The sequence below is a fragment of the Chiloscyllium plagiosum genome, unplaced genomic scaffold, assembly GCF_037043375.1.
Source record: "Chiloscyllium plagiosum isolate Xiang-an unplaced genomic scaffold, Cpla_swu_hap1 HiC_scaffold_7, whole genome shotgun sequence".
Lineage (NCBI taxonomy): Eukaryota > Metazoa > Chordata > Chondrichthyes > Orectolobiformes > Hemiscylliidae > Chiloscyllium > Chiloscyllium plagiosum.
The window spans coordinates 27,630,390-27,690,077 of record NW_028270145.1 but is presented as its reverse complement, the minus strand read 5'-3'; the positions used below and the strand labels follow the sequence as shown (position 1 = coordinate 27,690,077).

The 59,688-nt window shown below is 42.9% G+C and overlaps 1 protein-coding gene and 1 pseudogene across 3 annotated transcripts; both read right to left on the bottom strand.

Moving 5' to 3' along the window:
- Nucleotides 1-7,406: 7,406 nt before the first annotated feature.
- On the bottom strand, nt 7,407-49,535 carry mdh1b (malate dehydrogenase 1B, NAD (soluble)). 3 transcript variants are annotated; one of them, XM_043693270.2, is made up of 10 exons: nt 49,436-49,535; nt 46,140-46,252; nt 43,473-43,607; nt 39,898-40,040; nt 36,672-37,171; nt 30,609-30,750; nt 15,511-15,686; nt 13,131-13,270; nt 11,787-11,940; nt 7,407-7,760 (listed from the first exon to the last, which is right to left on the bottom strand). In XM_043693270.2, the coding sequence occupies exons 1-9, from the start codon at nt 49,455-49,457 to the stop codon at nt 11,827-11,829; spliced, it is 1,485 nt and encodes a 494-aa protein (XP_043549205.1). In that variant the 5' UTR covers nt 49,458-49,535; the 3' UTR covers nt 7,407-7,760; nt 11,787-11,826. The 3 variants fall into 3 exon arrangements, with proteins under 3 accessions (XP_043549205.1, XP_087844994.1, XP_043549206.1); XM_043693271.2 differs by lacking the exon at nt 7,407-7,760 and adding an exon at nt 9,854-11,051; XM_087988868.1 differs by lacking the exon at nt 43,473-43,607.
- LOC148149582 (uncharacterized) lies at nt 34,770-36,589 on the bottom strand (annotated as a pseudogene).
- Nucleotides 49,536-59,688: the final 10,153 nt, after the last annotated feature.

The window sequence follows — 59,688 nt, the reverse complement described above, 5'->3', positions numbered from 1 at the left end:
AGCTTCAGGGAGATCCATAAGGATCAGGGTTGGGTTTGGGAGACCCCAGGGTTCAGTGTTGGAAACCCCAGGGTTCAGAATGTGATACTCCACTCTGACAGCAGTGCAGCCATTTTCTCCCCCGTGGCACCAGCGCAAAGGAAGGTAATGATGAACCCACCCCTGCCAGTCACTTCCAGCCTCATCCCGGAATCTGCACATCTCCTTCCCAATATCTCACCCCATTGACCCAGAGCCTTCATGCTCCCCAAGTATGCCCCCAAACCATGCATCTGTGTTTACACCAGCCTACATTCTCATCCTGCCCCTGTCAGGCCTGTTGTGGTCATTCACTGACCCCCTCCCCCCACCTGGAGCTAGATTACTCCTGACCACAGGCAACACCCCCAAACTCGCATTACACCCATCCCTGCATATGTTTGACCATATATCCCCCAGCCCTCGCAAATCCTGCTGCCCCTGCTGCGCCCAACCCTTCATAACTGTACTGCACCCTCACCCACAGCCTCCAGCTACAAGTCCTGTTGACTAACCCATTGACGCTCAGTTCTGTGGTCAGGCCCCTCCTCTCCCGCTGCCACACACAGTGCCCCATTCAGTTTTCTATGGCCAGATGTGATAGACTGACTGTGACTCATCCCCTCAACCAACATGGTGAGACAGTCCCGGGGCAAGACACACTGGGATGGATGCAAGGTGCCTGTCCATCTCCCCAGCCACTTAACCTTAACCTCCCACTTGCTGCTAGAGAGCCAACATACTAACTGGGACTCAATCTCCCAACTGCGAAGGCACAGACCCCTGACTGAGAACACCCTGACCGTGACTGTGTGGGAGGGTACACCCCTGAATAACATGTTCCTCTGTGGACTTGGGTGAGGGCGACTTCCCTCAGACTTTGCGACCTGGCTCCTTGCTTGCTGCACTGACAGTCTGTTCATTGCGTGAGCTGCTGGCATAGGGAGCAAGGATGAAATTGACCCAGCACCACTGTGGTTCTGCAAGATGTTCACCCCCCCCCCTCCCCCCCTAGACTGAGGACTGCTTGGGGCAAGAGCAGTTGCCTGATTTTGTGATGCTACTAATTGGCACCATGAGGCAAGGTGAGGCATGACCACTGTGAGCATGTGAGCAAGGCACTAAATGAGCAAATGTTATGAGAGCAAGCGATCATCTCTGAGATGCAGCCTGGTCTAATCTGCAAGCTATACACAAAATGTCTCTGATGCAGTCTTTCCATGTTACACTTTTGGAATACAGCATGCAATTTTGGTCTCTCTCCTACAGGAAGGACATTGTGTAACATGAAAGGGTTCAGAAAAGATGTACGAGGATGTTGCCAGGGTTGGATGGATTGAGTTATAGGGAGAGGCTGAATAGGCTGGGGCTGTTTTCCCTGGAGTGTCGGAGGCTGAGGGGTGACTCTATAGAGGTTTATAAAATCTTGAGGGGCATGGATAGGATAAATAGACAAAGTCTCTTCCCTGGGGTGGGGGAGTCCAGAACTAGAGGGTATAGGTTTAGGATGAGAAAAGAGAGATTTAAAAGGGACTTAAGGGGCAACGTTTTCATTCTAAGGGCGGTGCCTAAATGGAACGAGCTGCCAGAGGAAGTGGTGGAGGCTGGTATAATTACAATGTTTAAAAGGCATCTGGATGGGTATATGAATAGGAAGGGTTTAGAGGGATATGGGCCGAATGCTGGCAAATGTTGGATATGGTTGGGCATGGACAAGTTGGACTGAAGGATCTGTTTCCATGCTGTACATCTCTCTGACTCTACAGATCTATTTGTGAAAAGCATGAAAGATAGAACTATGTAATCTTTAGGTTGAGAAGGGGCCTCGAGGACTTTGCATTTCTGTCTTCCCCACATCTTCCTATTGCCCTTGTTGCTAAATTTCCACTCACAGAAACAGAAAATAGCATCAGGACTAGGCTATTCAGCCCACCATTCAACACAATCATGGGTTGATTCTCTATCTCAATGTCAGATTCCTGCTCTCTCCCCATATACCTCGATGCTTTTAACTTCTAGAAATGTATCTGTTTCTTTCTTAAAAAGATTCAATAACTTTGCTTGCCCACCTTTCCGTGATAGAGACTGTCACAGGATGAATGCCCGCTTGGTGAAGAGATTTCTCCTCCTGTTTGTCTTTTCCACTACAGAATGCAGTTTCTCTCCATCTACCTTATAAAACCCCCAATTTTAAGCATCTCTTGTAAGATTATGTCTCAACCATCTAAACTGAAGGAAGTGCAGCCCAAGTTCACACAACCTGTTGTCATTTAAGTCTGTGAGCTGTTGTGAATCTGAGTTACACTTCTCCCAATTTAGGTCCAAAAATGAATTCTTCTTGCTTGCTGTGTGTGTGTGTCTCTCTCTCTCTCTGTCCAGATTCTACACAATTTGAACAGCTCTGTCAATCCTCTCAACCTTCTTTTCAAGCAACACATTTTTGATCCCATAATGTCCTTATGCCAGCAGGTGGCACTATGGGACTTGAGTACAAGCATTTTCATTCAGACTATGATGAACATCTGGATGTTGTGCCTATTAAGGGTCATGATGTGGAGGTGCCGGTGTTGGACTGGGATAGACAAAGTCAAAACTCACACAACACCAGGTTATAGTCCAACAGGTTTATTTGGAAATACATGCTTATGGAACGCTGCTCCTTCATCAGGTAGCAACGAAAGCTTGTACTTCCAAACAAATCTATTGGACAATAACCTAGTGTTGTATAATTTTTAACCTATTAAAGGTGGAAGACTCAAGGCTAATTTTATAAATCCCCAGTCATTTTCAATCAAATATCACAATGATTAGTAAAGTTTACCATATTGATCGACAATATTCACTTTAATATTACTTTTTGCATCTCTCACTCTAAGATCTCTTGGATTTTGACACAGTGATACTGAAGGAATGCTGATATATTTCTAAATCAAGATGGTGAATGGCATGGGGTGAGTTCAGGGATGGCGGTGTTCCCAGACCTTGAGATCATGGGCATTCCTTTTCCCAGTTTTCTTTCCATACATCCTCTTGCCAATGGGGTGTTCTCAAAGAATTGCTTCCCCTCATACAGGATTTTCCTCAAAGTCGGTTTCTTCTGTACCTATGCCTTGACATCTATGTTGCATTTCTTGAGGACATCTTTTAGGGAGCCTTTGAAACACTTCCTTTGACCCCTGCTCCTTTGGGTGCCTTCCTTGAGTTGGGTGAAGGTGATTTGCTTTGGTGGTCGAAACTCAGGCAGTCTAAGCTCATGGCCAGCCCAGCGGAGTTGGTTTTGAATGATCATAGCCTCGATATTAGTAATTTTGGTTGCTTCAAGGACGTTGGTGTTAGTATGCCTGTCATCCCATCTGATGCAGATATTCCATCTCAAACAGCATTGATGGTACTTCTCAAAGGTCCTGAGGTGTACATAGCCCAGGTTTTGGAGCCAAATGGAAAAATCAGAAGGAAGACAGCCTGACGCAAGGATCTTAGTATCAGAATTGACTCTCATCCTTAGACATCTGGAAGAGGCATCGGCAGATCATGTGATGTTGAATAACAGCATCAATATCAGCCTTAAATGAGGGCTAGCTTCCCAGGTAAGGCAAATGCTCCATGTTTGGGAGGATTTCTCCATTGATCTTAATGGAGGGTTGGACTGGAACTTGACTTGGTACAGATTGGTGCTGTACCACCTGTCAGTGAAGAATGAGTCTAAAAGGAAAGAAATGTAACTTATAACTTGAAGGGTGTTTTGAAGCAAACATTCAAGTTGAGTGCTCCCAGACTGGAATTATATATACCATGAATAGTCAAAGTTAAAAATCACACAACACCAGGTTATAGTTGAACAGGTTTATTTGGAAGCACTGGCTTTTGGAGCGCAGCTCCTTCATCATCACAGAACCACCTGATGAAGGAGCAGCGGTTCAAAAGCTAGTGCTTCCAAATAAACCCGTTGGACTACAACCTGATGTCTTATTTTTAACTTTGTACACCCCAGTCCAACACCGGCTCCTCCACATCATGAATAGTCAATTGTGACAGCTACCACCAATAATGATATGTTGCATCAATGGATTGCCACTTAGGGAATTCATTGGTAATATTAGAGTTAATGCTGATGAAAGTGTTGCCTCTTCTTTGGGAAATTTACATTATACTTGTATTCACAGTGAATCAATACCACTGTATTATATGGCACAGGGGACCATTTGCACCACTGTCTGCTGTTTTTTTTTGAGCAATGCAGAACTTTGTTTTTCTCCATAGCTCAGCACATTTTCCCTTGTCAAGCAAGTATCCAGTACCCTTTTTGAAAATTATTATTGCATCTAGGTGAATTGGCAATCACAACAGCTTGCTATCTAAGAAATATCTTCTTTCTGGTTATTCGACAAAATCTGTGTCCTCTGTCGACCAACAATTGAAACAGCTTCTCCTTATTTTCTTGTTTTGTCTTTCTATAAAAAATGGAGTTACCCATCATGGTAGGAAAGACAGAAATGTGGAGTATTTCTTACACAGTGAGAGATTAGGAAGTATTCATGTCCAAAGAGACCTGGTTCATGAGTCACTGAAAGCTAGTACGTAGGTCCCACAAGTAGTTAGGAAGACAAACGGTCTCTTGGCCTTAATTATAAGTTATTTGAGTAAAGGAGTAAATATGTCTTATTGTAATTGGATATAATCTTGGCGAGATCACACTTTTAGCATTGTGGGCAGCCAGTGATAGGACCAGGGAGCATAGATAAGCAAACAGTGTGGTTGGATGCTGCAACATTTATTTTCCCTCAGAAGGTTACAGAACAGCTGACTGATGTTTATGTCACCCCTTTTTTTTAAAAATGGACTTTATAATTTCAAAAGGGAAGAAGCCATTTTTGTTGACATTGGAACATGGGTGTTGCTTCCCTTTACCTCGAGATGCACCATTTCATAATCATAGACTCCTGAAGTTTGTTTTGATGCCTCAGGGCATCAGTTACGAATCTTTCAGCAGTTTCATCTGACATTTGTTGTAGAAGATGGAATTTTACCCATAATTGGCCAAGTGTTAATTTTGGGGTGGAGCTGGAATCACGGAAAGGTTTCACTCTGTGAGCTTTAGTGGGCTGTCCGATGTGATTCTCTGCTGCTCACCTCATTATGAACGTGCCACACCACTATGGTGATGTGTTCTAGCTATTGTGCATTCACCAGTCGAGGAAGTGTTCCGCACTGCCAGGACCTTACTGGATTCACATCACTGGAGCCATATTTAAATCCCACCATCTGTACCAGTTCAAACACTGCAAGCCAGGAATAGCTTATTGCAGGTGCAGGGCTGAATCTTAACTTGTATTAATCCAAAGACCCAATTCTGGGTTCAAATCCAGCCATGGCAGATGGTGGAAATTGAATTCAATAAATTTCTGGAATCAGGAGTCTAATGATGACCATGAATCAATTGCCAATTGTCAGGAGAAAACCGATCTGGTTCACTAATGGAAACTTCTGTCCTCACCTCGTCTGGCCAATATGTGACTCCAGACCTACAGCAATATGGTTGACACTTAAATGCTCTCAGGGGCAATTAGGGATGGGTAATAAATGCTGGTGCAGCCAGTGATGACCACATCCCATAAATGAATAAAAATAAAGCTAGAGCTTCATGGACTGAGTCATGGGCTCCACTTCTCATGTTTCTTTTTGCTTTGTCTTCCCTGACAACCCCATTGGGTTTGATTTTCCCTGCTGTCCCAGCTAGCTCCTTTATTTAACTCTCCATATCTCTTCACTTTGCCTAATCACAGGCATGTGGCTGAGTCATAACAAACATCATTGCACAACGTGTCTCACTGAAGCCAAGATGGTGGTGACCATCAATGACCTACCTTCCACAGTACTCCTTGCCCTCCCATGCTCTACGATCTGCCCTACCCTCACCCCTTCATACATGGGGTTGTCTCCTTTCAATAATATTGTCCCCTCTGCATGACAGCATGCTGCTTCCAATCCCCACAATTGACTACTCACCCACCAGGAATGACCATGGCCGAAACCCCTGACCAACATGAAAGGACGGCATTTACTGACGGCATTTACTGACGGCTGTCCAGACAGCTGACTGATATCTGCACTGTTCTGAAACCGATGTACCAATACGCCTCAATGGCAGACCATGGCCCACTCCCCAACTATAGTGATTTGGACCTCCTGACCCTGAATATCTCAAGACCCTGGACTGTGATCAGACGTTGTCCTTGACTGACTGTGCTGGTGCCTCCTGATGGTTCTCCTGGATCAACTGAGGACTACTCCACTTAGGTGTTCTGACATTGTCATTTGGTTGGAGCACATTTACTGTGTTGACCATGAAAGTTGCTGGCATATACGGCAGATGTGAGACTGGCATAGAACGAACGGTGCAATATGGCAACATGCACACCCCCTGACTGATCACTGCTGACAATATGACAAGCTGCCTGGCTTTACTTCTGTGCTGAATGTTAAGGCGAGACAGAAGCACTGTGAGAAACATTCTGAATGAGGTGCTAAGGGCAAAAAGGGAGGCAAAGTAGAAATGCTGTGAGCATCCATGTAGGTGCTAAGAGAGAAAGCCACAAGCCCTGAGATGCACTCTAATCCTACGCATGAGGTGGGTGCCCGTCCCTGTGTGCAAGGTGTCCTGGCAGTGCCATTGTGATGTAAGGTGTCAGTGAGTTCCAGAGTGCAGTAATGAAGTGGTGCACAATATCATAAGAGTCTGAGATGTGCCATGATGAAGTGGTGAAGCTGGCGCGTGTCCGATGCCAAACTCCATGAGCATGCTGTGAGATGTCGTCAAAATCTGGAGAAGGTGAACGCCTGGAGGAGCAAGTGGAGAGCTGGAGCTGCCAGGTACCTGCTCAGACTGCCATGTGGAATTATCACTGTCGAGCTTCTCCCCACTGTCTGGAAAAATAGCAAACTGCACATAAACAAAGCAAGATTAGGTAACGACATTAATGCATGCAAATAGGCCTCTCAGCGCTTACTATTGAAATTCTCACCTTGCCATTAAAATGCAGCAAATTGGCCTTCTTTTTCTTGCATTGAGAATTCCATTTTTCTGAAATCGCCATTTTTATCTCAAATGACTCACCATTGCCCACATTGTTCAGGAATTGGGAAGATCCAACTTGAGAAACTTGCTTTCTCCTTTCCTTAGTTCTGAAGTATTGGATTACTAATGGTCAGGAAGGAGGAAGCATGAGTTCTGCTGATTAGTGTGAGCAGTGGTGGGTCCAGGAGTCTTCCTGTTCACCTCATATCTGTGTGTGTGTTATACATCTTCACGATAATTGCTTTGGACAAATGATTAAACCAAGTAACACATGAGAGGTGAAACATAAATCATTGACATCATTAGATCACTGTGGGATGCTGGTTTAATTATAGCACTTCAAATGACATTGATCCCTCTCACTCTCCACTGTGCTCAGTATCTCCTCGCACTCTAATTAAGTCATTAAAAAGCACGATCTCAACAAAACTATCCAAGAAAACTTGAGCTTACAAAAAAATTATATTAGAGTTAAACCAAAACCTTTATAACTTGTCTTTTTAATGACTCTCAACAGTGAGACACCTATTTTGAAACAGGACTCAATAATATGATCTATTCCTTAAACATTGAACATTTGTCATTCAGTGAACAAAGCGGTTTTGATCGTCTGTTCTGTCACATTTCTGAGGAGCTGGATAACCGCAAACATGGCCCAATTCACAGCCTGTAATGGAACAGAAAAGAACTTGACATTTTGACAGAAGAAAGCCAGTGTACTCCTGATCCAAGCATCTAAGTCTAACCTAACCTATTATGACAACCTTCCTCTCCATTTACCTTCCTGCTTCACAAATTGATGGGTCAAAGTGATAAATTTCTTACTCTTTATTAGACTTGCTTGCTTAGGTCACTGATCTAAAGCTAAGAATAGTTAAATCTTGCTCTTTTCAATGAATTTTTCTTTGCAATATAACAGATTAGGATAAAGTAATCCTTTACTTTCTAAGCATTCAGAACTGGCTTGAAAGTAGAAGACAGAGGATGGGGATGAGGTTGCTTTTCAGACTGGAGGCCCGTGACCAGCAGTGTGTCACAAGGATTGGTGCTTGGTCCATTGCTTTTCATTATTTATACAAAATGACTTAGATGTGAACATAGGAGGTACGGTTAGTAGACACCAAAATTAGAGGCGTGGACAGCGAAGAAGGTTACCTCAGAGTACAACAGGATCTTGATCAGATGGGCCTATGGACTGAGGAGGAGCAGATGGAGTTTAATTCAGATAAATTTGAGGTGCTGCATTTTGGAAAGGCAAATCAGGGCAGAACTTATATACTTAATGGTAACGTCCTGGGAATGTTGCTTAATAAAGAGGCCTTGGAGTGCAGGTCCATAGCTTCTTGAAAGTGGAGTTGCAGGATAGTGAAGACAGTATTTGGTATGCTTTCTTTTACTGGTCAGACTATTGAGTACAGGAATTGGAAGGTCATATTGCGGCTGTACAAGACATGAGTTAGGCCACTTTTGGAATATTGTGTACAATTCTGGTCTCTTTGCTAAAGGAAAGATGTTGTGAAACTTGAAAGGGTTCAGAAAAGATTTACAAGGATGTTGCCAAGTTTGGAGGGCTGAGCTATAGAGAGAGGCTGAATAGGCTGGGGTTATTTTACCTGGAGCGTCAGAGGCTGAGGGGTAACCTCATAGTGGTTTATAAAATCATGAGGGACACAGACAGGGTAAACAGACAAGGTCTTTTCCACAGGTTAGGGGAGTCAAAATCTAAAGGGCACAGGTTTAAGATGAGAGGGGAAAGATTTAAAAGGGAACCTAAGGGGCAACATTTTCATGCAGAGGATGGTGCGTTTATGGAATGAGCTGCCAGAAAAAGTGGTGGAGGCTGGTACAATTACAACATTTAAAAGGCATCTGGATGGGTATATGAATAGGAAGAATTCAGAGGGATATGGACTAAATGGTGGCAAATGGGACTAGATTAATTTAGGATATTTGGTAGGCATGGACAAGTTGGACCAAAAGGTGTTTCTGTGCTATACATCTCTGTGAATCCATGACTCTATTCCCATTTTTGGTGGGGTATGTTCTTCCAGTTTATAACCTTGTCCATGTTCTGCACTATTCGAAAATAGACTGCAACTTGCCAGGAGGAGGCCATTCAGCAAAGAAGAAGCAGCAGTCTTCCATTGTGCGTAAGGGTGAGAGAGGGTGCTCTCTCTTCAACCTTTTATGTTTACGTGTTCAACCATGCCCGCCTCAGCCACTGCTGTGCGTAGCTAAGGGACCTGTAGTTGCAGCAGTGGCCAACTAAACAGAGAAGGCCTCATAGCTTGTCTGGATCGTTTGACCACCAGTGGAGACTGGCTCTCAGCAGCTGCTCAATTCCTACACCCCAGCATTCACTTTCCAACAAACTCAATCAATAAATAGGATTCATAATTAACATCTATACGCTTAAACACAGCCTCAGATTTCGCACTGCTGCAAGCCACCTGTCATGATAGGCCCATCACCCAAATAAACCATACACTGACCTGCTTCCCTCTTCTTTGATGGAAAAAGTGATACACAATCAGGAGATGATGGGAGGGGGACAGGAATGTTACGGAGGAGAGACAATAGTGGACTGTATAAGAAGGAACATCAATGAACTGAAGCTGTTAGCATTGCTGGATACAAACATAAACATTAGGAAGAGGAATAGGCCACTCAGCTCCTTAGGCCTGTTCTGTCCGTCAATCAGATCATGGTTGAGCTGATTAATCCACATTCCCACCCACCCCGATAACAGCTCACCCTTTTGGTTACCAAATCTATCCACCTACCTCTGCCTTAAAAATATTCAAGGATATTGCTTTCATCACCTTTTGACTCTTGACCCTCTGTGAGGAAAAAAATTATCTTTGTCCCTGCCTTAAATGGGTGCTCTCTTATTTTGAAACAGAGAACCCCAGTCTCACATCCTCTTACAAAAGGAATCTGTTGAAGGTGATGATATCCTCATAGTTATACAACCCCATTCTCTACCCCTTCTCCCTTATCTCTAATCCTTCTCATGCTTATACATTGCAGGTAGTATAAGTATGCACTTCCTAATTTATTTTCTGACCCGTCACCATGACCAACATTCACCCCATTTCATTTTAATTACCCAAGAACTGCAACCCGAGTGGGAACAGCAAGAGAGGAGCAAGGTAAAGACAGACTGTCACTTAATTTCAGAATAGTAGTCACTAATTCAGAGACTAATATTGCAGGTAGTTTAAGAGGCTTGTATAGAGGTGAGATCTACACTAAGTAATATTTTGTATACAAAAATGGAGGAATGAGGCTGGAGATGGGGGAAAGATAGCACAGATACCAGCTCACTGGTGGGTGAGTTTACACATTAGAGGATTCAGGTGATTGTGTCAAAGAACCAGGCTACAGAGATTGATGGGTATGTACACTTAGTGCACTGAAAAGTCTATCAGAAAACCTGGTTTGAAGATAAATGAGCATGGAAAGATCTAAGCACAAATATGGCTTTGGATGGGCTGTATACAGATCTTGGAACCCTTCCTTTTCGATGTGGAAATGGCAGCCATCTCCAACAACAGGCCTGTGGAGTCAACCATGATGTCTCAGCTTCCATTACAGCCCAATGTCTGCGTGCTGCCATGAAATCTAAGATTGCTTTTGTGGAAATTCAAACTTTTGCCATCGCGGTTCAGTGTGCAAAGGGGCTTCTTGGGCATAGCAGCATTTCTGCAATTTCCTCTCCATAGATCTGCTTTCTGAAGTCCTTCTGTGAATATAGTCTCCAGCTTGACAGCCCTTCCCCATCTCCACTTTACAGCAACTTGTGCTGCCCTGCGCATTTCACCAGCCATGATCAATGCCAATGGGAAGTTCCAAAGGCCACTGCCCTTGTCTGAAAGTAACTATCTGTAGCCAAGCCAACACATGACCGTAGGAAGACTTCAGCTGGGCCACTGCTCTTGAGTTTCTTTGAACAAGTCTAGAAAAATACATATAATGCGTAAATTGCAGCAACAGCTAGAATAAATAAGTACAGCAACAGGCCTGTAAGTAAGATGATGATCTCTTTAAATAGTGCTGGTAATGGATTCTTCAAGTGTAAAAGGCATATTCAGGTGTAGGAGGTTAAGAGAGAGAGTAAGCTGGAGCGTTGAGCTCTAAAATAGTAGTGCTGCTGTTAAGTCAGCATTGCACACTAATTTGCATCATGATCTGCCCACTCTGTATATTTCTAGCAGACATTAGGCGTGCATTTATCAATCCATTTTAAAAATATGGTGTCTGGCATGTTCTTTGTCAGAAGTACACAATGGATGCCATTTTGATGCCTTAAACAATGTTGTAGTGTTCAAAGAATCAATGCTATTGAGCACACTGTTGGTGCAATTAATGTGTGAGAACACAAGTCTTCTCCCCATGAAACTGCTGCCATAATTCTAGATGCCTGATCAATGCTGTTCCTTGAGGACTGGGTTTTTCTGTTGGTGTTTAACACCATGTTCAGAATCTAATCTCTTTTATGTTGGGGTGGGTTTGGGTAAAGTTATTGTTCACACTCTTCCAGTATATAATTTCCCCTTGCAAACCAAGAAGTTCTGTTGTGGTTTCAATGGGAAAAGAAAGTATAATCAAAAACCTGAAATTCCTTGGAATTTCCTGAGTTCATACTTTTATGTACACAGTGCAATCAAGTGAGTGAAGGATAGATAGCTACCTGTCTGTTGCTGTTCTTCCACGAGAACTGAATCCTCCTTTTAAAAAGAGACTGCTCCATCAGTGTTTCTTGTCTGAAATGCTTGATCTAGACCAGGTAAGAAACTAAATTCTACCTTAGTCTCCTTCTCATCAGAGAAATTAAAATTGAACTCCTGTGTGATAAAGTAAGAATTCAATAGAAACAAGTGAGAGAAAGGAAATATTTCAAACAATACTATTTTGTAAATTGTTCACAGAATCTAGGTAGTGCTATCAAATTCAGTATTCATTGCCAATTACTATCTAATATGAGAAAGGCTTTCATCTTCTTGGGACCACCTCAGTCTTAGTAAGTCACTTTCGAGGACGTGTATAATGCTGGTATATGCTGGTAAATGATATAGCTGTTTGATCTGTCTCAAACATTAGAAAAATGTATTGTGTAATTCAGTACCTAGTCCATTTATTCTACTCTTTAAATAATTGTTCCATCAAATGACAACTTGTTTTATAAACTAAAATACTCCAAGCCATTTTATAGAGGTGTTAGCAAACAAAATTTGCCTCAAAACCACATTAAAGAATTATTAGCACAGCCCACAGAGGCAATGTAAGATACAAAGAAAACAACGACTTCGATTTATGTAGTGCTTTTCATAACCACTTGAGTTCTCAAAGTGCTTTACAGCCACTTAAGTACTTTTGAAATGTAATCACTGCTGTAGTGCAGGAAATGCAGCAGTCAATTTATGTACAGCAAGCTCCCAGGAACAACAATTGATAATGATCAGGTAATCTACTTTTATCGACGGTGAATGGGAAGAAACGTGAACCAAACAGGGAGAAACCACTTGACTGAAAGCAAAACACAGTGCATGAAACAAATACAGAGAATACTGGAGAAACTCAGCAACATCTGTGGACACAGAAACATGGAGTTAACATTTTAAGAGCAGTATGACTCTTCTTCAGTTCTGACCAGATTCTGTTTCTCTCTACACAAATGCTGCCAGACCTGCTGAGTTTCTCCAGTGTTCTTTGTGCGTGAAGGGAGAAATTGCTTGCTTGCTTCTTCAAAGTAGTTATGTGGAATCTTGATGTGGCAAACAGAGCTCAGTTTAATGTCTCATTCAAAAGACATCATCTCCAGCACTCCCTCACTGGAGCGTCAGCTTTGATTTTTGTGTGAAAGTTTGGCAGTGAGATTTGAACCTCCAACTTTCTGACTCAAGAGGTAAAATTGCAGCTAACTGGGCTATGGCTGATATTGTATTGACCACACACACTGAGGACTCCTTCATCAGATTGGCACTGAATAGAAGCACTGCGTTGGCATGTTCAAATATTGCTATTGAGACCTTACCTTCTTCAGTTCTTGAACAATGTCCTTCAGTTTGTCTTTTGTCTCCTCACTGATCTCAATCTGTGACTGAATCACCCACTTTCCACCACAGAATCGAACTGGCACAGAGAAGACGATGCCTGATGGAATGCCAAAATCACCTGGAGCACAGGATCAGAAAATGCTGCATCTCATTAAATATTTCAGTGCCTGCCTTTGTAACAATTGATTGTGATGGAGTCATAGAAGTTTTCAGAAACCTGGGGAAGGGGTGGAGGTTAATTTCCTCACATGGTGTGCTGTTTCACATATCTGTACTGAACATTTCACATCCTCAGGGCATTTTGAAAGTTTTCAGCAAACAAAACTCTTTTTAAAAGTCTATTCGCTCTTGTAATGTAAGAAACAGGTGACCCAGTTTGTGTACAGTGAGTCCCATAATCGGCATTGTGAAAATGATCAGATAAACTGTTTCAGTGATGTTGATGGAGGAATAAATATTGATCAGAAAACTAGGAAGAATAGGAGTTGCTGTTTAAAATTAAGGGGATGCTCATTTAAATGGGAAGAGTTCTTTCTTCTCAAAGGGTCAGGAGGCTCCTTAAAACATAGTGGAAGCAGATTCCTTGAATATTTATAAGCCGGAGGTAGATAGATCATTGATAAGCATGAGGGTGAAATGTTATGGGGAGTAGGTGGGAATGTGGAGTTATTAGATTAGCCAGGATCTTAGTGAATGGCAAAGTGAAGCTGGATTCTGATTGGCTATCAGCTTTTGGTAGGCAGGACTTCCATTCCCGAGGTCTTAGAATCATAGCATCCCTACAGTGTTGATGCAAGCCATTCGGCCCATTGAGGCCACACTGACCCTCTGAACAGTATCCCACCCAGCCCCATCCCCATATCCTATCCCTGTAACTCTGCATTTCCCATGGTTAATCCATCTAGTCTGCACATTCCTGAACACTCTGGGCAATTGAGCATGTCCAATCCGCCTAACCTGCACATCTTTGGACTGTGGGAGGAAACTGGAGCACCCAGAGGAAACCCACACAGTAACGGGGAGAACGTACAAATTCCACACAAAAAGTTGTCCCAGTTGGAATCAAACCCAAGTCTCTGGTGCTGTGAGGCAGCAGTGCTAAACACTGACCCACGTGCCTCCCCCTCTTGCTTTGCGGTAAGGTGGGATTCTAGCTACACCCATGGATGGACTCATCACTGGCTGGTATGGCTTATGGTTCAGCAAGTCTTTCTGACCAGAGACATTAATAGTCTCTTACCAGCTCTCCTGTTGGCAGGCAAGATCCCCACTTCCCAAACAATGTTCTGCCACCCGATGTCTATGTGAGATAGATCATTTCACTGGTTGAACTGCCAATTATCACTGACTGATTCAATTTAATGGCTTAAGAATGTTTGATTGTAAAACGTTGTGAACCTGGGGATGTGGTCCTTGGATCTAATCCCTGATCTGGGCTGTGTTTTCTGATATGTTTAAGGGAACATCATCAATTACATCCCTCCTGAATTAGATAGCAGAGAGATCAACCGAGTGTTCTCCTGTAACTCTTGCTAGGAAGTCTAGAACTTCAAAGTGAGGCCAGGACTATGTTGGCTAAAATGTGATGCTTTTGTTGCAGCTGTATAGAACTTTAGTTAGGCCACAATTTGAATATTGCACACTGTACAGTTCCAGCTACCACATGATCAGAAGGATGTGGAGGCTTTAGGGAGGGTACAGAAAAGGTCTACCAGGATGTTGGAGCAGATTATTGCAGATGCTGGAATCTGTATTGAAAACAACAAATGATCACAGCAGGTCAGGCAGCATCAATGGGCATACAGCAATCTAACGTTTCAAGTCCAGATGTTTCTGCCTGGTTGCAGGGTATTAGCTATGAGATGAGATTGGACAACTTGGTTTATTTTCACTTGAACATCACAGGCTGAAGGGACAACCTGATAGAAGTTTACAAAATTATGAGAGGCATGGATAGAATGGATAGTCAGAGTCTTTTTCCCAGGGTAGAAATGTGGAAATGAACTGGGGACATTTGTTTAAGGTAAATGGGGGAAGGTTTGAAGGAAATGTGACAGGCAAGTTTTTATGGAGGAGGTGGTAGAACCAAATATAATAGTAATATTTAAGAGGCATTTTGACAGATGACTGTGGACCATGTAGTGCAAAAGGTTTTTTGTTGAGAGAGGCAACATGTGTCAGCACAGACTTAGTGGGCTGAAGGGCCTGATCCTGTGTTATATTGTTCTTTGTGCTTTCCACATGAAGCAATAAAATCAGTAATTCCTTACAGAATTGTACCGTGTCTTACATGAGTCAGTTGGTGAAGAGAGAAGGTAACAGAAGAAAGAAAAGATGTTTCTCAACAGGTTGGCCCACCTTGACTGACAACTCCAAGAGATATAAACTCCCCTGGTGGTGAGTCATGATACCACCAATTCAAGACTTTCTGTATCGCAACGGCAATGGAGAGGCCCAGACTGTGTTTCAATGCTGCTTGAATTTTTGGTCGATGCGCATGCAATTCTTCCACAAATTCCTCTTCGATCCAATTTCTGCAACAAGAGTTTGAGGCAAACACCCTCAATGATAGGTAATAATGAGTGCAAACCCAAGCTGCTTCATGACAATTATTTTCAATGAGTGGTGCTGAATGAGTAACTCAGGTACAGCAACTTACAATTATGCAGCAGAACATTTCTGATGGGAAAGGCACAACAGACAGCATACAGTGGGAATGGGAGGCTAGGACATCATCAAATTAAAAGACTATATGAAATAAGAGCAGATGTAGCCATTCAGTCCAATGAACCTGTTACACAATTCACTGAGATCATGGCTGATCTGATGGTCCTCAACTTAACTTTCCTGCCTTTTCCCCATAACCCTCAATTCCCTTGCTCATTTAGAATCTGTCAGTCTCAGGCTCAAACATACTTAATGATCCAACCCTCAGCAGCAAAGAATTCCAGAGGTTCACTGTCTCTCTTCCTCCTCACCTCTGTATGAAATGAGTGACTTTTCACTCTGAGATTATGCCCTTTGGTTTTAGACTCGCCCACAATGAGAAACAACCATTGCTGATGTACCCTGTTAAGTCCCCTAAGATGCTTGCATTTTTTAATACGGTTGCCTCCCATTCTTCTATATTCCAATGAGTACAAACCAAACTTAATCAACCCCTCCACAGAAGACAGTCCTGCATATCTGGTATCAGTCTTATGAATCTTCTCTGGACTGCCTCTAATGCCAATATATCTTTCCCTAGATCAGGAGCATCCCAAAGGGAATAGTCTGTGCAAAATGCTAGCAAGGGAGGGAAGGATAATGTATGTCTGATAGTGGCATTCCACTGAAGGTGGCAGAAATAACAGCTTATAATCTAATACATAAATTGTTCAAAGTATTCAAGCTGTGGTCTGACTACAATATTGTCTTGTTTGGTTGTAGTGTACTTTTTAATATCCATTTCCTTTGAAATAAAGGCCATCTTTCAATTTGCCCTCCCTATTACTCACTCAGCTTGGATGCTAACTTTATTTATACTGAGGAAAAGCTTTTCACTGTATTTTGCTGTTTTCTTGCTGTAAAATACACATGACAATAAAATAATTCATTCAATCAGACCCTAACTACATGGTGTAAACTAAACTCTCCTCACCTTCCTCTCATCCCAATTTGTTTCCCAATTATTTTAGATCTGCATCCATTGGATATCGACCCACCTGCTAGTTTTAACAATTTTGATAAATCGCTTCACAAATTTGAACCTTTATCTTTCTCTGGTCTAAGGAGATCAATATTACTTGCCTTGGGCTCTCCAATTAAAGCCCTCATTCTAAACCAGTGGTCAAAAAATTGAAGGGGCTTTTGCCGGTGAAAAGAAAAGATGGCTTTGGAGGTGATTCTGATGTTAGGAACATGATTGCTAAAGATCCTCATTGGTAATGAAGTGGAGGGGTCTGGGATGACCATGGCAATGTTCTTTCTCATTGAAATGATGGCATTAATTGACACCAGAAGACCAAAAGAATAGCGATATTAGTATCAGAAGCCCCCACCTCTTTAACAATTGGACTGAAACTGCTCGTGACATTTCACACAATCAAACATGCCAAACCAACCATCTCACAAATGAAGAGAAAAACTGTTAAAAATCAAGACACTTGGTCTAAAAATCACCTGGCTTTTATATTTAAAAAATATAAACCAATATACTGATTTTGGTTTAGAAACCCGTGGCAATAGCTCAGTGAATCACTAATAAGCCAGAGTTCTTTAAAGGGACAGAATTTTCTGGTCCCTTGTCAATGGGTTTGCAGGTGGTGAGGGGAAGCCTATAAAATTCTCCAGAGCCTCAAACCACCCATCCATCCACCCCTGAACAGCCTGCAATTTTATGTGCGGAAGAAGAGGAATAGGATAGCCTACCTACCCTCACCTCAACCTAAGCTCTTAAGACAGCCTTGGCATTAAGACTTTTTTTGCCATTGAAGGGTAGAAACCTTATCTCTGGTTACAAGTGGCCAACTGACCTTCCTGCTGTTCATGCTGTAGCTCAATTTTTCGCTGGAGGGACAATGTGGAAGGAATCACAATGCTCCTTACAATCTAGTTCCATATTGCTGCATTACAAAATCTTTTGTACATCATTTCTTTTTATATCCTATCAATTTTTCCCATAGGTTAAACAATAATCTGTCACTCCACTACAGTCACTATTGGCCCAAATAGGCATCTCTTTATGGGATGAAATCCAGCTCATGTGTCTCAGTTTAATGTGCGCAACTCCAAATCTGAGCAATTCAAAATATAATGCAAATGCATAAATGATAGCTGACAGGCAAGAGGTTCTTTTGATCTATCCAGTCTGTCCCACAGAATTACAATTCCTGTGTGTCACCATATGTGCATGCGCCACTCTTAAAATATAACGATTTCAATTATCAATGCTACTCATTACATTCATTACCAATTATCTTTAAATAACTTAATAAACCAAATGGTCATGCAGAATATATTACTGAACATTACAATTGTGCTTTTGTTTTAGTACTAACAGACACCAATTTATAACTCTACACTATCACTCATTCAAAGATCTGCATAGTGCATGCTTTATAGTAAAGTGTACAAAATAATGGATTCTAACCAAAAGTGCAACATTTAAAATTAGGGAGTAGATTGGCAAATAAAGACACAACAGGAAAAAAAAGTATTTTTAGAGTTTCTTTTTAAAGGAGTGAGGTTGGTGGGAACTGAGAGGGCAGGTCAGTAATGGTGAAATGAGGGGGGTCATCGGTAGTGAAGTGAAAAACAGCAAAAAGTATGAGTCGAAAGAGGCAGGATTTGAAAATTACACTGAAAAATTAAGTCAACTCCCTGGGGAGTTAGATGTAGAGTAGTCCTTACCTTCATCCTCCTCTTGTCAGCTCTACTGGACAATGTTGCACAAGCATAGCAGACCACTGATATTCAGGACACACAACAAGGTACACAATCTGCAGACTGCCTTGGCACCTGAGTTGCATTCTCAGCAACCCAATGACTTGCTCAAGGATGACTACTGTACTCATTTGGCTTCTGTTGCTCATCACATGTCAGCTTTCTCAAAAGTATCCAGTCACATCCTTAAGAGGATAGCTTTTTGTCTGAAAGGCGTAATTTGCTGACACATCTTTTCAGGTGCAAAGTTTTATGGGAGACATGATTGATGCAGAATGAAAGCATTATGGCAGCTTCTGGGATATCTTGCACAGACATCTATAAACAATATAAGTCCCAGTGGTTACATACCAGCTGAACACTGCAGAGCAGGAATCTCTTCCAACTGATGAATACTCCAATCTCAAGATCCCTTTCCTGTCACATGTGGAGGTCGTGACTCCTTGGTCCCATGGGATTCCAGATAGAAAATCCGAGACCCCGCTGATTCCAATAAAAGCAAAATACTGCAGATACTGGAGATCTGAAGTAAAAAACAAGTGTGCAAGAAACTTGACAGGTTTGCCAGCATTTGTGGAGCATGAAACAGAATCAATAGCTCAAGTCCAATATGACTCTTCATAAGAATTGATTCTGAGTGACCTCATCAGTAGCAAAGTGGTCCTAAGTGCCGACAAACATGGAATCGGTCACCTGGGAGGGGCACTTCTGTCCAGTGGATTGTGAAATTCTACAGATATCTGCACATTGACAGTCACTGGCAATGTAAGCCCACTTGGAATACATCTTGCACCAAGAGTGTACAGAGATCAGCACTGACATGCAGCAAAGTCTGAGTCTCCTGTCACTCATTCCCATTCAGAATGATGATCCTCCATCAGCATACACTGTATGAGACAAAGCTGTTTATTGTGCCCTCTGTCATGCAGAAGACAGGAAGCTGAGAAGGCAGCTGCTGCTCTCACTGGTGCCATTCCTGGCATTTTTGGTGTTGCTAGTGCTGCTCCTCTTATTCCGCGTGGGAATTCCAGGTTGCAGAAACTGATACCATTCTCCTAAGAAGGATAACTGCAGGAAAGTGCAGATCAACTTCAAAGTCAAATGGGCATCTTGTCATCTCTCAACGTAAATGCAAATGTGGTTACAAAAGACTCAACTGTTTTTTTCCGCTGTGCCTACCCAGTGCCTTTTTCATGCAGCCTTTTTGCAGGTCAGGAATTGTGAAAAATACATGCATCTCAGTCAAGCTTAGTGTCCCCACTTTGAGGATCACAGGAAAACTATAGTTAAAAATCACGCAACACCAGATTATAATCCGACAGGTTTATTTGGATAAACCTGTTGGACTATAAACTGGTGTCATGTGACTTTTAACTTTGTCCACCCCAGTCCAAAAGCAGCTCCTCCAAATCAGGAAAATCATACACCCTCCTACACATGATTTGCGTGCACTCATGCAGGACTTAGAAGTCCAAAAAGAATTCATCCACTTGTAAAATTTGTAACACTGGTAGAAGCCTGCTGAGGATTTGGGACCATTGTACAACATATGTGCAACATCTTCAAATGTCATTGTTAGATGTTGTATTGTAATGTAGGTGTGTTTTTTAATGCAGTGAATCATTACAGGTCTCTAGTAAGGAAATCTGCAAAGATAAGTTAACCATTAAATTGACCGGCATTTTGTAAGTGTTGACATTCATTACACTGATCTTTCCAATGGAGAAAGTGCCATGATACTTTCAAAGATGTAGGAACAATGTCTTAGTAAACTCTCCTTGATACATTGGGTGCTATAACTTAAATGCAGACAGCTCTAACTTAAATGCAGTGATACAAAAAAATCCTCTGCTTTTGAAAATGATTGACAAGCAGTCTGCTTTGAAATGGAGCAGATGATAACTAAAAAAAACTATATTTAAGATAATTCCCATTGTAAGTGTATGGCCCCTGAGTACTGTACACAGTGAATATTGGTGAATGTATAAAATGTATATAGGAGATAGAGAAAAGACATGGGCAATCTGAGGGGACATGTGGTGACGGGGAGTTCTGGGGTGGCATGGTGAATCTGAGGGGAACTGAAAGGCCATGGAGGTGGCCTAGGGATCTGAAGGTGTAGGAAGCGGACATGGCTTGGCATGGTGGGTGGAATGAGAGGTGAGATTTAGGGGGTCATGAAACACTATTGAAAACTGGGCTAATGTGAATTGAGGTGGGTCCGCTAGTCAGACAGCCTCTATATGTATACTCCGCCCACTTTTCATCAAATTCACAAGCTGTACTATGAACCCGAACCCTCCATATGGAAACAGAGGCCTTGAGGCAAAGTCACAGTTGGGTCAGGTGTGCTGTGTGGAAGACGCTATGTGAAAATCCGGACCTAAGATTCCAAGGTATCATACGCAGGCAAAGCAAAAATTAAGGAACTACATCTCAGGTTACTTGCATAGCAGTTTGGCACTGTAAGGCACAATACAGCAAGGGAAATCAAGGGCCACAAAAGCAAATTAAACTGAAGTTGCAGACCTGGGGACATGTAATGCCAGAATTAAAGAGACAAAGGGGCAGATCAGAAGCCTAAATACTAGTTTAATGGAAAAAGAAATTTAGAAGACTTTATGAAGGCCACACAAAAGATGGGAGATGCTTCATTGAAACTGCATTAAAGACTGGATGCATTTAGTTAAACCATAGGGACTAGAAAGCATCCAGCCATGAAAGAAATGGAAATTATTACTGGAACTGCAGACAACGGGAATGGCGCAGGAGAACATTATTAAACCAAGCCGGACTCATCCTTAAAACCTCAAATGGTGGGAATATTTTAGTGAAATGAAGATTAAAGTGGACATCATTTACTAAAGCTGCAAGCAGTGGGAAGCGTGCAGTTAAGCCAATAAAGTAACAGGAATCATTTATTAAGGTTGTGAATTGCAGCGTTCATCCAGTGAATTCTCTATTTTGGCCATGAAAGATAGGAATATTCCATTTTGGATGCAAAATGCAGGCAAACGCTGCAGTACAACAACTCAGCTTTTACTGCAAAACAAAAGCTTTCTAAGCTAGGAAAATAAACAGTCACGTTAGGAAAACATGGCATCAGAAATAATATTGCCGGTAAGATTTTATTACAGTGCTGGCCAAATAAGATGCATCTTAAAGAAAGCACTTCTTAAAGTATAGAATAACTTCCAAATTAAATACTAAAACAGAAGGCAAGCAAGTAAAAATGCTTCTATTTACAATGAAGAGAGCATAACTCATCAAGGTGCAAAAAAAAACAAGCTATTCACAAAGATATCTTGAAATTGTCTTTGACAATTACTTTAAGATCAAAACTAATAAAATTTTGAATGAAGAATATTCAGAGTCCAGCCTCCAGAATTTCATTAATAATCTCTGCAAAGTCGTGCAGAAATGTGACTATGGTGATTTGAATAAATAGAGACAGAACTGATGGAATTACTGTGATTCTTTGTCAGATTTATTCTAAACAAAAGAAAGTTTAACCTCGAGAAAGCCATTCAGAGGGTGAGTGGAGAATAAAACTATCCTGCCACAACTGTGGCCAACAGGGACACTTTGCTAGAGAATGGAGGGCCCCACGAACAGGGAACAAAGTAAAATACTGCAGCCACTGCAACAGAACAGGACACATAGAAGCGGTGTGCTGGGAAAAGCATGGGGCACCCCCAAACACCACCTGGAATACCGCGGAACTGCAGGAATCCCGAGGTCAGCAGCGCTGACAACCAGCTGCCCCCATTCATGAGGGTAAGGGAGAGGGGAGAATTTACGTGCCCGCAGTAATAGGAGTGAGGAAAGGTGAAATGCTAGTAGACACAGGAACGGCTGTATCCATCACAAACTTACCCTTATCCCGCACAAATAAAATGATTCACTTAACTGGGGTAGGAGGGATAAAACACCAGCTTACCTAAGCGAAACTACCCTCATAGAAATAAACAACATATATGTATATATCCCCATGAAATTCTATGTATGCCAAAATAATGAGGGCACCATAATTGGCAATGATCTCATGAGAGAATATAATATTCTAATCAATTGTGCATAAGGAAAATTGATTTGGCCCAGACAGGGTGGTCAAAAGACCGAGATTGGGAAACTTACAAGTTATCCTGAAACTGTTAAAGTGGCTACAGTCACCAGTAGGGACTGGAACCTCGAAAAGGGGGGATTTGGCTCCATCTGTACTCTGTCCCCAGAACATGGGCAGAAACAAAGTTAGATACAGGTCTAGTTAACATGGATCCAATTAGGGTTCCTGGACCGGAGCATAAGTCCCACCGGCAATACCCAATAAAACCTGAAGCAGAAAAGCAGTTGTGGAGATAGTCCTTGCACAGGGAAACAGGGAATCCTGAAAGCAACCATAAGTACGACTAATTCCCCAACGTGGCCAGTAATAAAGTCTAATGTGAGATACAGGCTCACCATTGATTATACAGGAGTAAATAAGGTCACCCCCAAATTGCACCTCATTGTTGCAGACTCCTCCATCACTTTAAATGCCTTGGTTCCCAAACACAAGATTTTTACTGTTTTGATCATAGCCAACGGTTTCTGGTCTATTCCGTTACACCCTGAGTTCCAGAATAAATTCGCTTTTACAGTAGGGGACAGGCAGTATACGTGGATGCGCCTGCCACAAGGGTTCCACAACACCCCACTATTTTTCACAGGGTGATGAGCGATATTCTGAAGAGAGTAGATTTACCAGAGGGTAGCTCTGCCCTCCAATATGTGGATGATATCCTAATTGCCTCAGAGTCCGAGTCTGGACACCAGGAAGCTTTATGTCTGGTATTACAGGAATTGGCAACCACAGGGTTAAAACTCAGCCCCACAAAGGCAAAACACAAGTCTTATACCTGGGACACCTCATATCCCAGGGACTCAAAGAAATGCCCAACGTCCGCAAGAAGGCAATCCAACAGATGCCATGACCTGCCACTGTATTCAACTACAATCGGAGCTTTATACCCAAGTTCACAAAATTGGCTGAACTGATCCAGAGATTAATTAAAGGAGGCAAGCCCGCCTTGGAACCTGTAACCTGGGGGCCAGAACAGGAGGAGGCATACAGTCAGCTTAAAACCTGACTCATATTGGTCCCTGGGCTAGGGCTGCCAGATCCCAACAAGGATTTTCACATCCACTGTAATAATGAGGGAGGGTTTTACTCCACAGTGGTCACCCAAGACCACAGTAGTAGAACAAGGCCTGCAGGGTACTACTAAACTTCAGAAGGGCCAGTAGTCACCAGGTTACCCAGGTGCATAGCAGCCTTAGACTGTGTTGCTTGGGCCATTAGGGTTAGCGAGCCCATAGTAATCCTACACACTAAACACACCCTATTAGAGATGCTAAATACAGGGAAACTGAGCACCTCCTCCAATATGAGAAGGGCAAAGTGGGAGGCAGTTCTTTTACCCCCGAGTCAATCCGTGGTAATAATTAGGGATATGGGAGAAAACCCAGCTGAGGGAACCGCACAACTGTGGGGATATAGATGGGGATGAGGATGGGGGTGAGTAAAAGATACCTCCCCTAGAAACAGCTGAGGAGAACCTCTTCGTGGACAGGTCACGAAAATATGCAGCAGGGGTGCCCCGAACAGGATGGTCTGTGGTAAATGATAAGTTAGAAACAGATGTCCAGGAGGATTGATGAAAGTCAGGTAGCAGAAATGGTAGCACTCACCAAAGCACTGGAACTAGCAAAAGGAAACACCATGAATATATATGCGGACAGTCAATATGCCTTCGGTGTAGTCCAGGACTACATGGTGGCATGGGGTAGAAGAGGGTTCATCACAGTGGGGGGATCCCTTATCAGATACCAATTAAGAATTCAAGCACTAATGCATGCCAGTGAACAGCCGAAAGAGGTTGCAGTAATAAAAATAAAAGCCCATCAAAAGGAGCCAGCAAAAGAAAGTCCAAGTCGGCTAAAATTCAAAAGGAAACCAGGCAGCAGACCGAGCAGCTCAGAAAGCCCGGGAACAAGAAGCCATTGACGAGGCTGCAATGGCCACTACCAAATTAGCGAAAGACGCTACCCAAATTCAGCAGCTACAGGGGGACACCCCGCAGGAAGTGAGAGAGCAATGGAACTGCAGAGGGCATTCAAAGGGGAGGATGGTGTCTGGAGGAAAGCAGATAAGTTGGTAGCACCAGCGTGTATACAGAACATATTGCTTGAACTACACCATGGGCTCTCCATATACGTACAGAGGCCATGACAGCAAACCTAGAGAGAATGTGCTGGTGGAAGGGAATGGGAAGAGATGTGGCCAAGTACTGCCGCAGATGCATGGTTTGTGCAGAACACAACCCAGGGAGACCCATAAAAGTTAAGATGGGACACCAGCCCAGACCTAGGGGACCCTGAGAACACTTTCAGATGAATTTTACAGGGCCACTATCACCTTCCCGTGGGAAAACGTACTGCCTGGCCATCATAGACCAATTCACCCAATGGGTAGAGGCATTCCTGACCAAAAGCTGCATTGTGACCTCTGTAGCCAGAATATTAGCAGAGGAGGTAATGCCGAGGTGGGGAGTACCCCTCCTGATTGACTCCAACCAAGGGCTGCCTGACCTGCTGCGCTTTTCCAGCAACACATTTTCAACTCTGATCTCCAGCATCTGCAGTCCTCACTTTCTTCTCCCACATTTTACAGGCAAGGTCATGAAGACAGTCTGCCAATTACTCGGCATTAGACAAAAATTCCACATTCCCTATCACCCCCAGAGCTCAGAGATAGTAGAGAGAATGAATAGAACGCTCAAAAATGCTTCAGGTAAGGCTCTGCAAGCCTCAGGCTGAAGTGCTGCCAGCCAGACTAATGAGATTAAGAGCCATCATGAATCAGGCAACCGGGCTAACACCATATGAATTAATGACCGGGCGAGCAATGCAATTGCCAGAGACAATAATAACAGGTGGTACGAAAGTGGGTCCACTAAAAGACAGAATTCGGCGATATGTGATAGAATTCAGTGCCCACTTGCAAGGGATATGGAAATCTGTAATTGATAAACAGGTCAAAAAGGACGAGGCAGGGGAACTCAAAATCATCCCCGAGGTCCCAGCAACAGGAAGCCGCATCCTGGTGCGAGCACTGCCTGACAAACCAGGCTTTGCCCCAAAATGGAATGGGCCATACGACATGGTAATAAGTGAGGACACTTGTGCCTGCCTAGATATTAAAGGAAAAGGCGCATGGAAGCATTGGACCCAACTAAAACCGTTTAAAAACCCATATGACCAAACAGATGTCATTGGCCATTCCCCAGGTGCAGAGAGAAATGGTGGACAAGACAGTCATCCTGGGGGGAGTAGCGAAAACACAACAGAACAAATCACACAGCAGCACAACTGTACCTCCTGACGAAAACAACAACTTCGACTGATGACTGTATTTAACTGCAAAGTGTATATACCTGTAAGCATTTTACTGTTTTTTTAGTGTCATGACTGTCAGGAGCATGTCAGGATTTGAAGACAACCTCTCATTTAAAACCCACCTAAGTGTGCATGGGAACCAAACTGTCTGCTACCCACTGGCGCAATCAGTAGAATCCCTATTTGTGGACCCCTCGCAACCTGTATACAGCAGACACCTTGGGAGCAGGTGTAAGGGACAGATAGGCAAATACAAAGGGGGCTCTTGGGTAGATGTGTGCAGCTGGGCAGGACCACCGTCCCATGGGGCCAGGCCTTCCTAGCCTAGGGAAGGGAAAACCCGGTAATTATCCACTGTCTCACAGGACAGGGATGGGGGTGCATTTATGCGCTGGTTCCCAAAAATGACTCATGCGTTCAGACACAGTGCACTTATCAGCACTGTACAGTCACCAGGGGACAGTTTATCTGCACCTACACTGAGCAGGCATACCTGAATGTGACCGCGGGCAGACAATTCATATGTGGTCAGTGCAATTCATATGTGGTCAGCTCCGTCACATGGACATGCCTGCTCGATACTTAATAGTTTCCTCCCACAGTCCAAAGATGTGCAGGTCAGGTGAATTGGCCATCCTAAATTCCCCATAGTGTTAGGTGCATTAGTCAGAGGGAAATGTGTCTGAGTGAGTTACTCTTCGAGGGTCAGTGTGGACTTGTTGGACTGAAGGGGCTGGTTCCACACTGTAGAGAATCTAATCTAATCAATCATTCTCAGGGAGAGCGATTAATGCCCATTACTACAGCAATGGACTTCCACGCAGACATTGAAACTGACAATGTCTGTGCTGGAACTGACAATGACCATGCTGAAATTAACAAAGGCTGCAATGGTACTGACAATGACTGCATCGAAACCATGAACGATTCTGCAATGTTTACAACGAACAAACTATGTTATAGAGACAATAACCTCATCACTGACCTATTATATCACAAAATGTATAAAAGTATCTTGGGTTGAGAGAAGAATTACAGCTGCCCACTGTGCTGTTGGTGTCTTTCTCTCTCTGGAGCTCCGGTATTTCCTTGTACAATAAACTCTGTTGTTGAACCCTGACTCTGACTCCAAGGCTGGTGATTTTCCCCACAACAGTAGAAAAGCTATGTTCTTCACAATGAAGAATTTTCACTCGAGTACGGATATATGTCTTATCCACATCCTTTTTTTGATAAATCAAAGGGGTTAAACAGCAATAGCTAAGAGCTTCTTTAAACAGGTATAGCCAGATTACTTAATGGAAGAAGACAGCTCAATGCTGAACACAGACCACATTGAAGATAGATGCTAACCCCTCATATATTGACACACCCAGGAAGATTTCACATTCTTTAATAAAACAAGCCACTAAACAATTTGAACAGGTGACTAAAATAAAGACTAATTTCCAAATTACAAACTCAGCTGAGTGATGTTTACATATACTTGTCTTATCCAAACCTAATGAGTCCATTTGAATTTGTGTTGACCTTACAGAGCTCAACAAGGTGGTCATGAGAGATATCCACCTAAACCCATGGCTATTAATAGTTTAGCTAAATAATCCAGAAGCTGAGTTTTCATGAAACTCAAGATGAACAGTAGACTCTGGCAGGTCCCATTGGATGAGAATTCAAAATGATCTACCATATTCATAACTCCATTTTAAGAGATTTTGTTTCAACAGCCTGACATTTGGGAATGTCATACTCCAGAGATTTTTCAATGCTCTATAGCTAATACTTCACAAACTCTTCAAGGAGTTGTATGCCATGTGGATGACATACTGATCCATGGGAAATAGTCTAGTCGGGTGATAAGAAAATGCATGCAGTTCCAAAGCACTTGTACATAGAAGGAAGAACCCTTAACAGAAATTGTAAATTCTCCAAAGAGTCTATTCACATCTTGGGACACATTGTCAACAATGATGGAATAATGACAGACCCACAGAAGACAAAAGCCATTTAGGAGTTTGGCATTCCAAAATCAGTTCTTAACCTCAAAAGAACTTTAGGGATGGTAAATCTTTTGCCTCACTTAGCAATTACTACAGAACCTTTGAGACAATGCTTAAAGACAACATAAGAATGATGTTGAAACCCCCATCAAAAAAATGTGTCTCAGTGGATCAAAGACAGATTGATGTCTGTGCATGTCCTAGCCATTACAATTTACTTATTCCAAGCATCATAGCAGCTGATGCTTCAGCTACAGTCTTAGGAGCAGTATCCTTTAAGCAGCAACCAGCTGAGTTCATAAACCAGTTTATTAAGCATTGTGTTTGATGAAAAATGCTGACTTTGGCTATGCTTGCTAAATTACAGAACCACTTCATTCCAGTGTTGTTCAGTAGCATCAGAGTTGCTGATGAGCAGAAAACTGAAGTCTCAGCTCCCTACTCTACCAAAGAATTTGATGTCAAATATACCTCCACGGAACTATCAAGATGTATTTAAGAAGAGGCAGTCCTATTACGTGCAGCAATTTCAATGAGAGACAGTTGACACTTTTTGGGCTAGGGTTGTGGATAAAGGCCTTTTTTTATTCATTCACAGGATATGCCATTCTTATTGCCTATTACTTATTATTCATCACAATTATCCCATTTATTACCCATCCTTAATTGCCCCAGAGGGCAGTCTGGAGTCATATGTATGCCAGACAAGGTAAGGATGGCAGTTTCCTTCCTAAAAGGACATTAGAGAACCAGATGGGCTTTTCTAACAATCAACAATTGATTATTGGTTTTTATTAGACTCGGAAATTCCAGATTTTTTTTAACTTTGCCACGGTGGAATTCAAACCTGGGTTTCCAGATCATTATCTGGGTCTCTGGATCAACAGTGCAGCAATAATACCACTAAGCCTTCACCTCCCCCAGTTGAGGTCATCCAAGGAGTAACAGACCAGCAGAGATCATATATTGCTTGTAGAGTCATAGAGTCATGCAGCACAGAAGCAGTCCCTTCAGTCCAACTCGTTCATGTCAACCAGGTATCTGAAACTAAACTTGTCTTTCTTGCCTGCGTGTCGCCCATATCCCTCTATATCTTTCCTATTCATGTACTTATCCAAATATTAAATGTTGTAACTGCACCTGCATCTACCACTTCCTCTGGCAGTTCATTCCACATATGAACCACCCTCTGTGTGAAAACGTTGCCCCTCAGGTCCCGTTTAAATTTTTTTCCTCTCAGCTTAAAAATATGCCCCTAGTTTTGAACTCCCCCACCCTTTGCTATTCACCTTTTCTACGCCCTTCATGATTTTATAGACCTCTATAAGGTCACCCCTCAACCTCCTACACTCCAGTAAAAAAAATGTCCCAGCCTATCCTTACAACTCAAAGCCTCCAGTCCTGGCAACATCCTGAAATCTCGCATGAAAGAAGCATAGGAACCCTATTCCTTTGTAGACCTATCATCCAATACTGATTGATTTGTACAAATGCAATGAAGTGAATGCAACAGACCTACAGCCTGCTCACTGTCAGTAAAAGAATCAAAGTTAACAGTCTTCAACCCTAAGCTCTACAGAGACTAAAGAGAACAATTCCAGGAGAACAATGAAAATTCCAGATCCCCTGAATTTATGAAGTCAGACACTTGGTGTGAGATGGGGTAGTGGCGAGTCTAATGGAAAGAAATCTTGGTGGGAGATGTTGGAAAGGATGTAAAGATTGAAAGAGTTAATATTGAGGAAAGATATAGAGGGATATGGGCAACACGCAGGCAAGAAAGACAAGTTTAGTTTGGGATACCTGGTTGACGTGGACGAGTTGGACCATCATTTATAATGAGGTCATCTGGCAGAGCAGCTTAGGATCTTTAAGGAATAAGAACTAACAGGTCCTCAAATTATCTGTAACAACGTCTACCATATCAACATGTAACTAGTTCCTAACATGAAATAAACTTCATCTTGTTCAACACAAAAGCCCTTTCTAGTTAGATCAGTACATGATTTTCCTCTATCACATTTGACCAGACAGGCCCAATAGATCCCCACACTTAAAGAGGATGATGGCAACACACCAACATGGTGCATGCAAACATGGCTTAGCTGCAAAAACAACAGGGTAGAGGACAGGAATAATTAAATGAGTAAAGGGATGATGTACAAGGTACAAGGAGATGAATTTGGGACTTGTAAAGAACAAAACATGGGTTCGTTCAAATTGCAAATGAGGAAAAAAAGAGGGAATATGGAAAATTATTTGGAACAGAAGGCTTCTTTGAATTGATAATAATTTGGTCAATTCCTAGATTAACCTGCTGGCTCTGTTACAAAGTGCATCCCCACCACAGACAATACCTTCTCCAATTCAATGGCTCTCAGAAATATCCTTCATTATAAGTACATATCTGCCAAGGAATGGTGACTATCGTTGATATGATTACATTATTATTTTCAGAAACATTTTGTTTTGAATTACATAATCCTAACAATACAAAACTGAGCAACAAAAATACTGTAACAGCCAGAGCAGCAGAAAAGGCTTAACTGCAGCATGATGCTCAGACTAGCTCTCCACTAAAAGCCTTCCCCGTACTTATTACGCAGCATCTCCAACACAGGACGTGAGAACTCAGGTGGACCCCAGATGGCACTTTCATATTGATGAACCCGTGCTTTATGCAGATCAATATACGTACTTCTGCCAATATTTCCCCACACAATCACATCTTTCACATCTGCAGAGAGAATGAAGAAAAGGCACATCACTTACATAAACATGAACAAGCCATTTGCCGATAAGTACACTTGAAAACAATTTTACTAATACAATGTTGAAATTCAAAATCAACCTAAAGAACAGTCTCACCTTTGTGCAGATTTGAAATGCATAAAAGACAAGTAACTCACTTACATTTTATTTCCACTCAGCCTATATTAACTCAAACATTGCAGAAACTACAGTTCATCAGTATCTCTGTTTTAATGAGTCGCTATCATGTGTAGCCCTATGGGGCATTACTAATGAGCAACATTTGAGGCTCCTTGTCACCAGGAAGCATTCCCTGATCTCAGCAAATGGGTCAAAATATTAAACTTGCAATGTTGCTGTGAGAGTTACAGGGTTTTCTGTGCTTTGGTGGGTGTGAATCTCTATCTAAAAGTTCTATAGTGAGCAGGTGGCATCAGTTTTGATTCATTTTCCCCCAGAGCAGGGGCACCTGGAAAAGATGATGCAGATCTGTCCACAACAGACTGGGAGAATGGGGGCATGCTAAAGGAACAGGCAGGCATACTGCATACTTCAACTGGTTTGCTCCTGTTAGTGAATGGGTTGGGGCAAATCAGTCCTTGTAAGATAAATTAATGCTCTTGCCAATTTGCATATATTTGAACTATGGTTGGTCACAACTAGATATTTTCTAATCAGGCTGGTCAGAGATGTTATTTCACCTAAAACATAGACAGGATTTTAACCTGGGTCTCCTATTCTATGATTCCTGGCTCAGGGGTAGGGATACACTGTGCCACAAGAGTTGGGCTAATAACAACTGGAGTCATTGTCAACCGTGATTCAGTTGACTGCATATAAGACACATGAGCACCAATTCCAGTCAGACACTTGCCACAATTGGAGTACTCATGTCAAAGGATTTTCTTTTGGGAGCAACGTTAAATCACAGCCTTGACTACCTTCTCAGATGGACATAAAAGAATCCTAAGCACTCTTTACAGAAGAGATGGGGATTTCTCCTCACTAGCCTGACTAATATTTATCCCAAATGGGATTTATCTCATTGCTGTTGAGAGAGCCTGCAGTGTGTAAGTTAACTACTATGGCTTCTACATTATAACTGTTTAATAATTTACTATACTTTATTGGTTCTTCATCAAATGATTTTGGATGCCATGAAAGGTGCTATATAACAGCACTTCTTTCATCCAATTTAAGACTTAATCACCACAGAGACAAAAGCACTGGCAGCCATTTCCAAAGATCAGACCCATGAAAATCCAACATGAAAAATCTTAAGTAAGAAGTAAATTAGAAACAGAACTGATATGCGCTCATGGGCCACAGATGACTCATGGGCTGAAGTGTGAATATTCCTGTTCTAGTAGATCCATTATTCTGTGCTGATGCATTACAGCCAAAAATGGCACTTCTCCCAACAGCCACTGCTGCAAGCAAAACAAACCCCAAATTTAATAAAACTATCATATACAATCAGAATCCAAATAAAAAGATCAGGGATGAGCTTAGACTGTTATCTAATCTGGTGGTTATAAATATCTTGAACTTACTTCTCACGTCATCCAAACTCTTTATTAAATTGATTCCTCCCAACTCACTCTAAGGTTACATCATTTTATGTATAAACCATATGAATCCTCTGATTGGTTTCCTAAATGTGGCTCACTGTCAAATCTCATTGCTCTATACATTATCAGAACCCCTTAATTAGATTTCAGCCTGTTACTAATTCCAAGATGTCAGTTATTAGATACATAAGTCATTTAAATTGCTTGATTGATTCCAGTCTGTAACTCCCTCTCAGATATCTATTACTCTGTACATAAACCATCAAAACTCTTAATCAGATTCCAATTTATAACATTTTCCTAGACAGGCAACTGGCACTTATTCAATCATAAACAGTGAACTGGTTAAAATATTACTTATAATTTGTATTGTTTTGAGTTACATATGCACTGGTTCCTACTGTTCCAGCTGTAATTTGTTTAGATTAGATTACTTACATTAGATTAGATTACTTACAGTGTGGAAACAGGCCCTTCGGCCCAACAAGTCCACACCGCCCCGCCGAAGCGCAACCCACCCATACCCCTACATTTACCCCTTACCTAACACTACGGGCAATTTAGCATGGCCAATTCACCTGACCTGCACATCTTTGGACTGTGGGAGGAAACCGGAGCACCCGGAGGAAACCCATGCAGACACGGGGAGAACGTGCAAACTCCACACAGTCAGTCGCTTGAGGCAGGAATTGAACCCGGGTCTCTGGCGCTGTGAGGCAGCAGTGCTAACCACTGTGCCACCGTGCCGCCCACTACATACACTCTTGATCAGAAGTAAACAATGCAATGGTCTGAATCTTAATTACCCTCTGCATCCTGTTTGAGCATCATTGCAAAATATAATGGCACATTCTTTCTGCCCTAACCCCAATACATCTTTTGTCAAAAATTAACTTTAAAGATGTGGCAGTCAGATCAAAGCATGCTTGAGCATTCAATTAGTGTCATTTGCACCATTAAAATCAGGAAGTCAGAAGTAAGAGTGATGTTGGATACAGATTGCTTACACAGAGAACTATGGAACTATGCACAATAACAGTTAAATATATCATATAGGGGATAATACAAGGCATGAAGTATGTGAGAGTATGCATTTTGGAGAACTTGTACTGTTCTGAACAAGGGTTACTAGACCCAAAACGTTAACTCTGCTCTCTCTCCACACATGCTGCCAGATTTGATAAGTCTTTCCTGCATTTTCTGATTGTGTTTCTGATTTTCAGCATTTGCAGTCCCTTTTGTTTTGGTTACAGAACTTGGTGGGTGATACTTTGAGGATAGTGAAGAACTTTGATTGTATTTTATACAGGGTAATAAAAGACGAAGCAAAGACTACTTAGAGAATTTGACTGCCACATCCCCCATACCTCCACGACAACAGGATGTTTCAAACAGTCATTCCCCACCACCAATATACCCCTCTGGATTGTTGAGCAACATCTCCTCTGACTCTGCTCATTTCCTTCATTAAAAGATGTTGTTACGAGAATCCTATTGCCCTTAGCCATGCATGTCTTTTTCTGGCATACCTGCAGCTTTTTTTTTCCCCCCATAACAAATTTTCCAGTGCATTGCATGTAATTGTGATGCAGCAGTGAATGTTGTTATGGCAGATGGGTTATGATGCTCTAGAAAGAGTAAAAACAGCTCTGGAGATTTTTTTAAGGCAACATAAAAAGTTGTCAGTCTGTCCTAAGGGATGCATAAATTATGGGGTTAAAAATCACACAACACCAGGTTATAGTCCAACGTGTTTAGTTAGAAGCACTGGCTTTCAGAGCACTGCTCCTTCATCAGGTGGTTGTGGAGGACACAATTGTAAGACACAGAATTTATAACAAAAGTTTACAGTGTGATGTAACTGAAATTATACATTGAAAAATACCTTGATTGTTTGTTAAGTCTCTCATCTGTTAGAATGACCATGTTAGTTTCACTTCTTTCATATGTAAATCACAAAACTTTTTTAAAAGTTACATTCTCAGATTAACTTTAACAATTGGTGTCAGCCCAGATAATGTGTTGAAGGTGTTCGCCCCCTGTGTGCTGTTGTCTGTGTCATAATGTTTAGACTGATTCTAATCTAAAAAATGAGTTAACAGAGTGTTATATGGATTCATGCAGTTTTTGAGCAAAGTATATTGTAACTCTGCGAGTAGAAATTCACCCCACAAATATATATGTGTATGTGTGCATGTGGGTTTGGTTGGTGTGTGTGTGTGTATGAGTGCGCATGCGGGCTGGGGTGTTGTGGGTGTCTGAGAGAGACGGTGTCTATGTGTGTGTCTGTGAGTGCAAAGGGGTCTAAATCTGTGAGAGGGTGCATTTGCGAGTGTGGGAGTGTGTGTGAGTGTCTGTGTGCACGTCTGTGTACAGGAATGTGTGTGTGTATGTGTGTAGGAGTGTCTGTGTGTGTGTGTATAATGCAATGGGGTCACCTGTAATGTGACATGAACCCAAGGTCCCAGTTGAGGCCCTCCCTATGTGTACGGAACTTAGCTATCAACCTCTGCTCGGCCACTTTTCGCTGCTGCCTGTCCCGAAGTCTGCCTTGGAGGTTGGTCACCTGAAGGTCCGAGGTTGAAAGTCCTGGACCGCTGAAGTGTTCTCCAACTGGGAGGGAACACTCCTGTCTATTGATTGTTGTACGGTGCCCGTTCATCCGTTGCCATAGCCTCTGCTTGGTTTCACCAATGTACCATGCCTCAGGGCATTCTTGCCTGCAGCGTATGAGATAGACAACGTTGGCTGAGTCGCATGAGTACTTGCCATGTACATGGTGGGAGGTGTCCCCACGTGTAATGGTGGTATCCGCGTCCACACTGTGACATGTCTTACAGTGCCTACCATGACAGGGATGTATGGAGTTGTCCTGAGAGCCAGGCAGTTTGCTACGAACAATGACCTGTTTGAGGTTTGGCGGTTGTTTAAAGGCGAGCAGTGGAGGTGTGGGGAAGGTCTTGGTGAGGTGCTCATCCTCATTGATAATGTGTTGCAGGCTGCGAAGAACATGGCATAGTTTTTCAGCTCCTGAGAAGTACTGGACAACAAAAGATTGCCGCACGTGTCTGCCTCCTGAGGAGATCATTACGGTTCCTTGCTGTGGCACATCGGAACTGGCAAACAACTTCAACACATTATCTGAGCTGACACCAATTGTTACAGTTAACCTGAGAATGTAACTTTTAAAAACATTTTGTGATTTACATATGAAAGAAGTTAAACATGGTAATTCTAACAGATGAGAGACTTAACAAACAATCAAGGTATTTTTCAATGTATAATTTCAGTTACATCACACTGTAAGCTTTTGTTATAAATTCTGTGTCTTACAATTGTATCCTCCACATCCACCTGATGAAGGAGCAGTGCTCTGAAAGCTTGTGCTTCCAATTAAACATGTCCTGTTGGACAATGGCCTGGCATTGTGTGATTTTTAACTTTGTACACCCCAGTCCAACACCAGTATCTCCAAATCATAAATTATGGAGATCGAGAGTAATACATGTTTTATATACAGGATAATAGGGTTTTCCAGCACCACTCTAATCTAGAGCTGAAAATGTGTTCCTGAAGAAGGGCTCATGCCTGAAACGTCGATTCTCCTGTTCCTTGGATGCCGCCTGACCTGCTGCGCTTTTCCAGCAACACATTTTCAGCTCTGATCTCCAGCATCTGCAGTCCTCACTTTTTCCACTCTATCTAGACTCTGGTTTCCAGAATCTGCAGTCCTCATTTTTACACATCTGTAATGGCTACCAAGCCATGGTGGGGAAAGGGTTTGGCAGCAAATGATGGGGCAGATTGCTTTCAGTGAACCATGTCTGATGCTGGCAGACAATGAGAACATGTAAATGAAATGCAACCACCTATTGCATTAATTGAAAGACTTCAACTGGCAGCAAGGCAATGAGGGTATCCTTGGGTCTCATGGTCTTGATTTACTGCGGTAGAATCAAAACCCCAACCGATGCACTCCTGCCTCTAGATTTGTTTTGGGAGGACATTAAATTCCACCCATAATGGGGATTTACTAGCACTTTGATGGACAGTCTGTTATATTGTAAACAATCATATATACAACAGTAATGCTCCAAAATCTGTTACACAGAGGTAGAATATTTGAAAAATGTGACTGATGCCCTAATTGTTCACATGTGCAGAAGTCATGGATGAGCTATTTCAATTCCATAAGTTAATACAGTGGGACTCCAACTCTTTATTTGACTAATTGAGGAATATGTTGCCAGCCATGGTTAAAACTCTATGGAGCTATGCATCTGTAAGAGGAGGCAGAGAGATTTAAAAGAGATGACAAAGTCTAAAATATACTCACCAAGTGGACTCACATTCAACTTCCTGGCTAGCAGTGCTTTAACTTCTCCTTCCAACTGAGTTGACACTGCTACAAAGTTACAGTGATCAATAGCGTACGCACTATCCATAAGGAGGTATGTTTTCAAATTCAAGATATAATTACCAGCCACAATCACACGGACATTGGGTTTTGCAAAGGTGTCAATCTTAATTGCAATTTCTTGGTAGACACCGCCCATTTCTCTGTAACAGTCTTCAATTGATTGACCCTTCTCTGGCATAAGATCGTCAAGAAGAATGATGACCTCGGCATCCATGAAAGCCTTTCTCAGGCTATTTTGCACCGTTACTTTGTGAACTAGAGGCCAGGCCATGTCTTCAATCTCCATTTGTAAGCCTTGTAAAATGGTCAGAGACCCATCAATGTGCAGCAGATGTATGCTGACCTCTTTGCTGTGACCAAACACCTCTCCATTTAGCAAGGTAGGGATCAGATTAGTACACGCTGGACACAATGCTCTAAAATATAAAGCAAATCATGTAAGTGAACTAGTAAATGATCTTTCATTGTCCACTGATTATTTCCATCAGTGATTTTATAGATCTTAAAATAGAAGAGCTGCATGATTACATTTACAAGTAAGTACTATGGATGGAAGGAGCTCTTGGAGAGCAGAGAATAGCATTCTTGTCTCCAAGACTTTTTCCTCATTCCTGAAAAAGGGCTTATGCCCGAAACGTCGATTCTCCTGTTCCTTGGATGCTGCCTGACCTGCTGCACTTTTCCAGCAACATATTTTCAGCTTTGTCTCTAAGATGGTTCAGGTTCAAGTCCCACTTCAGGATTTGATGGTCAAGGAAGGTATTTTCACAACTTTGCCCAACGTGTACAATACCAGCAAATCCTTTCAATACACCAAACACTTATGTCGGCAGTAACTGTACAAGGCTTGATACACGTTAGTGGTCCAGTGGGCACAGGAGAGACTAAGGACTATGAAAGGACTCAACTGTGTAAAATCTATGCAATGAGTAGTCTATGCCCAACACTTTCCATAGCCATGTGTCACATATTATTTAAACAAAGTATTGAGAACTATTGCTACTTTTGCTGGAAAAGTACTTGTTCTGCATGTAATAAACTGACTGAAGCTTCTGGAAACCAGGTTTTGTGGTCAGCTTCTTTAGCAATGGCTAAGTCTCCTTTATTTGTGTGGTATTGAGCTGCCTATATTATGTAGGGTAGAGTTTTGACCCCTAGATTAACTAATCTCTGTAGGAAGCAACCGAAGGAACAATGCAAATGCCTTCAATGTTCCCAGACTGGGAAGGAGAGCTTGGTGAAAGGTTTGGGGATTAGGTGAGGGGAGTTCAGCCAGGGTCATTGCTCTTGATCACTTGACAATAACTTCTTCAAACATAGGAAGCCATTCTTCTTCGACAGCCTGTTCCACAATTTAATTACACAATGACTGAAACCTGAATCCCATTTAGCTGTCTCGGTTGCTTAACCCTTACCTATCAAAATCTATCATTCTCAGCTTTGAAATTTTCAACTGACGTCCAGCTTTTTTGGGGGGGAAAGAGTTTCAAATTTCACTATATGAAGAAATGATACTTGGCACAATCCCTGCATGGGCGAGCTCTAATTTTAAGGTTTGTTTACATGCAAATCAGGAACAGGAATAAGCCATTCAGCCCCTCAAGCTTGCTCTGCCATTCAATAAGACCATGGCTGATCTAATTATAACCTCAAATCTACATTTCACCCAATCCCTGATAACCTTTTTAAACCCCTTACGTATTAAGAATTTATCTATCTCTGTCTTTAAAACTCTTCTTCCACATCATTTCAGGGTGAGAGTTCCAAAACTCACGATGTTCTAAGAGAAAATAATTTTACCTAATCCTTGTTACAAATGGGTGACTGCTAATTTTTAAACAGTGACCCATAGATTCTCCCATAAGGGGAAAGATCCTTTCCACATCTACCTTGCCAAGACCCTTCAGGAGTTTATAAGTTTCAATCAAGTCATCTCTCACTGTTCTAACTTCAAGTGGATACAAGCCTAACCTGTCTAAATTTTCCTCATAAAACAACCTGCCCATTCCAGGTATTAGTCCACTAAACCTTCCCTGAACTGCCCTCAGCATATTTACATTCTTCTTGAAATAAGTTGACCAATGCTGAACTCAGATGCGGTCTCACCAATGCTTGGTACAACTGAAGAATAATCCCCCTACTTGATTCCCCCTCATGATAAATAATAACATTGTACTTGCTGGTCCAATTTGCCAAAACATTTTATGGACTCTTGTTCTGGATTATCCTGCCCGATGAAATAACTTTGTCTGCTTGTCCTAGCAAGTCCTTGACTTTAATCAGCCATTTTCTTCTATACCTGAGCGAACATAAGGTTAGGCGCACCCACACTAACTATGTGGTCAGACACATGACAATAGGCTCTTGGGCAACACATTGGATAGGCGAACAAGCAGTCATCCATGAATCATCTGCTATGTAAGAAGCTAGAAGAGATAGCAGCTATGGGAGTATTTTGATGGATTTTAAAATCTAATCTTGAAAACAAGATACAAGCCCAAACATAGCATCACAATATCAACATCATTCCAATCCTATCACCAAATGGTCATTCTAAAATGGACCCCCCTTTTGTAATATAGGTTTTGCAGTTCCAGACAGTGAAGTTTCTCATAAACAACAATGACCTACAAACTCCAGAATATCATTAATGCTGCTTTAAATCTAGTGGCCAGAAGATTACTGAAGGATTACATTAGGAATTGGAGAAAGTAATACAGGAGCAAAGTTTGAAAGTTCAGATTAAAATAAAAAATTATCAGTGTCTTTCCCAACTGACCACTTTCTGTTTACATTCAGTGCCTATATTATTCTTTAGCATTTGCAAAACATCACAAGTGTGAGGAAAATACTGCTGCAATGAGTCTACCATGCATTTGCTAATTTTCTTCTGACAAATTAAGAATTTGTTTAATAAACAGGGCTTGAAATTGGCTGAGACGTATCAGTTCTTGAATAAATAATATTGATACAAATTATGGTGATTAGAAGTTTGGGCTCACTCAAAAACTAAAGTGCACATAGAGAAGCCAACACTCGTAAACATAAAAAGTGTTCAATGATCAATTAGGAGAGAGATGTGTTGAAGAAGATTACAGAAATAGATTACTAGTGATGACCAAGAGAGAAAATAAATACATACCCGCTAATCCAGATTGCCATTGCTTTTTTCTGAATCCTGTGAATTGCTTCTTCTTCCTGCTCTTTTTCATTAGTCTTCATGTTCTCCTTTGCAATCTTGAGCATGAGTGTAGTCATCATATCAGAAGTAAAGCCATAATAACCCTAAAGTTAAAACAAGCACACAAGTAAAACAATTGCCTTACACAAGTTTCTCTGTAGGAATAATATGTTTGCCTATTTTTCACCCTGCTTGTCAAATCACAAAATGTATTTCTTACTGATAGTTTTGTCCTGCAAACTGAATTCCTGGGGTCTAATGCCATTACTGCTTCAGAATAAAATGCATCCAGCTTGTCTCAATGGGGTATAGTTCAAATTCCATTCCAAATCTTTCATGACAAAATCTCAGCTAACACACACATTGCAGTAGTGAGGGAAAAGTGCATTGACAAGAGATGCCACACTTTGGATAAAATTTTAAACCGAGCCCCCATTTTCCTCTCAAATCAAAGGACCTTGAGACACGCATGAGAATGACTCAGCGCTTTGACCAATCTTTGTCCCTCAATCAACATTACTAAAAGGTTTACCTGCACTTCACTGAATCTAGTCTACTGCATTTGCTGCTCACAATGAGGTGTCCTGTACACTGGGCAGATGACACTCAGACTGAGTGACCACTTTGCGGAAAATCTAAGTTCCATCCGTAAAAAATGACCCCAAGTTTCCAACTGCCTGCCACTTCAACAAACCACCATGGTCCCATGCCAATATTTCTGTCTCAGGCCTGCTGCAATGTTCAAGCAAGCCTCAGAGAAAGCTGGAAGAGTATCACCTCATCTTCCTATTGGGAAGCAGCCTTCAATATCGAGTTCAATAATTTTAGAATCTGAACATCTCCTTCCATATCTTTTACCCACCCGATACTCCAGGCTCTGTCATGGCAGAGGTTGCTTTCAGTACAGCCAACCCATTTTCGTAGTTCCCATTATCATCTGTCTAGCGTTTCTTCCTTCCTGGCTTACTATCAACCATCTCTTTGACTGCCCATTTTTTCTCTCTCTCTGGACTCTGTCTCCAACTATTCTCTAATCCCTTTGGACTGTCTCAACTCTCCTCCTCCCCCCAACATAAACATGTCTATCCTAAATGCTATCAGTTCTGAAGGTGGCTCACTGGACTCAAAACGCTAACTATGTTTTCTCTCCTCTGATGCTGCCACCTGCTGAACTTCTCCAGAAAGTTTTGTTTTTGTCACTAAAAGTTTATCTGGTCATTATCACATCACCACAGCATGTCATGGTGGCTTAGAGGTTAGCATTGCTATCTCACAGCACCAGGGACTGGGTTCAATCCTGCCCTTGGGCAACTGTCTGAGTGGAGTTTGCACATTCTGCCTGTTTCCTTCCCTAGTGCAAAGATGTGTAGGTCAGCTAGACTGGCCATGCTAAATTACCCTTTGGTGTACAAGATAGGTGGGTTAGGCATGGTAAATGCAGGGGATGGGTTGGCTGCTCTTTAGAGGGTTGGTGTGGAGTCAATGGCCTGCTTCCATGCTGCAGGGATTCTATCACTGTTTGTGGGTCTGTGCCTATTAACTTTTATATTTATCACATTAAAGAAGACATTGCTGTTCAAAAGTAACATTGTAAAGTTACTTGGATGCTCTCATGATGTGAGAGACACTATATAAGCGAAAGTCTTTCTATAAATCTTTTCTGGCCTACCAAGGAATGTCATGAGAAAACATTAAGCAATCCATTACTGGAGATTGTACACTAGGGCATTAAGAACTCCTTGGTTAGAAACGCAAGAACAGGAGTAGGTATCATTCAGCCTCTCAATCTTGTTCTGCCATTCAGTGAGATCATGGTTGGTTAAAATTGATTAGTTGATGTGTCTTTAATCCTACACAGCAAGTCAGATACGTTTATAAAGATGTACTAGTAACCAAAAATGAAAAAAGAATAATCAAGATGTAATTTTAAAATTATTAACTATGCCAGTTTCTTTGAAGAAGTAGCAGGAAGAGTGAACAAGGGTAATATAGTGGATATATGTGGACTTTCTCTAGACCCTACATGGTAGACTCATGATTAAAGTTAAAGCCTGTGGAATCAGAGCTGAGTAGCAGAATGGTTAACAATCACACTAAAAGAACAGTAAGCAGAGAAAGTGGCTATTCAGACTGGCAGAAGGTGGGAAACGGTGTTCCATAAGATCATTGCTGGGACTACTGATGTTCATTCTTTACTTCAATAATTTAAATTTGCGAAGGTGAAGTACCCCCAATATCAAAATTTGTAGATTATTCCAAAGTTGTGGATAAAGTTGACTGCAACCAGGTTGACTGCAACAAAATACAACAGAAATGTTAACAAATTTGTATAACGGGTGTGGGAATGGCCAACAAGTTCCAAATAGAATTGAGTTACAAATCACCAAAAGTAGTAACACAGGATAGTAAGTTGATTTTTTAAAAATGCACAGACATTTTAGAATATAACTTGAAAGCAGAGGAAGTTATGTAGATTTTATAGAGAACCTTCACATACCACATTTAGAATAGAATAATAGTTCAATACACTGCACTGGAGAAAGTGCAAAAAGGACTTACAGAGATGTAGCTGGAACTGACAGGCCATAACAACTAGGAAATACTGAATTTGGTATGTTCCCAGATGACCATTCAAGGTACATTGGGATATCTGCCTCCTCTACCTACATGTGTTACTGGGTTAGGGTTAGTTCAGTGAATTTGCTGCCACCAATCCTCATTTACCTTTCCCGAGTCTTGGACCTATCTAGTGATTAGAGGATACACCACTATTGAGTATCTACTGTGGAGGCATTGTTCTCATATAGGAAGATTTACTGTATGATAGCAATAAGTACAAACACATTTGGCCAGCATATTTTCTAAGACCTTGGTGAGCAGGCACAGATAACCCTGCTTTATTCAAAAGCTGGAGTAGATTGCTTTGTCTCCACTTACAGACTGTGTGACATTAATGTGAACATTAATCTCCTCAGAATTTATCTAAAATTATATCAACCTTATACAACACTGAACAGCTGGTGGCTCTTTCCTCCAAAAAAGCAAGAGACTGAGAGGTGACTTGGGAATAGAGATCTTTAAATAGTGAAGGAGTCTGAAAGGAGAGCATTAAAGAGTGGGCATTTCCAATTGTTGGGGTATCCAGAATGACAGGCACTAATTGTAAGGCAATCACTATTGTACCAAATAAAAAATCCAGCAGAAACATCTTTCCTCAACGTGGTGAGAATGTGGAATTTGTTGCTACATGGACCGGTTGAAGAGTACAGCATAGATGTACTTAAGTGAAAGCTGGTTAAGTAAATGGGAGAGAAAGGAATAGAAGGATATGTTGATCAAGTTACATGAACTAAGATGGGAGGAAGCTTATGTGGAGAATAAACACTAGCATGTACCAGTGAGAGACTTTAATGGGCACATTTTCTCTGATTTCATAATACAACTTATACGATGATATTAATGTATTCTTATGTTCCATGTTCAACTTCCAAATGGAACTTCGGGAATCAGAATATGGGGTGTTTTATAAATTCTACCTGTGCATACTCCATAAAGTCATTGAATCCGCCCAACAGTAATCCCTTTCCTCCACGGTCCACAAGTTCTCGCCATATTATCGGGGATTTTTGATGCACCCAGCCATTTTTTTTACATAATGCTTGAAGCCATGACTAGAGAGAGTCAGAGAGAGAGAAGCATGAAGACACGGACGTTATCTGCTTTCTTGATTCACAAAGTCAAACACAAACATTTGTAGTTAAGACAATGCAAACTATTAAAAAGATTCTTCTTTGAGTTCTTGCCTGAAAACTGGTCCAGCCTACAGTGCCCTGACCTCAACTAAGGATAGGGGCCTTCAGCTCATGTCCTCTGCTAGGCACTGACCCTTCACATAATTGCAACCTCCCTATATTATTGTGAAGGCTATTTCAATTAGTAATATAGGAATTTAGCAATGTTAGGTATTTCAACTGAGACAATATAATCTTTACAGAACCTAACCATAGCTTTTATTTTGGAATTGTATGGAAAATCTGATTCACTTAAAATTGCTCGACCTAAAATTGCAGTTTTCAAGGAATCCAACATAATTTTCATTGAGGACCTATTGCATAAAGTAATATCAAAAAGCATCAATACTTGTTAGCTTGTTAGCTTTCTGAATTAATTTCTGTAACAACTTATGGACAGATCTGTTGACTGGATTCAATTAAGAAGCAATTTATAATCAATTAACACTAAACAACTGCTACCTATGTGCTACATGGTGGAAGAACTCTTGGGTTGACTCATAATTTGATGGTGGGCAAAGCCAATCTGGTGTGTGTAATAGCACTTCTGGGTACAGACAAAAAGGAAAAAAAAAGTGAAAAAAAGAACTTGTGGATTTGAGAGACGGTGCTGAGGAAGCTTCAGTGAACTGCTTTCTTCATTCCTATTGATACCTCCTCCAAATGGCACAGTACAGCTACAACAGCTATGATTCTATTAAGTCATAGTGCAATGCAAACCAAGACTTATCATTGAGGGGTTAATACAACCAGGCAAGGTGAGGATTCCGCCACTAAAATGAAAAATGGGAAGCTGGTTGTTCTTGGCTGCCTAGACAAGTCACTGAACACTTTGTTGTCTTCTTTCAGTTTTCCAATATGCTCAAAAGCCACATTGTATATATGGTCAAGTTAGTTCTTATCCTGTGCTTGAAAATCGTCTTGTGATTAGAATAACTTAATGGCTAAAATATTAATAAATATCGTGATACCAACAACAAAGTTCAGAATAACTCAAAGTACTTTGGATCCTTGTGAATTATTAACATTGACAATTTTCCCTGACAATCGCCACCTTCATATACTTCTGCTCAGTGAGACATAAGTGGGATATTTAAGTGTCCAAGATTCTTTCTCAAGGACAATGCCATATATGCTATTTCTGCTCATAGATAGTTGTACTTCTCTAGTGACTAATTCTTCTTTACCCCAAGTCATTGGCATGTGCTGGTTGGTGAGATAGTGTTGATACTGTGTACACTTTCAAAAAGGAGGTGTGCTGGTTTTTCACTGGAACAGAGATCACAGCTTATCTTGGTACACACATATTCTTATAGATACACATTGCTGCCATATAGTATGTTAATGATGTAATGATATAAAGCTTGCAGCAAGCACTTACAAATAAAGTGGATACACCTGCCCAAATAAATGAGTGACACTGCAACTATAACAGATAAGTTTGTTACTATAACAGATCAGAAAAAATATATAGTATCAGAATTTATGGAACGGTATTAAATCTGATCAACCTCAGCCTCTTGAATATCAATTTCTACATGCTTGTAGTTTGTTACAAAACTCAGACAAGTACCCTCTGAAATGATCAAAGATGACATTTCTTACCGTAGCTTTCTGAAGAAATTTTATGAAAACTTACGAACAGTTCTTACAGTTAATAGCAATTTAGACCAAAGGTACACAAAGGAGACTTTACAATTTGCAAAGAGAGAAGAGTTTCATCTTATCATTCCATGCTAACTTGGAATGAAAGAGAAAAGATAGAATGCTGAATTATGGCTCCTTCCAAGAAAAATTGCCTTTATATGTTGTTAAATTATTTTAAAGACAGCTGGGCCGCTAAAGCACTACAAATGGCATTCAACTCAAATTTTGCTTATTTGGTCCAGTGCGGACATTATTTTTATTTCAAAAGTATACTTTATTCATGTATATGTGCTGCACAGTAGCACATGAAGAAAACAAATAAACATTGGAGTTTGATTCTATCCAACAAACAAAATCAAAGGTATTTCTTACTTGTGCAGGATTATATTTACATATATTTGAGGTACCAGGAGGAACTAATAACAGAACAGACCCCCAGTTTACTTCGGCAGAAAGACCTCAGACAGTGGTTTTTCCCCACTGTGCCTTGGTGGTAGTTGCTCCAAGCTTTAGTACATCCCATGGGCCTGAATTACTCAGAATTTCAGGATCTTGGATCCACTACAGCCTCATTCTCACCTACTCCTTTTGAGTATATCCATTATGTTCAGTACCAAAACTGGCAGCAAAAAAAAATTACACCAATTGAATGCCATAAACCATGAGATTCAAAGAAACACAAATTTCTTATGTGAAATACAGCTGATTTATTCTTTTTCAGTAATAATGAAACAGCTTTTCTGCATTCCAATCTACAATACTGACCTGCCAATTGTCAGGTGATTGGACAATTTTAAAGACGTGGAAATCTGGCAAGTTTTTCTGAAGATAATCTGCCAATAGTTCTGCCTTGGCATAATAACTGCAGTTTGCTTTACCTGCAAAAACCAAAACATAACAAAGTTTAAACATAACATATTTAAATATAACATTTAAACTGCCGCAAGAACATCACTATAGGATAGACAGAGTCAACTGGTCCAACGCAGCTGTTTATTTTCACAGATCAACCTCCCTACCATCTTCTCTCCACTAACCCTCAAACCCTTCACTCTCCATCATTCCATCAAGTTGTACCTTGAATCCACTTACATCATCTACTTCAAAGGTTTTTTCTATTCCGATTGTATAGCTTTGGAAGGAAAATTATCTGCCACGTTTCCCATAGTGACCACATTTTGAAAGTGGGGCTATTAAGCATTTCATGATATCTTGAGCTTGTGAAAGATGCTAAAAAATATTCAAGTCTTTCTTTCTTTCTTTTTGGCCAGCTTGTAAAAGTGATAATCCTCTCTACTTTTCTTTCCTAAACTTGAAGACAGCGTCACAGTTACTGCAATACAGTTTCACGGGCACTGGAAGGCTGTCACCTCAGGATCATTGCTGAACTATCTGCTATTTTTGAATAATATTACTATTCCCTTATAATCAGACAGTTAGAGATGCAAGCATAGATTCTGATGGAACTCCAAAGCAGTACGGAGACAGTGCTGCACTGATGGAGGTGCTGGCTGGAGGTGTCAGAAGAGACATTAAACCAGTGCCTGCCCTCTCTAGTGGCTAAACAAAGAAACTGCTTCACAGAGCGAGAAACCCAAGTTTGATTCCAGGCTTGGGTGACTGTCAGTGTGAGGTTTGGATGTTCTTCCTTTGTCAGTGTGGGTGCTCTGGTTTTCTCCCACAGTCCAAAAATGTACAGATTAGGTAGATTAGCCATGCTAAATTACTTTGTAATGTCCAGGGATGCGTAGGCTAGATGGATTAGCCACGGGAAATGCAGAGTTAAGGAGATAGGCTGGGGGGGTTGGTCTGGGTGGGATGCTTTTCGGATGGTTGGTGCTGACTCAATGAGCCAAATGGCCTCTATTTGTACTGTAGGGATTCTATGATTTTCCTGTTGTACTGGGCTGGCGCATACCCTACCAATCTTCGCATAAACCAAATCATCCACTGACATTTCCGCCACCTCCAAAAATACCCCACCACCAGAGATATATTTCCCTCCCCACCCCTTTCCGCAAAGACTGTTCCCTCCGTGACTACCTGGTCAGGTCCACGCCCCCCTACAACCCACCCTCCCATCCTGGCACTTTCCCCTGCCACCGCAGGAACTGTAAAACCTGCGCCCACACCTCCTCCCTCACCTCTATCCAAGGCCCTAAAGGAGCCTTCCACATCCATCAAAGTTTTACTTGCACATCCACTAATATCATTTATTGTATCCGTTGCTCCCGAAGCGGTCTCCTCTACATTGGGGAGACTGGGCGCCTCCTAGCAGAGCGCTTTAGGGAACATCTCCGGGACACCCGCACCAATCAACCACACTGCCCCGTGGCACAACATTTCAACTCCCCCTCCCACTTTGCCGAGGACATGGAGGTCCTGGGCCTCCTTCACCGCCGCTCCCTCACCACCAGACGCCTGGAGGGAGAATGCCTCATCTTCCGCCTCGGAACACTTCAACCCCAGGGCATCAATGTGGACTTCAACAGTTTCCTCATTTCCCCTTCCCCACCTCACCCTAGTTCCAAACTTCCAGCTCAGCACTGTCCCCATGACTTGTCCGGACTTGTCCTACCTGCCTATCTCCTTTTCCACCTATCCACTCCACCCTCTCCTCCCTGACCTATCACCTTCATTCCCTCCCCCACTCACCCATTGTACTCTATGCTACTATCTCCCCACCCCCACCCTCTTCTAGCTTATCTCTCCACGCTTCAGGCTCACTGCCTTTATTCCTGATGAAGGGCTTTTGCCCGAAACGTCGATTTCGCTGCTCCTTGGATGCTGCCTGAACTGCTGTGCTCTTCCATCACCACTAATCCAAAATCTGGCACATATCCTAAACAACTAAGGAAAAAACACACTTACTTGGGTTATTTATCCTTTTACTATATCCTCTTTGGGAGCAAATAAACCCCAATTATAACGCTATCTACAACTCAACAGTAGAATCTGAAGCACGGAAATAAGTAATTCAGCTCAAGTGTTCCATGATAGTGTTTTTGCTTGACACAAGTTTCCTCCCATTTATTGACATGTTCCTTTACTCCTTGTTCCCCCCCTCCCACCCCCCCCATAAACTTCATGGACTAAACTAACTTTTTCAAAAATTAAAAGACTGTCTCAGGATCCTGAGAGACTGTGAATGGTTCTAGTATGCTATTCCACCTGCCATTGTTTCATATAAATTGTAAAGTGTCGACTCTCTTGCTCATTCTCTTCATTCCCAGTCAAGATCACTTAGTTGAGCAATCGGGACAGAAACCCTTGCCGCCCATTAACCTCCCCTGCTACCACCCCCTACGTGTAATGATTGTGATGAGGTCAGCCTGGTGGACCTTGCAGAATCTGAGTTCCCTGAGTGGGGACGTTAATCTGGTCCAAACAGGCAGCCCTGGGTGACAGATAAAAACAAGAATGTCTGACATCCTTTTCGCTCTGAAAGCTGGCTCTGAGGGAGCTGGATCAGTGTCAATGACTTCTCATGTGTAAATAAAGGGTGACTTGGTGACGGGATACCAGCCTCTCTGGAATTATTCCATGCCCAGGTCAGGGGTATTGACTGAGGCCAGATGTCAATTATAATCCAGGCCGCAGTGGAGAAAGACCTCAGCTGAAGGTCCTGTCTGGCCAAAGTATAACGAGGGCCTGAGAGGTTTCAAGATCCCCTCACTGCTTTCAATGGGAATGCACATAGTTTCCTTTTCGCGTTTAGAAAAATGCCCTTTTGTTTTTCTTTCCTGTTGCTGTTGTTGCAACTGGATTGAAGGCGCAATGAGGAAGGGTCAAAATCCCACAGATTTTCCTGCAAACCCTGCTTTGGACTTGCTGTACTTATTTATAGTTCTTTTTAAAAAAATACACTTCATTCCTAAACTTAAGGAAAAAAGATCAATGTTTTAACTGGCTACTTTGCCCCTTAACCCCCACCCCCATGCCCTCTCTCGGATTGAAGCTGTTATTTCTGGAAATTACTGAATCTATAAACCCAGCTCCAGCGGATTTTGTTTTGTTACATATTTTGATTAATTTCACACACGGAGCTGCCTGCGACCCACCTGCCACCACGAACTTGGCCATTTTGTGTTGTTGCTGTTGTTGTTTGGGGCGTTGCCAGGCAACGGGAGCGTCCGGACCCTGAACAGCGGCTGCACCCGGGCGCACACCCCCCCTTTTGTCCCCGGGCTGCAGCCAGAGCCGCGGGCAGAAGGTTCCACAATCCTGTCCTTGTGGCACCTAAATAGAGAGATAGATGGAGAGGGGGAGAGCATTGAAAACAAAACCAGATCCACCAGCCAAGCTTCAGGAGAGGTAATAATGACAATATCAAGACTTTGAAGCAGTGGTTTTGGCGCACCAGGGATAGCTAAAGGAGATAAAGGACATGATGTGTCCATGGATCAAGCAGAGAATTGCTGCAGAGCCTGACCATTGGGTCCATTGGCAGGAAAACCAGGCACCTCTTGAATGAGTCAGGGTAAAGCTAGGGATTAGAAATTCATCAGGCTCCAAAGGTAACCCAGAGACAGTCAAACACTATATGGTGTGTTAGAAACGAAAATCGCTTCTCAATAATCGCTCTAGACAAATTCAGGAAAACAAAGTTTTATTAACAAGTCAAGTCTGCAGAGTCGGGCACCCTTAAAGAAAAGGCGCCCTGAGGCTTACAAAGTCTCCATTATTTATAGGACAAGTCCCTCCTCTCCTTGGCTCCAACACGCCATGAGGTTCACATTCTTAAAAACATCATTATTTTTATCACAAAGTCTGCAACAAAAGGCTCCAGAGTCTCCAAAGTTTGTTGTTTTTCTCACCCTGTAGTCTTATCAGTCAAAAGCTTTAATCTTGAAACAGATGTCTCAAGTCGCACTCCCATCCTGGAGTCTTATCAGCGAAGGACTCATCCTTCTCTGCTGTGTGAATGGCTTCATTAATCAAGAGCCTGCATGCTTTTACTATAGCTCACAAATTGTCAGCATTCTGCACAATTTAAACTACTCTACTTTTGAGTATATAAAATGGTTGTTAGAAAAGAAACAAAGGTTTTGTCTTTTATTATAGATCAGTCTGTGGTCCAGGCACATCTTAAAGTTTAAACCGAAATTACCTCTTACAATTCCACCCTTTTCTTTCTTTAAGATGTGCCTGACCAAGATAAGCCCCCCCCCCCCTTCCCTCAAGGGCCCGGGAAATCCTTGGTCTTTCGCAGCAACATCACTTTAAGTTCCCGTGTCCCATGTTGTGGAACCACCACTGCCTGGAGTCGGGAAATATTTTTCTGAATTAAAAACTGAATACAGGGAGTTAGGCAGGGTAATACGAGAAGAAGAATCATGCCGCCCCCAACCACCAGCAACGCCGTGCGCCACCAGCTACCACCTAGGAGACCATCCCACCATCCGATGCCACTAAGAGGACGCCAAGATTGTACTGGCACATGGGCCAATCTCCGAATTTCATCGGAAATTTTCAAAACCGCTTTACCATTATCGTCAATTTCTAGACAGCAGTTTGTCAGGTTAAATTTCCCGCACACACCCCCCTCCGAGGCCAACAGATAATCCAAGGCAAGTCGGTTTTGATATATAGCAGCCCTCATCTGATCCTGCTGCTGAGCCAACAGCTCTAGGGCCAGGGCAGTCCGGTTAGTAATGACCTCTACGACTGCTTGGAGCCTGATAATTCGATTTAGCATATAGATAGGAGTACGATATCCCCATGATCCGTCCTGTGCCCAAGTAGCCGGCCCATAGTATTCAATAATCCGGGCCGGTGGCCACTCATCCCCCCAATCACCGACTTGGATATCCCTTGGCGACCTACGCAGGGAGTCAAAGAGTTTAACTCCCAAATCATCGCCTTCCTCCCGGGGTAATAGGAAGAACGCAGGTCGTATTAGACCCAGGAAGCATACCCCAGCCCATCCCATGGGCAGTTTGGAGTATGCCTGATTACCGCATATCCAAAATAGGCCATCTGGAGCAGGCCCTCCCTGCCTCACAACGTCATCCCACAACTCCTTTACCCCAGGGACGCCCTCATAAGGACCAGGACCACTGCAATTCCAGTATTCGGATTGTTGACCCCGTGGCAGAGTCTGGACAGGATTATTCCAGCATTGATTCCCCTGACAACCACCGCTCCACACTCTTTTCATGCCATCGGAAGGGTCAGCACTGAGCTCGTAAGAGGAGGAATCAGAACGTAACCGAATGCAATTTTGATGATCTCGGTTTGCAATGTACCAAGCAATATTCTCAGGCCACCATACTCGCGTGGTTGCATCCAATATATTCTGACAGGGGCTAATCCCTACCTTCACGGTCCCCTTGCCTTCAATACAGAACTGGCCCTCAGGGCTGTTTGTCAGTCTCCACCCCTGGCTTTTTCTGTCGTTGTCACGAGTCCAAGTGGTTTGCAGCAATTCCCCTATGTCTAAGCTTTGACCAGTCCACGGCCATTGTTCCGACATATGCGGCCCCCCACAGACCCAGCAATTGCTAACATTTAAAACAGTGGCTATTCTAGAGGTGAGATCAATAAACAGGTTTTGTGTAACATCAGGGAGTTTAATCTGTCCTTCTACCTCTTCGTATACAGATGGCACTTTAGGGAGCACGACCGTTCCCTGTCGGTCTTGCTCTTTCCCCAACCCCCGATCAGGGATCTGTATCTTGGTCTCCTTGACTCTGTCAACCTGCTCCCTGAGCAACACGGAGGATAGGTCCCGCCTCCCAGTTTTGCTAATACACACCCAGCGGTCATTTATAGGGCATCCATGGATTTTGCCACCGTATCCTTTATTATATACCTGATAATAGGGTCTCCCATCCTCCCAACATTCATGGCGTGCACTCACATCGTAACACCTATCGTCCACATAGGAATGGGACACAAATGATCCCGAATAGATTCGAATCCCAAGTCTTACTGTAGTTCGACATTTGTCACATCTCCCCTCACCCTCCCCCACATACAGGAGTAAACTGATCAATATCCCCACCAATACAGTCCAAGTAGAGTTCATTATTGCTGTCTTTTCAGTTTTACCGACAACGGCTTGTCCCCTTGTTCGCATGTCCAGGTGCTTTCTTCTTCAGGCGGAACGGGCCCCTTTATCCTTGATGCGTGGACCCACCCTTTTTCTTTCGTTCGAACAGCTGCCTCAGTTGTTAACAGAACCAGGAACGGTGCTTCCCACCGCGGCTGGAGCTTTTCGGCCTTCCAGGTCTTAACAAGTATCCAATCTCCGGGCTCCACCTTATGCAGGAGGAAGTCGAGCGGCGGAGTCTGAGCCAGGAGACCTTTCCTTCGGAGTTCTGCAAAAGAACGGGATAAGGCCAGTAAATAGGTTCGGATAAATACATCCCCCCCTTGTAGAGTGGGACATCCATCAACCTTACTCCAATACGGTAATCCGAACAGCATTTCATAGGGGGAAACCCCGACATCTCGGCGAGGTGCCGTACGTATCCTCAATAGGGCAATGGGCAGGCACTTTGGCCAGGGTAACTTAGTTTCTAACATCAGCTTAGTCAATTGGGTCTTGAGCGTGCCATTCATTCTCTCAACTCGACCCGAACTCTGAGGATGCCAGGGTGTGTGGAATTTCCATTGGATGCCCAGGGCATTACAGATCAAATGGTGTAGCTTAGAAATAAAATGCGTCCCGCAATCGGAGTCAATAGATTCCATTATGCCATATCTCGGGATTATGTTCTCTAACAACAGTCGGGCCACGGTTGGTGCATCGTCTTTGGCAGTTGGGAAAGCCTCTACCCAGTGAGTGAAATGGTCTACTATTACTAGCAGATATTTCCATCTCTGTACTGGGGGTAATTCTGTAAAGTCAACTTGGATCCTCTGAAATGGCCTAATCGCTAGGGGCTGACCACCAGCTGGCATAGAACGCATGGTTTTCTGATTAATACGCCGGCAAGTGGGGCATCCGACTACCTCTTGTTGGGCTAATGTGTACATCCCCCTGCATACATAGTCTCTCAGGATTGTGTCACACATGGCTTGCACCCCCCAGTGGGTCTGATGGTGTAATCGGTGCAGAATACCCCGGGTGATCTGTTTGTTCAGTACTTGTCTCCCATCAGGAACCGTCCACTTCCCGTTAGTATCTAGCCGGGCACCCAATTGATCCATTTTATCAATCTCCCCCTGGGTGAAGACGGGTTGTTTAGCGAGGCCCTCCCTCAACGGTATTAACGTTAACAATTGGACGGATTTTTCGACCGCTGCCCGCTTGGCTTCCTCGTCTGCCAGCCGGTTTCCCACCGCTTCCGGTGTCGACCCCTTCTGGTGACCGGGTACATGGACTACTGCAAGTTCCGTAGGTAACGCCAGGGCTTCCAACGTTAGGCTGATCATTTGTTCGTGAGCTAATTCCTTTCCCCGGGAAGTTATCAATCCTCGCTCTTTCCAGATTTTCCCGAAAGTATGAACGACTCCGTATGCATACTTTGAGTCAGTATATATGGTCCCCACTTTCCCTTCCAACAGCTTCAGGGCCCTCTGGAGGGCGGACAACTCACAGGATTGGGCTGACCACTTCCCGGGCAGTCGTCCAGACTCAATCGTCCGTTTCGTTGCACCATCTATAACAGCATAGCCACTGTATCGTACTCCACTGATGCACCGGGAGGACCCGTCGATATACAGTTCCTGTCCCTCACCCAGCGGGGCTTCTTGCAGGTCCTCTCGGCTTTTGGTCTGCAAGTCCACAAATTCCACACAATCATGCTCCTGTTCCCCGTCTGCAGGATGTCCGTACAGAAACTGGGCTGGGTTGCAACTGAGATCTTTTGCAAAATTGAGATCGTTCCCGGTCATCAAAATCGTCTCATACTTTAGGATGCGAGAGTCTGTTAACCAGCGGTGAGCCTTCTGAGCCAGTATGGCACTAACCGAATGTGGGGAGTATACTGTGATCCTTCCTCCAAAGGTAAGTTTTCGGGCCTCTTCTCCTTACATTGCCGTAGCTGCCACTGCCTGTATACAGGTCGGCCATCCACGTGACACAGGGTCTAACACTTTTGACAAAAATGCAACCGGCTGACGTTTCCCTGCCCGCAGCTGAGTGAGCACACCCTGGGCAATTCCGCCGGCGCTATTAACATATAACTGGAACGGTTCCTTCAGGGTGGGTAAAGCCAATACCGGAGCTCGAATCAGTTTATTTTTAATAATATTAAATCGCTGCTCCTCCTCATCTGACCAGTCCACCTTTTGTCCTTCTTGTCCCAGTTTGTCGTACAAAAATTTTACTAAAGTGGTGTAACTTTCAATCCATATCCGGCAATACCCTACTAGTCCCAGGAATTGTCTGACTTCCTTCTTCGTCCTGGGTATTGGCATACCCGTAATTCCTGATATTCGTTCTGGCGTGATACGGCGGTGCCCCTTACTGACTTGATGGCCCAGATATCTTACTTCTCGCTCCACAAACTGGAGTTTTGTCCTGGAGACGCGTAGACCCTGTTTCCCCAGGAAGTTCAACAGGGCAACGTTGTCTGCTCGTACCTCCTCTTCTCTTGGTCCTGAGAGTAAGAGATCATCGACATATTGGAGCAATTGATTCTCCGCGTTACACTGAAATCCTTCTAAGATCTGCTCCAGTATTTGTCCAAACAAATTGGGTGACTCCGTGAATCCCTGCGGCAAGACCGTCCATCTTAACTGTCGCTTTCGTCCTGTGAAGGGATTCTCCCATTCAAAGGCAAAAAGGTTCCGACTTTCTTCGTCAAGGGGGCAACTCCAAAAAGCATCCTTCAGATCTATTACGCTGAACCATTCATGTTCGGGGGGAATTTTACTCATTAACGTGTAGGGATTAGGTACCACCGGGTATCTAGCCTGGACTACTTCATTCAACCCCCGCAGGTCTTGCACCAGCCTATATGTCCCGTCCGGCTTCCTCACAGGGAGTATTGGAGTATTGAAAGGGGACATGCATTCCTCCAGTAGTCCATCTGTGATTAATCTTTCTATCACAGGTTGTAACCCCTCCCGTCCTTCCATAGCAATCGGGTATTGTTTCCTTCTTACCGGGCCTCTTCCTGGTAACATGGTGATTTGGAGAGGTTTGATGTTTAGACCCCCTCTATTCCCCTCTCGGTACCAAACTTCCGGGTCTATTTGTTGATCATCATCTTCGGTGAGGGCGAACAACCTTACCACCATTTCCCCGTTACTTGGTACCGTTCCGATCCCTAGTTTGACCTGCAAGTCTCTTCCTAACAAATTAAATCCCGCCGATGGCAGTAGAAGGAGGTCTCGTTTAGTAGTTCTGTTTTCATATCCAATTTCCACGTCCTCTACCACTGGGACTTGTAATTTCTGTCCTCCAATTCCAGATACCCCCATAACTTTTCCTCCTGCTCGGGTGCCGGGGGGTATTTGGATTATACTTGATCTTTCGGCTCCCGAGTCCACCATAAATGTGATCTCCGATCCTTGGGGCCCTACTTTTAAGTTTACCAGGGGTTCCTGTCGATAGTCCTTTTGCCCCAAGGGTAGGAACCCCCGACCTCCCTAATCTTCCTCCATCAGGGCGTACGACCTCACCTCCCGCTTGTAGCGGGAGCACTCTCGTTTAAAATGTCCCTCTTCATTACAATAGTAACATCTGAGTGTCCTCTTCGTTTCCCTGTCGCGGTCTCGCGTTCCTCCACTCTTCCTTTGTTCCAGCCATGGTTCTCTTTTCCTCTGCTCTTGCCACGACTCTCCCCTTTCCTGTTTCTGCCACGGCTCTCCCTTTTCCTTTCTTCCAGCTGTCATTTGTTGCACCGTTTGCATCATTATCTTTGTCGCCTTCCTTTGCTTCTCATCGTCCCTTCTCACAAACACCTTTTGCGCCTCTCGTTGTAATTCACTTAAAGATTTACTATCCCAATCATCCATTTTCTCTAACTTCTTTCGTATGTCCGGCCAGGCCTTTGATACAAACTCTACCCGTATGAGTTGTTGCCCCACGTCCGTCTCAGGGTCCACCCCAGCAAACTGCTGCACATTCTTCCTAATCCTGTCTAGGAAGTCCGTAGGGGTTTCCTCCGGGTTTTGATGATTACCAAAGGCCTTGGTAAAATTGTGCCCCTTTGGGGCTGCGTGTCTTATTCCTTTTATCCAATATTCCCGCATGTCTCTCATGTTGCGCCGTCCTCCCTCCGTGTTCTTATCCCACTCGGGGTCGGTGAGGGGAAACTTCTGCTCCCCTCCTTCTCCCCCCTCTCTCTCCCAGACCAAGAGCGCAGCTTGTCGTATCATCTGACGCTCCTGGCTAGAGAACAATGTTTTCATGATGGAACACATCTCTTCCCACGTGTAAGTATTCGGACCCAGGAACTGATCCAATTGTTCAGCAAGTCCCATGGGGTCCTCTAGTAGACCCTTCATCTCCCTCCTGAAATTCCGTACTTCAGTACTCGTCAAGGGAACGTTCACATATCCCGTCCTTCCTTCCTCGCCCCCCATGGGCACTTCCCGGAGTGGATTCATTCTTGCAATCGAGACAGGGTTTTGTCTGTGACCCTTTTCAGCTTGAGATCTGGTCTGTACCCCTGAGGTAGTTTGTGATTCCTCCCCATCTTCTTCCCCTTCCCCTGAATCGTCGTCACCCGAAGGAACATTCTGTGGGGCAGACGGGGTCACGTAGGGCGGCGGTAAGTGATCTAAAGGGTCCCATTCTTTCTGCCCTTTCGAGTCTTTATTAGTTACCTGCATTTGACAAGATATCGTAACCGGCAGCCAACAAAGGGCATAATCACTTTCTTCCAGATTAACATCAGGTTTTGAATTGACATATAAAATGAGGGCTTGCCGGACCCAGTCTTCGTCAGTACCGAATCTAGGCCACCACACTGAGTCGCCCTGAATAGGTTTCTGGGACCACTTTTGACAGTATTTTACCATCTTCCTTTTAGATTTTCCCTTTCTTCCAGCCTGATCCCAATTATTTAGCATTCTCCCTAACGGACTATCGTCAGGTACCCCGGGGTATGTGTCATTGTCCCTGTTTAAGCCTACCTTTCCCTTAATCACCTTAGATCCCTTATTTCCCATTTCCGAGGACTTCGTATTTTTCCCGTGATAATCTATCACAATGTAGCCAATTCCCGGACCTTCAGTCCCGTGATCGCCCAGGTTCCTTTGCAGGCACCCCCGGTCTTTGGATTCCTGTGTCCTACGTCTCTGTGACACAAATCACAGGCACCCCGTAGGTACACGTTCCTCCTCAAACACGGTCTCTGCAAAATCCCTCACAGGCGAGCCCCGGCCTCCAGATTCCTGAGTCCCACGTCTCTGTAGAAAAAAAAATCCACAGGCACCCCGTAGGTACCCAGTCCTCCGGAAACACGGTCCCCGCAAGTTTTGTCTTACCTGGGTTCGGTGCACCGAAATTACTCGATCGTTAACCGTCCCCACTGCCTCGGGTACACCCCTCCTTTGTTTTCCTGAGCCTCCCGGATATCACTCGCTCAAGCCGCGCGGGGCGACAAGCAAGGAATCAGGGACTGCTGAACTCAGCAGGGTGCACCTTCTCCGATATCCTTCCTCAACTCCCCTTGCGGCCGGAGTGTTGATCCCGGATGACGAGCCCCCAAGTTGTTAGAAACGAAAATCGCTTCTCAATAATCGCTCTAGACAAATTCAGGAAAACAAAGTTTTATTAACAAGTCAAGTCTGCAGAGTCGGGCACCCTTAAAGAAAAGGCGCCCTGAGGCTTACAAAGTCTCCATTATTTATAGGACAAGTCCCTCCTCTCCTTGGCTCCAACACGCCATGAGGTTCACATTCTTAAAAACATCATTATTTTTATCACAAAGTCTGCAACAAAAGGCTCCAGAGTCTCCAAAGTTTGTTGTTTTTCTCACCCTGTAGTCTTATCAGTCAAAAGCTTTAATCTTGAAACAGATGTCTCAAGTCGCACTCCCATCCTGGAGTCTTATCAGCGAAGGACTCATCCTTCTCTGCTGTGTGAATGGCTTCATTAATCAAGAGCCTGCATGCTTTTACTATAGCTCACAAATTGTCAGCATTCTGCACAATTTAAACTACTCTACTTTTGAGTATATAAAATGGTTGTTAGAAAAGAAACAAAGGTTTTGTCTTTTATTATAGATCAGTCTGTGGTCCAGGCACATCTTAAAGTTTAAACCGAAATTACCTCTTACATGGTGTTTATCACACACTGGCCAGTTCATGGGTTCATTCCAGAGATGGTGCAGAAAAGAACCAGAAGGTTCTCTCAAATGTCAAAGAGCCCCCCAGTTCAGTGGAAAGTGTGGAGGATGGTGAGCTGTTTCAATCTTGAAAGGAATGAATGAGCTTCATTGTCACGTGCACTCAAATGAATACAGTGAAAAGTTTATAAGTCACCAATTGCAGTGCTATCTTACCTACAAAGATACCTGGGTACAGCTTCTTCAGTTACAAGTTTAGATACAGTGTAACAATGTCAACATAGACTTCTTAGGTACAGTACCTAGGTACAATCCTTAGTTCCAGAATAGAGAAATTAAGAAAAAAAGTTTGCATAACACCTATACACACTATAACCAGAGGTCAGAAAAACAAGAAGCAAAATTAAAAAGACAAACATCGCAGTCTCTCTCCAAGGGTTCTCCACAGCAGACCAGTGTGGGGGCTTCCATGTGGTCTGACTAGTGGCTGTCGCCACACTCCACACTGGGCCACTGCCACCATGCTCCACACCAGGCTGATGTCCCTGCTTTGCACCTGACTGCTGCTTGCTAGTGTCTCCAATCCGGGCCTGCCAACCGCCGACCCTACTACGGAGGCTGGGGTTGGATGTCCGAGCCTGAATACGAGAAGACAGAGGAGGAGAAAAAAACCGCAGAAGGGAGGAAAAGTGGGAGAAAAAAAGAAAAAGAAGTATCCAAAGGGGGAATTTTGTGAATGGGAATGCAATATCCTGAAAACTACTTTAAATGAATTGTTCTAAGTGTAGAAATAGAGACCTCTTTTGCCCGAAAGGTCGATTTCGAAGCTCCTCGGATGCTGCCTGAATTGCTGTGCTCTTCCAGCACCACTGATCCAGAAAATAGAGAACACTGTCAATGGATAAGTTTTAAAAAAGATAAACATTTAAACTAGCAAAAACTAAATTAGAACTGAGATTAGGAAGAGCTTCCTACAAAGGGCAATGCATACAAGGAATATCCAGCTGCAGTAGTGGAGATGAAGTCGCAAACAGAACCAAAATACCATAAATCCTGGCAATCTGACATAAAGAACGATGTTTGTCAAGTGCATTGTTTTTATTGGAAGTGAAGCCTTTCCA

Excerpts from the sequence above, each read along its gene's own strand:
- mdh1b (XM_043693270.2), bottom strand. The coding sequence starts at position 49,457 with ATGGCCAAGTTCGTGGTGGCAG. Across the intron at positions 40,041-43,472 it reads ACTTTATGGAGTATGCACAG|GGTTATTATGGCTTTACTTC; the intron begins GTAGAATTTATA and ends TTTTAACTTTAG. Across the intron at positions 11,941-13,130 it reads TTGTTCAAGAACTGAAGAAG|GAGTTCAATTTTAATTTCTC; the intron begins GTAAGGTCTCAA and ends TTTATCACACAG.